Source organism: Manihot esculenta, chromosome 18 (genome assembly GCF_001659605.2).
Source record: "Manihot esculenta cultivar AM560-2 chromosome 18, M.esculenta_v8, whole genome shotgun sequence".
Classification (NCBI taxonomy): Eukaryota; Viridiplantae; Streptophyta; class Magnoliopsida; order Malpighiales; family Euphorbiaceae; genus Manihot; species Manihot esculenta.
Window position 1 is genome coordinate 19,902,957 of NC_035178.2, and position 72,089 is coordinate 19,975,045.

Sequence of the window (72,089 nt, forward strand, 5' to 3'; positions counted from 1 at the left end):
TGTCCCTTGAAAACTGACACTTGCCTCCATCATCCTTGCTGCATCAACAATGGAGTGAAAACTCTCTTTATCCGCTGCCTGAATCAAAGAGAAATACCGAGGATGTAACCTCATGGCATATCTCCTCGCTTTCTTCTTCTCCGTGTCATATGCTTGTCCTACATACTGGAACAAGTCCAAAAACTTGTCCGTATACTCATCCACACTCATTTCTTCCGTCTGTCGGAGCTGTTCAAATTCCACCAGCTTCCTTTCTCTGGCACTATCAGGAAAAGCCCACCCAGCAAATTCATTGACAAACTCTTCCCATTTCATACTGTCTAACCTAGGGGCCATATAGTGCTTAAACCATTCTCTAGCTTTCTTACATTTTAATGTGAACCCTGCCATTTCGATGGCTCTGCCCTCATCAGCTCCCAACTCACTCGTTATCATCCTTACTGCACTGAGATACTCAAAGGGATCATCTCCTGTATTGAATTTCGGAGCGTCCAACTTCAAGTAGTCAGTCATCTTCACCTTATCTCCCTTGGATGAGCTGGGCTGCTGTTGTGTTTCAACAACAGGGGCTACTGGTTCTGGTGGTGGTGGAGATACTGTTTCTCTTGGTTCAGGGTATACTGTACTTGGATGATGTGGTGGGGGTGGATACATGTGATATGGTGGATAGAATGGAGGATAGGGCATATATGGCAGGTGGGGTGAATATGGGGCAAAACTGGAGTAATCCGACGTACCTCCCATCGGATACCCTGGGCCCTGTGCACCTCCCTGAGACTCCCCCATACCTTCTTCTGTCCCTCCTATACCTATACCCATACTCTCATCTCTACTCCGATCAACATCCCTAACCTCTCGAACTTCTTCTGATCTGCCTCCTCTAGCTACTCCCCTTCTGCTCTCATCAGAAGACCTTCTCGGGTCTTGTGACGTTCCCTCCCTACTTAACCTGTGTCTCCTTGCCCGTGGCAATGCGGGAGGACGAGCCGTTGTACCCTCACTTCCTGGTGGTACTTCAGTCAATCTTGCAGATCGACGCGTTCCTCTCATCTTAACTATCTGGAAACCAACACATAGCATATCAATGACTCATACTCCATGTGAAACACATGAACATCTAACATTCATCACATAAAAAGAATGCACATGCATGACTCATGGCACTCCACATCATAAGACTAACATCCTATCCTTATGGACATGTCTTCCTATGGTGCTTGACTCACTATCACCTCTATGAACCCATCTCTACCCATCTAGGTCCGACCATGTGAACCTAACTGCTCTGATACCAATCTGTAACAGCCCGGAAATCGAACTGCTACCGGCACTAGGATCCAGATCGGCTTAAGGCCGCCTAGACCCGTAGTAAGCCTACTGTGAACTCTGTGTATCTGTGAAATCCCATACATGAGCATACATATTCTGTAAACATTTAAAACTTTTCTTTCTCCACGGCTTAACCTGTGCATACTCTATCTCTCGACTGTAAAAACTTGCCAGAGCTCTCATCTTAGCTCAAGGCAGCTCGAACTCATACTATGTAAGCCGGGCTTTTCATACATAAACATAAATCATTTACATAAGATCATGTACAAACTTAAAAGGGATACAACTCTTATCAATCAAGCACCATCTATACACTGTACATTTCCGTATCTCTTACATTTACATGTCCATACTATCTATTACACATCTCTTTACGTTCTTCCTGTACTCTTCTTACATCTCTCTGTACTCTGAACCTGCACAACTGGGGATAGGGGAGAGGGATGAGCTTCTATAGCCCAGTGAGCAGGAGCTATATAAAACAGTTTATAAAATAGATGTCTTTATGCCATGCAGCACATCACAACCATATACATCAAGGAAGAAGTTGTCACCTATAGCCCTCCACATAACTGACTCACATATAGTACTAGCACAGTGCCTGGGGCGATTAGGCCTCCTCCAGGACTTCCTTTTCTGCACAGGTTTTGTCAGGGCGATTAGGCCTTCTCTGACTGTTTTCTGAAAACGTTTTGCCAGGGCGATGAGGCCTCCTGGCTATCTACCTTTACTAACAGGGGCGGTTAGGCCTCCCTGCTCACACTTATCATGCTTGACTCTGTACTTAAGTCATATCATGTCATAGCATACCAAACTGAGGGCTAAAGGATCATCCAACATTCATCCGCATACTCATCAAATTATGCAATGCAACACCTTCGTGAATACTAATGCAACAACCTAATATCTCATGCTCATCCATTATTATCTTTTATTTTAACCATCCTAACATTATGGCAATTATGATGCATGAATCATGCTAAAACATTCTTGAATTTAAAATATGCATAGTTAGTCCCACTCACCTCTGGCTGACTGTAGACTGACTTTGCAGGTTCCGGAGCAGTGCTCACTGCTGATCTCCCTGGTTTCTCTGGTCCGTTCCTACACAAGGGGAATCAGATGAGGGACCAAACTCACTCCATAACAGTTCTAAGAACTCCCCCAAAAGCCCTCTAACTATCACATAACACATGCAAAAGCCAACTGGACAGGGCACTTTCGGCGGCAGGTTCGGCGGCCGAAACTCCCTTCCAGAAACGAAACTCACCTACTTGCGGCGGCCGAACCTCTACTTTCGGCGGCCGAAAGTCCTCTACCTCAACCTTCGGGTGTACCTTCGGCGCCCGAACGTCTCGTCCAGAGACGAAACTCAACCTTCGGCGGCACTTTCGGCGGCCGAATGTGCATGACAGATCCGAAAGTCCAGCTTCCGGAAGCAGCCTTCGGCAGCCGAAGCCACCTCCTCAAGGCTTTCGGCGGCCGAACCTCCCTTCGGCGGCCGAACCTGGTTTCGCCCGAAGGGCAGAAACCTGCTCTGCTTCATGCACACCTCCTCCTATCTCTCTCCCAACATGCACACAGAACTCCTCAACATGCATATACACTTGTACATGCTCAAAGGGGTCTAAAACTAGCCTATAACCCCAACAAACACAACATCTAACACATAAACATGCTTAAACATCAAAAACTCTAAAAATCTCCTAGAACCCTACTCATGCGTACTACCCCATAAACTTCCATAAAACCTTTAAAAAACATAGTAAAAGCTTCGGATCTATCCCTTACCTCTTGGAACACTTGAGGTTGGAAGCCTCTAACGTGGAGTTATGGCAAAATCCTCACGCAAAGCTCCAATCTTCAAACTTTGCTCCTTTTTGCTTAAAATCCATAAAAACTCATCAAAACCTTGGCAGATTTGAAAAAACACAAAACTAAGCTAAGGAAGAGCATGATCTCACCTAGGTCTGGAGAAATGGGAAGCAAACTTACCCATTTGACCGACCTAGGGTCCTTTTTAAAGATGGGTGGCCAGTCCACCTTCGGCGGCCAAACGTGAGATCCGAAAGCCATGCAAGTTCGGCGGCCGAAAGTGACCTTCGGCGGCCGAACCTTTGCATTTCTTCCTTAGTGCTTTTCTTTCCAAAACTCACTTCTCTAACCTTTGAAAACCTTAAAACGCTGTGAAAACATACTTAAATACAGGAATTCCGATGCCGGACTCTAGCCGGGTATTACATTCATGAACATGCTTAAAACATTTAATTTATTTTAAAACATAAAGTTCAGTTCTACTCACCTCTGGCTAGCTCTGGACTAACTCTGAAGCAGCTAACACTGCCGAACGCCTCGGTTCCTCAGGTCCGATCCTACACAAGTGGACTCAAATGAGGGACCAAACAACTCTAACATAACACTAAACATCTCCCCAAAGACCCCTCTAAAACACCTCAAAACATGCATGCAAAACAGGCAAAGGAAGGCTGGACAGGGCACCTTCGGCGGCACATTCGGCGGCCGAATGCTCCCACAGATCCGAAAGTCAGGCACTTTTGGAGGCAGGTTCGGCGGCCAAAAGTCTCCTCCAGAGACGAAAGCCAAGCACTTTCGGCTGCCGAAAGTCCCTTCCAAAGCCAAAAGTCCATTTTTGGGGGCAAGGTTAGGCGGCCAAAGATTGCTTCCACAGGCAGGTTCGGAAGCCGAAATCACTTTCGGCGGCCGAACCTGGGTTCCCCAGCAAGGCAGAACCCGTTTTCGCCTCTTGCAATCCGCCTCCAAAACTTCCCACACTCACATCCAACACTTTCAAAACATACACAACTCATACATCAAGCATATAGGGGCCTCAAACTAGCTAAACCCCCAATAAACATCACGTAAGCATGCATTAACATACTTTTATCATAAAGGGTATCAAAACCCTAACATGCACATCCATACAACTCATGCATTCCTAGCCCTTAACCCTTCATAAAACTCACTTAAAACATAATAAAGGATAAAGATCTACACTTACCTCTTGAAGATCGAGGGTTGGTGCGACCCAAGCTTGAAGATATAGAGAGTCCAAGCTCCAAAAGTCTCCAAGCTCTCAAAACCTTGATCAAAGCTTAAAACTCTTCAAAACAAAGATAAAACTCATGAAAACTTAGGGCATTTGAAGAAAAAGCATAAAAACAATAAAAGGAGAGCATGAACTCACCTATGCCCGAGAAGAGAGAGAAAACTCGCCTATTTTCTGGACAAAGGGCCTTTTATAGGTGGCCGGCCAAACCTCCTTCGGCGGCCAAACCTCCTTCCAAAACTTTACCACGTTCGGCGGCCGAACTTGGGGTTCGGCGGCAGCAAAAGAAAGCCACTTTCGGAAGCCTAACGTGCCTCCTAAACAGCCCCATGTTCGTCTACCGAAAACCTGGGTTCTTCCCTCCTTGGTCTCTTCTTTCAAAACTCAAATCCTTTCTAATCAAAACCATAAAAACATGTAAAAACATTTTAGAAAACCTTTACTTTACCCTTCTAGAGAGCTCCGACATCCGAGATTCCACCGGACGGTAGGAATTTCGATGCCTGAGTCAAGCCGGGTATTACAAATAGGGCAGGTGCTTCGCAGGGGCTAATGCTCTCCCGAATAAGCCCCTTCTTCAGTAATTCTTCAACCTGTTCTTGGAGAATTTTACTCTCCTTTGGACTCATCTTGTAATGAGGCAGATTCAGTAATTTTGATCCAGGAATGAGATCAATCTGATGTTGGATATCCCGCAGAGGCAAAGGCTTGGATGATTCCTCCACTATCTTAGGAAACTCCTTCAACAGCTCTTTGATGGGTGGTGGTAAAGATGATGCATCCTCCATTACACTTTTTGCTCTCACCAATAAAGCCGGTGTGTCTCCAGATTTTTCAACTGCGCCTGATAGCCTCTGCACTCCTATGGAAACAACAACAACATTCTTCCCTTCCACTTTAGAATGTTTCGCACAACCGGAAGGCAAGATAGTAATCTTCTTTTGATTCCATGTGAACATGTATGAATTCTTCTTCCCCTTATGCAAAGCATCAACATCAAACTGCCAAGGGTGACCTAGCAAAATTCCATAGCAATCCATATCCACAACATCACAATTAACATGTTCAGTATAAGATTTACCGATCGAGATAGGCACGCTGCAGATTCTGTTGACCTCAATTATCGGACCTTCCTTAATCCATGGGACTTTGTATGGCGAAGGGTGTGGCTGTGTAGGCAACTACAATTTCTTCACCAATTGCTTAGCTATTAGATCCTCACAATTGCAGCTATCTATAATTAGCCAGCAAATTGCCTCTCTTATTCGATACTTTGCTTGAAAAATCTTCCTCCTTTGCGTCTCATCCTCCTGTTTTGTTGAGCATAATATTTTCTTCACCACATAGATGACCTCTCCATCTTTTGAACCAACAATAGATCTGTTATCGTCATCCACTTCTTCCTCAGATTCAGCCATCTGCTCAACCACATTAACCTGTCGACAATCAGTATTTAACTCCTTTACGTTCTAGACAATTATTCGATCGATGACCATATTGCCTACAGCGGTAATATATGTCTCCCGCTGGCTTCTGATAAGAATTGGTTCTGCCTCTTTTGTCTGTTGTAGTGGTGACTACCTTTTCTTTACTATCTCTCCTTTCTTCCATAGTATTCTGAGGATTGCCAGAGTTTACAACATTAGAAGGCTGTCTGCTGTAATTGCCTCTATAATGCTGCGTTCCTATCGAACCAGAATTTATGTAATTAAAATTCCGGTTGTACTACTGTCATGGCTGCCATTCAACACACTCTTCTTCACTTTTTGCCATCTCGATGGCGTCTGCCAAAGTGAAAATCACAAGTACTCCCATCATACAACAAATTTCGTGATTCAAGCCCCTCTAATAATGAGCAACCTACTGGGCCTCATTCTCACATTTTTCACACCTCGCCTGCAACCTCAAAAACTCCTCGGTACATTCATCCACCCTTCAGTTCCCCTGTATACAGTCATGATATCAGTTATACAAAACCTGAGCGTGATCGTTAGGCAAGAACTGTTGTTTAATCATCTGCTTCATCAACACCCAGTTTCGTATGGCTTCTAGCCTCCTCCGATAGCGTTCATTTTGAATCAAATTCCACCAGGCTACTGCACCCCCTTTTAACTTATAGGCCAAAATCGGAACCTTGTGATCCTCTTCCACGTTCATAACTTCAAAGAAATGTTCAATCTCTGCTAGCCAATCAAGAACAAATTCCACATCCAACGAATCAGAAAAGTTTTGAAAGTCTATCTTGATCTTATAACCTTCCTGATAATTCTGTTGGGGATTTGCAGGCACACGATTGGCGACTGGCTGGGGGTATGCGGCAGCAGCGGGTTGGTGGATTCCCAACTGCAGGGTCAGCAGTCCGACCATCTCCCTCAATTCTGTCAAAAATGCCTCAATCGCAGCAAGTTGCGCCTCTTGGTTATCTATCGTGGTCAAACTTTGCTCTGATACTAATATGATAAAAGACTAATTAGATTCCTTCAGGAGTTTTAACCAATATCGTTTGGTTAAGACGATATAAGAGAAAAGATAGGCTGAAAGACGAACAATCTTATTAAAATTCTTCAAAGATTGAAAAGTGAGTTTCTAATAGTTAAGAGAGGCTATTTATAATAGGAAAAAAAATCCCTAATATATAAAATTATAAAAATATCTAAAAAATAATTAAAATACAAAATTGACCCATTAAATGATAGAATTTCCATATCGAATTTTGTAACAAACTTGGGCTATCGTGACACTTTTGAAAGTCGTGCGTCTCGAAATTCTCTTTTCAAAAATTTATCGTGAGTCTTCATCGGACGTCAGCAGTAAAAGTTAGGTCCGATTCAAGTCTGTCGTAAAATATAAGACTAGTTGTTTCGTATCAAATTTGATGTTGAAGGACAGTTTATACTCCCCTAAATTCTCATTCCGTAACCTAGAGGGAAAATATTAATAATTTAAAGCTATGCATGCACCCAATCTAGCATATCCCTACATAGGCATAGGAGCTAATTCTCCAAAATAACTTTCTTTATCTACATTATGTTAGTGAAATCAATTCAAGAATAACTTTATCTTAAATTCATTTACTGGTTCAACAATATTCGTACAAAGTCATGCCTATATATACATATAAAAAAAAAAAATCGAAATTGTAAAAAGTTAACATCGAAGCAGATGATCCAGCTGCCTTTGACGTGGCGAAAACAAAGAACTTGGCTTTTACAAATTAGTGTATAATATCTATTAAATAACTTACAATAATTCTATAATCTATGGAATAGATTATATATAAAAGTGAAAAAAAATAAAGAAATTTTTATATTACCTTTAAAATTTTAAATTATTTATAAATTAATTAATTTAATTATTTAAGTAGTTGATAATTTTATTATTTAAAATTTAATTTTTAAAATAGATTATAATTTTTTTTTTAAATTAATTTTAGTTTGTTAAGAAAATCTTAAAAAATATAATAAAATTAATTTTTTTAAATAAGAATATATATTAAATTATAATTTTATTATTTTAAATTAATTTTAGAGTTTATTAAGAAATTTAAAATAAATATTTAAATTAATTTAAATACTATTAAATTAATTTTAAAAAAATTATTAGAATAACTTATTTAAATATTAGATAAATATTAAAAAATTATTAAAATAATAAATTTATATTTTTAAAGTATAAATTAAAATAAGAAGTTAAATTTAATTAATAAATATTAAAAATATTAATGAAATAAAAGATTAAAATAAAAAGTTCATAAAATCACTAATTTTTTAGTGAATTAATAATTTAAAAATTATTTCACTTAAATATATCTTATTTTTTTATTTTTTTTTATAATTTATCTATATTATATATTGAAAGGAGGATTTATTTATTTAGTTTTAAAAATAGCTAATAAAATAATAAGATATATGAATTTATTAATATTTAAAAACTTTAAATTAGATAGATTATTTTTAATTTGAATTTAAGATCCATTGTATTGTAAAACAATTAATAATATATAAGTTAGAATTATATTATTAATCATAAAAACAAATTTTTACAATTGAAGTTTTATGAGATAAATTTCACAAATTATTTTTGTTATAATTGATTAAAAAAATAAATTTACTGTTATTTTATTTTAATTTAATTAAATTTTTATTTAAATTTAATTATAAAATATGATAAATTTACTAATTATAATTTTTATAATCTATAAATCAGATTAATTATATTCTTAAAATAATCTGTTTTAATATCATATTAATTTTATCATTATTTTTGTATATATAAATTTTTATTTTTATATTTCTTATATATAATTATCCATATTACAACTATTCTACATAATATCTCTATTTTATTATAGTATTTTAAATTGAAAAGTAAATACAGCGAGAAATTTATTATGAATATCAATAAAAAAATTCATTAGAATTATAAATTGCTATAAAAAATAGAAATTATATATCACTATAAAATTAAGAAGAAAAGAGTTCTAAATTGCTATAAAACCAACAAGAATGTTTTACTTTTAAATTATTCGAATAGGTAATATTATATTCTCATTTATTTTTTTAATAAATTATTTTTTATTTATATTTTTTCAATATTTATTGTTATAAATTGATTTATTATTAATAAATAATAAATTAAAATTAATTGAACTAATTCTATACTAACTTTTATATATAATATTATAATTTTAATATTTTATCGTAAAATAAAATTATAAAATATACATTACTTTAAATACATGTAAAGGTGATAATTTTTTTAACAATAAATTAATTGTTGATAAAGTTAGTATAGAATTAATTTTTTTAATAGCATGTGTTTTTTATATATATTTTTATTTTATTTATTTTATAAATTAATTTATTTTTTTAAATATTTTTAATGATATTATTATTTTAATTAATAATCTATACTATATATAAAAATAAAAAAATGGAAATAATCAGAATTTTTAAAGTACTCTTACTTAAATTTAATAATTACTAATATTCTCTATTTTAATTGATTAAAATATAATATAAAATTTTTATGATTTTAAAAGTTTAATTTATTTGTTGATTAATTTTTATTTAAATTCAAAATATATTTTTATGTATACTTTAATTTGTAATTAAGTTATATAACTTTAAAATACGTTTACATTTTTTAAAATTTTAAAAATAAAATATCAGTTGAAATAATATTCAGCTATGTGAAGAATAAATTTGCAGAGGCTTATGGGAGTAAATTTTGAATATTAGTGCATTATCAATTCTAAAAGCCATAGAAGCAAGGAAATTGAAGCTTAAACTTTGGAGGCAATATGGTTTCTTGTGAATAATCTTTAAAAGATAGAATTTGTTTATTTTATTTACATCCTTATTTTTGGTTTCTGCTGATATTGAAATTTTTGGTGACCTTTAAGAGTGGCAGGTAATCTCATACCTGCAATGGGAAAGTGGTTGGAGGCAAGTGATCTTATTTATACTCTTGCTGGTATTATCTTACCTTTCTTTGAAGCATATATTATCTTTACTGATCTTTTGATGATTTTTGCTCAGTGGCAAAATCACTATGAATGATTTTTATTTCAATGCAAGTATTATTGACATTTGCCCCTTTGTCCTTATGTCGCTCCTAAAACTGCGAGTTCAAGCATTATACTCTTCACATTTATATTTGAAGACAACAATGTGTGGAATTTCTTTTCATGTAGAGAATTGTAATAAAAAAAAAGTTCACAATCTCGTGTATAAAGTTGGAACTTTAATACTTTGAAATTATTTCAAAAATAAAAATTTAATTTATTGCATGAGTGTTTATGATTGAATGATTATTTTTTATCACAGTTGTGATTATGTGTATTAGCAGAAATAGTACAAATAATGATGAGAAAATTGTGTAGTTCTGTTGTATATATTTTACAGAAATATTACATCTATATATATAGAAGAGTATGAGCTAATTATGACAAGAATAATAATAGCTATAATCATGCTAAACAAATCTCCTATGATCATGCAAAGATTGATTTTCTATAATCATGCTAACACTCTCCTCAAACTCAAGGTGGTAGTGCAGGTGCCAACTTGAGTTTGCATAAGAGATCTTGGAAGCGAGCGGAAATATGCGGTTTGGTGAAAATATCCGCAGTTTGGCTGGCAGACGAGACAGGAATCAAACATATGGTGCCGTGAGCAACATGATGACGTACCAAATAACAATCAATTTCGATGTGTTTGGTACGCTCATGAAAGACATCATTATGAGAAATTTGTATAGCACTTCTATTGTCATAATGAAGCATGGTGGCAGAAGAGTGAGTGACCTCATATCAGTTAATAGCCATCGTAACTAAAGTAGTTCAGATGTAGCATCAGCAAGAGCACAATATTCAGATTCAGTACTAGAACGAGCAATAACAATTTGCTTTTTGCTATGCCAAGAGATAAGAGAATCTCCTAAGAAAAAACAATAACTAGTTGTAGAGCGATGATCAGTCGGATCACCGGTCCAATTAGCATTAGAGTAGCCAGATAATACCAAGGATGAGGTAGCAGAGAAGTGTAAACCATGAAAAAGAGTTCCTTTGATATAATAAGATGAGGTAGCAGAGAAGTGTAAACCATGAAAAAGAGTTCCTTTGATATAACAAAGGATTCGAAACATTGCAGAGAAATGATTTGAATGAGGAGCTGAAATAAACTGACTGACCGGGTAGAACGATGGAGAGTAGTGGCAGGAGAAGATGCAGGCACAGGTATAGAATTGACAACTAGTGCAGGTTCAATAGGAGCATGTGGGGGTAGAACGACGGAGAGTAGTGGTGGGAGGAGATGCAAGCACATGTACAGAATCAACAATTGGTGCAGGTTCAACAGGAGCAGGTGGGGTGAGCTGGTATTAGAATCACAGAATTAAGAATGTGGCGATGCTTGCATTCGGCTCGCCCATTCTGCTGAGAGGTGTGAGGACAAGAACGTTGGACAACAGTTCGCCAGTGATAATACGCCAAAGTTTGCAACCTATCAAAGAACTTTTCATACCTTGAACCTAGAGATTATAGTTGGAGCCAGTTAGAAGCGTTGCAATAGGTTTTAAAATGTCAGATTTCTCCATTTGTTCCTTGATTGCAAAGGAATAAAGATGAACAGTGTGTGAAATACGGGTAGAGTTAGGTGGCTAGGTGGAAAACTAATCAGAATTGTAAAGAGAGAAGAGACCCAAAAACTAGAAATTGAAGCCTTGTGGCTCTGATACCATATTAGCAGAAAGAGTATAGATAATGATGAGAAAATTGTATATTTCTATTGTATATATTTTATAGATATATTACATCTATATATATAGAAGAGTATGAGCTAATTATGACAAGAATAATAATCGCTATAATTATGCTGAACAAATCTCATATAATCATGCAAAAATTGATTTCCTATAATAATGCAAATATTGATTTCCTATAATCATGCTAACAATGTGGATGATTATTTTACATTTATCATAGATCTAATGAATTGAATATATACTTTAATATGAAATATATAGCAAATTAAAAATAAATTTTAATACAATATTTATATTCACATAATAGGAAAACAAATGATCTTTAACATAAGGGAGACAATAATTGTCTCTTGTATAATAGGGATGACTATCTTCTCTATATAAAGACGATTATCATTTTGTAATATGGAACGAATTTAGTCTTTATATTAAAGGATGCTAATCGTACTTGAAAATAGAGATGATTATTATCCTTAAAATTTGGGATGCCTTTTTAGTCGTTCCCTATATTTGGGGACAATTGTTGTTGTCTCAAAAAATAAGGACAACTCTTATCCGTGAAATGGAGACTCTCTAAAATTGTCTCCTAAAAATAGAGACTCTCTATACGGGGACAAATATTAGGGATAATTTTTATTGTTCCCTATAGTTTAGGGAACAGTTTTTATGATTTTAGGGGACAATTTTAGTGGTCTCCTTATCTCATTTTTTTTAGTGAGAGTAGGTCTCATTTTGACACATAAGTAATGGTTACTTCTTAACCATAGGGTATATTGATAATTTTCATTTCTCATTCTTCTTAACCATCCTCTTGCTCACCATCTTTCCCTTCCCTTAGATTGCTCTTATAGGTTTTTTTTTTTGCTGTTCTAGCTAATTGACAATTTGTAGTTTCTATTATTCTTGCTACTTCCATTAAAATCAGCATTATTATCAATCTCAAAAAATAAGATAGTGAGACTCTGATATTTGATTCTCATAATAAAAAAAGAGAGTTTCTTGTTGCTGTTTATACAAATGATATAAAGGAAAAGAGAAAGAGAGATCATATCCAAAGCAGAAAAGAATGTGGAAGATCAAGATAGAGAGTGCTGTTATAGGTTCTTGCTCAGCCCCAACATGGTCTCCTATGAACCTATAATGTTTTTTTTCTTTTCTTTTCTCCATTGCTTATTATAATATAAAAGACGATGTAGCCTTGGGTTTTGTATGCTTATGAGAGTCTTAAAAAATAAGAGAAGAAAAATAAAGAAAAGAGTGAAGGGCGGTGGGTGGTGGTGCTATCAGAGGTGGATGAAAGGATTTTGCTAGTTACTATTAACATAATGGAAATTACTAATAGAATGTTTCAATTTAGGGTTTTCTAATAATGAGAAATGAAAATTACTAATATTCCCTATGATTAAGAAGTAACCATTGTTTATGTATCAAAATAAGACCTATTTTTAATATTTAAAAATACCACATGTTATGCAAAGTCAACAATAACATGCTCTCCTAAATAAGATTTCAAATTAGGATAAAATATTTATAAAAATTGTAATTTTAGACTAATTTGCCAAAATTAAAACGTTAGAATTAAATCACTAAATTATAAAAAAAAATAGCTTATTAAGACCAATTGGCCTAATAAGAATAATTAACTAAGAGGCAACATCATTAGTGTCAAGACTTTATCGAAATATTAGTACAGTTTCCTTTTTTGTCTTTTTGTCGATAGATATTTTGGAGAGGGAAAAGGGAATCCAACTCTAGTCACCATGGGATTCCCATATATAACTTGCCAATCCATCTTTTTTTCTTTTTGTATCCAACTCTAGTCACCATGGGATTCCCATATATGACTTGTCAATTCATCAAGTGGGTGATAAACAATATATTTTTCCTTATATATAGGACTTAACCTACCCACAATAAATATGCAATACAATAGCATTAGGGCTAAAATAATCATCTTAATCTAAGTTCAACAGTTTTCAACTTATATACTTATCTCTTTTACGATTATGCATAATAATTCTAAGGATCATACTAAAACTTTAACACAAGAATTTAATATTGGATGATAGTGGTGAAATTTTACACAATTATTCATATATTTTTGAAACTACATCCATCTATTTTGATTGATTCTCCTTAGTTTTATTAGATTTTTATATTTAATTATAGGATTTTTAGTTTTAGTCTAGTATTTGATGTTTTCACTTAATTTTTAGTGTTTTTTATAAGCCAAAACAAGTCAATCAATGAAGAAGGTACTTTGGAGAGAAATTTGGAAAAATTTTGAGAGATTATAAAGAAACAGATAAAAACATAGGGAGCCCTGTGTTTTTGTCTTTGTCCCATGTTTTTCCTCTATTGAAGGCTAAAATTCACAGTGGAAAATACGAGGTAGACCCGTGTTTTTATGGTCTACCTCGTGTTTCGCTATTTTTCATGTGTAACTCTCATATTTCTACTAAAAGTCCAAATTCTCTAGGTTTTTTCCTAGGGTCATGGATTAGAAGTATCAAGAGGGTATAAATACATCATAATTAAAAGATTAAAATTTTTTTTCCCACTTTTGAACACATATAAATGATGAAAACCATGAGAAATTCAAGGAGAAAGATTTGAAAATTTTAGAAGGAGAAATCCATACATCTAGAGTTTTCCTTTCTTTTCTCACAATTATTTTAGAATGATTTTGGATAATTTCTCAATAGAGTTTATTTTTGAATTCTTGAACATGAGCAACTAAATCCCTTTTGCTAGGGAACTTGATATAGCTTGGATTATCGATTCTCTTTAATTTATTTGAATTGATTTTTTTTACATATCTATTATTCAATTCTTGAAATTAATATTTTTGAGTACCTATAGGATGTTTGAATGATTTTATATTGAAATAACATTTTAAGATCAAAAAGAGAATTGAATATCACACTAATATTATTGGATGACAAAATAATCATAATATTTAGGAAATTAATTAAAGTATTATCAGATTTTTGGAAGATGGATGATAGTTTTTTAATTTGGTCTTACTTAGGAGAGATGGTCAATTACTTTAGGATTATTTAACGTAAATTTGGTAATTAAAATTGGATTGTTAATCATATGAATTAATTGAATAAGTTTAAGTGAAATCAATGTACCATAGTACTTAATATTAATTATTTCACAAATTATGCCTTATTGAGTGTTTAATTTTGTTATTTTATTTTATTTCAAATTTTGCAAACATCATCATTATTAATAGTTTATATAATTATTAGATTTATAAATATTTTAGTACTTAATTTTCAGTCTATCTGGATATAATAATCTACTCACCCTTGAAATGATTCCATGCACTTGTGGATATGACACACTTATAAAGTTTTTAGTGTCATTGTTAGGACTGACAATATTTATATCAGAAATAGTATACTTTATTACTTTAAATATTTTATTTTATTTTTTCCCTCTTCTTTAATTATAGATGTGCTATTTATTCTATTGTGAGGTATTTATGTCTCATGGACATGTCTTCATAAATTTTATTCAAGAACACTTTGAAACCATTTTATGACTTGGGATAGATTTAATGAATTAGTTACACAATTTTTCAATCACAATTTTTCAAATGAGTCTCTTACATTTTACTTTTACACAATATTGGATATTGAAACAAGAAGTTAGGTTGATGATGGAGCTTCCACTATGAGTAGATATCTTTTTCTTAGAAGCAATGAGGATGCAATTTACCTATTGGATGACATGGTAGATTTTGAGTATCACTGGTATCGAGATCCTTCACTGCAGAATTAGAGTTATCAATATCATCTATCTTTCATTCAATAGAAGCAAACCAACCATTTGACCAACAAGAAGAGAAGGAATCAAGGCTAGAAAAATTAGTTATATCAATCTCTAAGATCACTGCATAATATTCATAAGAGAAACCAAAAATTTTATGGGAAAAACTAAATCTAACTTCCAAAATCAACAAGCTGTTATAAAAAATATAAAGATACAATTTGAGCAGTTGACTAATATTGTGATTAATATAGAGACATAGTGCTTTCTTAAAGGTGAGTCTAACAATAAAAAAGGTAGCTAGGGCTGAGCAATCTGTTCGATAGATTAAAAATCAAACCGAACCAAATAAATTGAAAATCAAAAACTGAAATTTTAAAACCAAACGGAACTGAATTGTATACACAATCAAATCGAATCAAACTAAAATAAATCGATTCGATTCAATTTAAAATCGATTCCTCACTTCTTCCCTTTTTATCAACTTCACTTCTCCCCTGTCTCCGTTCCCTTTTGTGATTGGAATAACAAATCAATTCTAAAATTAAATTTATATTCCATATTAACTCAATAATCCCAATAATCCATATATATAATAAAGAAAGCAATAAATCATAATCTCAATAATCCATATCTATCATAAATAAAAGCAAAGTTACAATTGAAAAAAAAAATAACAGCATATTTCAAAAGAAGTAAAATTTAAAAAACAATGATGATTTTGGGAGACAAAGAAAAAGAAAGACATGTGACTTTGGAATGCGATGATGATGCGGAACCCCAGCCTATTAGAGACTGAAACGACACATACCCTAGTAAAAAGAACTTAATTCAGAAAATAATTCCCCAATCTAAAGCACCCTTAATTAACATGCAATTAAGAACACTTATAATGGATTGATTTCAAGAGCAGCAAGAATAAGAAACATACAAGTTAGTATCAAACCTTATTCGTGATGCAATGTCAAGAACCAAGATCTCTCTTAAGCTCTCAAAGAAGAATCGCATAAAGCAATTGTATTGAATAATTGATCATCTGTGTCTACAATAGAAAAATGGATGCTTTATATAGCCTAAATTAAGACCCATGATCTTTGCCACTTCCCACTACTATACATGGACCCATGATCTTTGCCACTACCCACAACTATGCATGGACCCATGATCTATGCCACTATCCACTCTAGGTAACCACCCACTACTGTTTAACTACCCACTACCAAATAACTACCCACTACTGGTTAACTACCAACTACTAAATGACTACCCACTATAAATACAGAATTTGAATTGTCAATAAGGACACATTTGGCCTAATTGACTTGGAATGGCCAGATTGTTCTTCAACTTCAAAATGAACTTGCAAAGCTTCAACATATTCCTTCATGAATCCTTGAAGTGCTTCCTTCAACCTCTTGGATCTCAGCCTTGTAATTGGTCCTTGAGGTAATGCTAGCTCATCATTTTTGGTGTTGTTGGTCGTGCTTACATCATCCCCTCCCTCTTGAAAAGGATTCGTCCTCGAATCTGTACCAAAATCAAAAGGAGACAAATCAGAAACATTAAAGGTAGCACTTACACCAAACTCACCTAGCAGATCAATTATGTATGCATTGTCATCGATCCGTTTCAGCACTTGATATGGTCCATCCCCTCGTGCATCGAGTTTTGATTTCTTTTGAGTTGGAAACCTTTCCTTTCGCATATGGATCCAAACCCAATCACCTGGTTTGAATACAACTTTCTTGCGACCCTTATTGGCCTGTTTCTCATATATGCTGTTACGCTTCCCAATATGCTCACGCGCTTTCACGTGTATTGATTTAACCATTTCAGCCTTCGCTTTTCCATCTAAATTAGACAACTCGTTCAAAGGTAAAGGCATTAAATCTAGTACAGTTAATGGATTAAAACCATACACAACCTCAAAAGGTGAATAACCAGTAGAAGAATGGACTGCTCGATTATAAGCAAATTCAACATATGGCAAACATTCTTCCCAAGTTTTCAAGTTCCTACCCACAATAGCACGAAGCATAGTTCCTAAAGTCCTATTAACAACTTCAGTTTGGCCATCTGTTTGTGGATGACAAGTAGTAGAAAATAAAAGTTTAGTACCCAATTTTCCCCACAAAACACGCCAGAAATGACTAAGGAACTTAGAATCTCTATCAGAAACAATAGTCCTAGGTATACCATGCAAACGGACTACTTCCCTGAAAAACAAATCAGCTATGTTCGTTGCATCATCAGTTTTATGACATGGAATAAAATGTGTCATCTTGCTAAAGCGATCTACAACAACAAACACTGAATCTCTACCTCTTTTTGTCCTAGGTAAACCTATCACAAAATCCATAGATATATCAGTCCAAGGTTCAGTAGGTACAGGCAAAGGAGTATACAACCCATGTGGCAAGGACTTAGATTTAGCCTGTTTACATGCAAAGCATTGAGCACAAATTTTCTCTACATATTTTCGCATGTTAGGCCAATAAAAGTGTTCATTCAACATGTCTAAAGTCTTTTGCACACCAAAATGTCCCATTAATCCTCCTGAATGTGATTCTCTAACAAGCAACTCACGCACTGAACAATTAGGTATGCATATTTGTTTCCCCCTAAAAAGAAACCCATCATGCAAATAAAACGTTTTAAATGCCCCATGTTCACATGCCTTAAATACATCTGAAAAATCAGTATCATTCTCATACATATCTTTCAAATGCTCAAATCCTAACAACTTAGAACTAAGCATGGAAGTCAATGCATAACGTCTAGATAATGCATCGGCAATCACATTCTCTTTATCTTGCTTGTATTTAATCACATAAGGAAAGATTTCGAGATATTCAACCCACTTACCATGCCGCTTGTTCAACTTCCCTTGTCCCTTCAAGTGTTTGAGAGACTGATGGTCGGTATGAATCACAAACTCATTAGGCAGCAAGTAGTGTTCCCAAACTTCAAGAGCCCTAATCAGTGCATAGAACTCTTTGTCATAGGTGGAATAGTTCAATTGTGCGCCACCTAACTTCTCACTAAAATATGCTATGGGTCGGCCTTCCTGCATAAGAACAGCACCAATACCAATCCCAGAAGCATCACATTCAATTTCAAAGGTTTTAGAAAAATCAGGTAACCTTAAAACAGGAGCGGTAGTAAGTTTTTCTTTCAATGTGTTAAATGCAAGTTCCTGTTCTTTACCCCACTTAAACCCAACAGCCTTTTTAATAATCTCATTTAGAGGTGCAGCAATAGTGCTGAAATCTCTAACAAACCTCCTATAGAAGCTTGCCAATCCATGAAAGGATCTCACCTCATTAGCATTCTTAGGTGTAGGCCATTCTTGGATAGCCTTAACCTTTTCAGTATCTACCTCAACTCCACGTGAACTAATAATAAATCCTAGGAATATGACACTATCAGTACAAAATGTGCATTTCTTAAGATTACCATACAGTTCATGTTCACGCAATGTAATACCCGGCTCGAGTCCGGCATCGGACTTCCTGTAGTCCGGTGGAATCTCGGGTGTCGGAACCCTCGAGAAGGGTAATGCATATGTTTTCTAAAGTCTTTTCACTTGTTTTCATGTTTTGAAGTGTTAAAAGCCTTGAGTTTTAAAAGAAAAGCAACAAGGGAGAAATGCAAAGGTTCGGCCGCCGAAGGTCACTTTCGGCCGCCGAACATTGCATGGTTGCGGCTTCACGTTCGGCTGCCGAAGGTGGTCTGGCCAGCCACCTATAAAAGGGCCAAGGGTCGGTGGAAGGAGGTTATTTCTCCTCCACTTGCAGCCAGAGGTGAGTTTCAGCCTCTCCTACGTTGACTTTCATGTTTTCCATGATTTTCATCAAATCTTTCAAGAGTTTTAAGAGTTTTGGTGACTTATGAAGGTTTTGAGCAAAAGAAGCAAGTTTTGAAGCTTGGAGCTTTAGAAGAGCTTTTCTTCATATCTCCACGTTAGGATCCTTCATCCTCAAGTTGTGTAAGAGGTAAGTGAAGATCCTGAGCTTCTTTGATGATTTTGAAAGGTTTTATGAAGTTTGTATGGGTAGTTTGCATGTTTAGGTTTAGGTGTGGTTTTTGGTGATTTGTGGTGTTCTAGCATGTTTAAGTGTTATGTGCTATGTTTGTTTGGGGTTTTAGGATAGTTTTAGACCCCTTTGTGCATATATATGTGTATATGCTAGTTGGGAGTAGTTGAAATGCATGTTTGTAGGTTTTTGGGCAAAGTTTGCATGAAACAGAGCAGGGTTCTGCCCTTCGGGCAAAACCAGGTTCGGCCGCCGAAGGAAGGTTCGGCCGCCGAACCCTTTGTGGAGGCAGTTCGGCTGCCAAAAGTTGCCCCCGAAAGCTAGGCTTTCGGTTTAGAAAGGGCCTTTCGGCCGCCGAAAGAGGGAGTTCGGCCGCCGAAAGTGTGTGAGTTTCGTCTCTGGACGAGACCTTCGGCTGCCGAAGGTGCCGCCGAACATGCATGAGTTTCGTCTCTGGAGTGGGGTTTCGGCCGCCGAACCTGCCGCCGAAAGTGCCCTGTCCAGCTTTCTGTTGCATGTTTTATGTGAGGGTTTGAGGATTGTTTAGAGGGGTTTTGGGGAGTTTCTTAGAGATGTTCTTGAGTGAGTTTAGTCCCTCATTTGAGTCCACCTGTGTAGGTACGGACCAGAGGAATCAGGGACATCAGCAGTGAGTCCAGTGTCAGAACCTGCAGAGTCAGTGCAGAGATAACCAGGTGAGTGGAATTTAACTTAATGTTTTAATATGAGAACTGATATTTTATCATGCTTCATGCATCATGAATATGCTTTAGGGTGAGTGCATTAGTGTACACAAAGATGATGCATTGCATTTATCCTTGTACTTGGCATTGCTCCTTGTACATTGCTTATGTGAGACGGCACGGACTTCGTGAGGATTCATTAGCCCTCAGAGGAAAGACCTGGAACAGCCTTACGAGGACCAGGCACAAAGACCTGGAACAGCCCTACGGGGACCAGGCACATGGTACTTAGGTACCCCAGATGAGATAGAGGGAGTTTTGATCCGTCCGGCCGAGGTTATGTGATTATGTGTTGCATTCCATGAGAGCATGTTTTATCACCTGTATTTGCCTATTCTACTCACTGGGCTATTGGAGCTCATCCCTCTCCCCTAACTTCAGTTGTGCAGGTTCAGAGGTCAGAGAGAGCTCAGCAGGGTACAGGAAGAGTACAGAGTCTTGTAATAGCTAGTGTGGACATGTAAATGTAAAGAGATAGTGTATATGTACAGTGTATAGAATGATGCTTGACTTATAAGACTTGTAATCCCTTTGTGGAGTCACATGATCAGTTTATGTATGTTTCTTTCTTGTTGTATGTTTATGAGCAAAACCAGGCTTAACATTATGAGTTTGATCCGCCTAGAGCCATGAGGAGCTCTAGTAGGGATTAGTAGAGCACAGAGAGAGTGCATGCACAGGTTAAGCCTTGGAATGAAGAAAAGTTTTATGTGTTTTACAGAAACTGTATGATCATGTATGGGATTTCACAGGTATACACAGGATAGCAGGCTTACTACGGGTCCCGGCGACCTTAAGTCGATCTGGATCCTAGTGCCGGTGGCAGTTCGGTTTTCGGGCTGTTACAGATTGGTATCAGAGCCCTAGGTTCACATGGTCGGACCTATAGAGAGAGTTGGGCTCATAGAGAGGTTTAGCAGGTCAAGCATCATAGGAAAACATGTTCACTAGGATAGGATGTCAGTCCTGTCGTTATATGCCGATGTGCAATGCCATGAGTTATGTATGTGCATGTTTTGATGTGTTGCTGATGTGTTATGTGTTTGTTGTTTTCCCAGAAAGTGAAGATGCGAGGAACTCGTCGATCCGCGAGATTGACTGGAGTCCCACCTGTAAGTGAGGGTACAGCTGCTCGTCCACCTGCCTTGCCAAGGGCAAGATCTCATAGGTCAAGCAGGGAAGGAACGTCACGAGACCCTAGAAGGTCTTCTGACGAGAGCAGGAGAGGAGTAAGCAGAGGGGGAAGGTCAGTAGAAGAAAGAGGTGTGAGGGAAGAGGATCAGAGTAGAGATGCAAGCATGGGTGTAGGAAGGTCAGAAGAAGGTATGGGGGAGTCCCAGGGAGGCGTTCAGGCCTCGGGGTTTGGCTATCCACCCTTTCCACAGGGCCCAGAGTATCCGATGGGCGGCACGTCGGATTACTCCAGTTTTGCCCCATATCCACCCTACATGCCCTATATGCCCTATCCTTCCTTTTATCCACCATATCACATGTATCCACCCCCATCTGTTCATCCAAGTCCAGTACAACCAGAAGTGAGGGAACCAGTTCCTCCACCACCACCTCCTGAACCAGTAGCCCCTGTTGTGGAAGCACAGCAACCCAGTTCTTCAGGGGGAAGTAAGGTGAAGATGACCGAGTACTTAAAGTTGGATGCTCCTAAATTCAATACAGGAGATGATCCTTTTGAGTATCTCAGTGCAGTCAGAATGATAACAAGTGAGTTAGGAGCAGATGATGGTAGAGCCATTGAGATGGCAGGGTTCACGTTAAAGTGTAAGAAAGCTAGAGAATGGTTCAAGAACTATGTGGACCCGAGACTTGAGAGTATGACGTGGGAAGAGTTCGCCAACGAATTTGCTGGATGGGCTTTTCCTGACAGTTCCAGGGAACTAAAGGTTGTGGAGTTTGAGCAGTTGCGACAGACGGAGGAGATGAGTGTTGATGCATATACAGATAAGTTCCTGGAATTGTTGCCATATGTCGGTCAGGCGTATGATACAGATCAGAAGAAGGCAAAGAGATATGCCACAAGGCTTCATCCCAGGTATTTCTCTTTGATTCTTCATGCGGAGAAGGAAAGTTTCCACTCTATTGTGGATGCTGCTAGAAAGATGGAGGCCAGTGCCATAAGTCAAGGTGTAGTCAAGGCACAGTCTTCTGGTGTTAAACCAGGTTCCTCCTCACAGAGTACAGCAAGTGCAAGTAAGAAGAGATGGGAGAAATTCAGAGGAAAGAGAGGCAAGTTCTGGAACAGGCTTAAGTCGGGTCTAGGAATGAGTAGTGGCTCCAGTTCTGGCACAGATTTTCCAGTGTGCAAGAGGTGTGGCAAACAGCATAGAGGAGCTTGTCAGTTGGGATCCACAGCCTGCTATAGATGTGGGCAGGAGGGACATTATGCACGAGAATGTCCTCAGGCGACTTTAGTTGCACCATCCCAGCAGATGAGTACGGGCAGTGTAGTACAGCCAGTAGCTTCAGCCATACCACCAAGCAGTGGCAGAGGAAGAGGAAGAGGGGCAGCCTCTTCATCAGGGATGGGTTCCCGAGGTGCAGGTCCGTCAGCCCCAGCACGGATTTTCACCTTGACTCAGCAGGAGGCAGACACGTCGAACACGGTGGTGTCAGGTAATCTCATCATTGGGTGTTCAGAGGTGTATGCTTTAATGGACCCCGGTGCTTCTCACTCTTTCATTTCTTCTAGAGCTGCAGAGAGGTTGGGTCTGATAGTGTCTGAGTTAGAGTGTCCTCTATGGGTCAGTGGACCCAAATGTGATCCATCTTTGACAGAGTCAGTCTGTCGGTTCAGTCCAGTGTGCATAGAGGGTAGATACCTTCCAGCTGACCTGGTGGTTCTAGAGTTGACAGATTTTGATGTCATTCTAGGGATGGACTGGTTATCTACGTATGATGCTACCCTGAACTGTAGAGACAAGGTAGTCAGTGTCAGAGACCAGGATGGGTCAGAGTGTGTCTTCAGAGAAGACAGGAGAGGGACACCTAGGGGTTTGATATCAGCCCTCCAGGCTCGTAGAATGTTAAGGAAGGGGTGTCAGGGGTTCCTAGCTTATGTGAGAGAGCTAGACAGTCAGGTTAGGGAACCATCCTCAGTACCAGTTGTTAGAGATTTCCCAGATTTGTTTCCTGAAGAGCTTCCAGGACTACCACCGGATAGGGAAATAGAGTTCGAGATTGAGTTGATGCCCAATGCCAGACCGATCTCTATTCCTCCCTACAGGATGGCACCAGCAGAGTTGCGAGAGTTGAAAGAACAGTTACAGGATTTAGTAGCTAAAGGTTTCATCCGCCCGAGTACCTCACCCTGGGGTGCTCCAGTATTATTTGTCAGAAAGAAGGATGGACCTCTGAGACTTTGTGTCGACTATAGACAGTTGAACAAAGTCACTATAAAAAACAAGTATCCTTTACCCAGGATCGATGATCTATTTGACCAGCTGGCAGGAGCAGGTTGTTTTTCTAAAAGAGATCTGAGATCCGGATACCACCAGTTGAAGATCAGGGAAGGAGATGTATCCAAGACTACTTTCAGAACCAGATATGGGCATTATGAGTTCCTTGTGATGCCGTTCGGGTTGACTAACGCCCCTGCAGCATTCATGGATCTCATGAACAGGGTATTCAGGGAGTACTTGGATCGTTTTGTGATCGTCTTTATTGATGATATCTTGGTGTACTTCAGGACTGCAGAGGACCATGCCCAGCATCTGCGGATAGTGTTGCAAACCTTGAGAGAGCATGGCTTGTATGCCAAGTTCTCCAAGTGCGAGTTCTGGCTAAGGAGCATTTCCTTTTTGGGACATGTTGTATCAGAGGAAGGTATAGCAGTAGATCCCAAAAAGGTAGAGGCAGTAGCCAACTGGCCTACACCCACGACAGTGACAGAGATCAAGAGTTTTCTGGGTTTGGCAGGCTACTATCGGAGGTTTGTTCAGGACTTCTCGAAGATAGCTGCTCCTATGACCAGACTGACCAGAAAGAATCAGAAGTTTGTGTGGTCAGAGGAATGTGAAGAGAGTTTTGCAGAGTTGAAGAGACGGTTAACTTCAGCACCGGTGTTAGCTCTGCCGATCAGTGATGAAGATTTCACAGTGTTCTGTGATGCATCCCGAGTGGGATTAGGTTGTGTGTTGATGCAGAATGACAGAGTGATAGCTTATGCTTCTAGACAGCTGAAGAAGCACGAGCTGAATTACCCGACACACGATCTTGAGATGGCAGCTGTTATCTTTGCACTTAAGATGTGGAGGCATTACCTCTATGGGGTAAAGTGTGAGATCTATACGGATCATAAGAGCCTACAGCACATCTTAAGTCAGAGAGAGTTAAACTTGAGGCAGAGACGGTGGGTAGAATTGCTCAGTGATTACGATTGTAAGATCCAGTATCATCCGGGCAAGGCTAATGTTGTAGCTGATGCCTTAAGCCGAAAGTCACTTGGCAGTTTATCCCATATAGCAGTAGAGAGAAGACCGGTGGTGAAAGATTTCTACAACCTTGTGGAAGACGGGTTACAGTTGCAGATATCTGGTACAGGTGCTTTGATCGCACAGATGAGAGTGACACCAGTGTTGCTAGAGCAAGTGGCTCTGAAACAGCACGAAGACCCCGAGTTAGTGAAGATTGCTAGGACTGTTCAGTCTGGCAACAGTTCAGAGTTCAGATTTGATGGTGAGGGGATTCTTCGGCACGGTACGAGGTTATGTGTACCAGATGATAGCAGTTTGAAGGCAGACATTATGAGAGAAGCTCATAATACGTGGTATAGCATGCACCTGGGAGCCACCAAGATGTATCAAGATCTGAGAAGGGTGTATTGGTGGCCAGCAATGAAGAGAGAAGTGGCACAGTTCGTGTCAGCCTGCGAGACATGTCAAAGGGTGAAGCTAGAGCACCAGAAGCCGGCTGGAATGCTTAACCCACTGCCGATTCCAGAATGGAAATGGGAAAACATAGCTATGGATTTTGTAGTGGGCTTACCGGCGACGTCGAACAGACTAGACTCCATCTGGGTGATTGTGGATAGACTCACTAAATCTGCTCACTTCATTCCAGTCAGGAGTAACTACTCTGTGGACAAGTTGGCGCAGGTGTATGTAGACGAGATAGTAAGGTTGCATGGAGTTCCAGTGTCGATCATATCAGATCGAGGACCTCAGTTCACCTCCAGGTTTTGGCGGAGTCTGCAAAATGAAATGGGCACAAGGTTGGATTTCAGCACTGCTTTCCATCCACAGACAGACGGTCAGTCAGAGAGGACCATCCAGACCATTGAAGATATGCTGAGAATGTGTGTGTTAGACTTTGGCGGTTCTTGGAGGCAGCATCTACCTCTGGTGGAGTTTGCCTACAACAACAGCCATCATGCTAGCATAGGGATGGCCCCTTATGAAGCTCTGTATGGGAGGAAGTGCCGAACACCTGTTTGCTGGGAAGAGGTAGGAGAGAAAACTCTTGCAGGGCCAGAGTTAGTTGAGCTAACCAGCAAGTTAGTGCCTATCATCAGAGAGCGGATCAGAACAGCTGTAAGCAGACAGAAAAGCTATGCAGACATCCGTAGGAAGCAGATAGAATTCCAGGAGGGGGATAAGGTATTGCTTAAGGTGTCTCCGATGAAGGGAGTGGTTCGGTTTGGAAAGAAGGGTAAACTGGCCCCACGGTACATTGGTCCCTTTGAGATCTTGCAGAAGATCGGACCTGTGTCGTATAAGCTAGATTTACCGACTTCTATGAAAAGAATTCACCCGGTATTCCATGTTTCTATGTTGCGGAAGTTTGTGTCAGATCCAGAGAAGGTTCTTAGTGAACCTGAGGTGGAAATCTTAAGTGATCTCACCTATGTAGAGCAGCCAGTGCGGATCCTTGACACCCAGATCAGAAAGCTGAGAAACAAGGAGATACCAATGGTGAAAGTGCTGTGGAACCACCACAACCTAGAAGAGTGCACTTGGGAGACTCGGGAGTCCATGCTCCAGCAATACCCATATCTGTTCTAAGGTTAGTTTTCCCCTTTTCTATGTGTTTATGTTGTGTTAGGGACATTCGGGGACGAATGTTCTTAAGGGGGGGAGAATGTAATACCCGGCTCGAGTCCGGCATCGGACTTCCTGTAGTCTGGTGGAATCTCGGGTGTCGGAACCCTCGAGAAGGGTAATGCATATGTTTTCTAAAGTCTTTTCACTTGTTTTCATGTTTTGAAGTGTTAAAAGCCTTGAGTTTTGAAAGAAAAGCAACAAGGGAGAAATGCAAAGGTTCGGCCGCCGAAGGTCACTTTCGGCCGCCGAACATTGCATGGTTGCGGCTTCACGTTCGGCTGCCGAAGGTGGTCTGGCCAGCCACCTATAAAAGGGCCAAGGGTCGGTGGAAGGAGGTTATTTCTCCTCCACTTGCAGCCAGAGGTGAGTTTCAGCCTCTCCTGCGTTGACTTTCATGTTTTCCATGATTTTCATCAAATCTTTCAAGAGTTTTAAGAGTTTTGGTGACTTATGAAGGTTTTGAGCAAAAGAAGCAAGTTTTGAAGCTTGGAGCTTTGGAAGAGCTTTTCTTCATATCTCCACGTTAGGATCCTTCATCCTCAAGTTGTGTAAGAGGTAAGTGAAGATCCTGAGCTTCTTTGATGATTTTGAAAGGTTTTATGAAGTTTGTATGGGTAGTTTGCATGTTTAGGTTTAGGTGTGGTTTTTGGTGATTTGTGGTGTTCCAGCGTGTTTAAGTGTTATGTGCTATGTTTGTTTGGGGTTTTAGGATAGTTTTAGACCCCTTTGTGCATATATATGTGTATATGCTAGTTGGGAGTAGTTGAAATGCATGTTTGTAGGTTTTTGGGCAAAGTTTGCATGAAACAGAGCAGGGTTCTGCCCTTCGGGCAAAACCAGGTTCGGCCGCCGAAGGAAGGTTCGGCCGCCGAACCCTTTGTGGAGGCAGTTCGGCTGCCAAAAGTTGCCCCCGAAAGCTAGGCTTTCGGTTTAGAAAGGGCCTTTCGGCCGCCGAAAGAGGGAGTTCGGCCGCCGAAAGTGTGTGAGTTTCGTCTCTGGACGAGACCTTCGGCTGCCGAAGGTGCCGCCGAACATGCATGAGTTTCGTCTCTGGAGTGGGGTTTCGGCCGCCGAACCTGCCGCCGAAAGTGCCCTGTCCAGCTTTCTGTTGCATGTTTTATGTGAGGGTTTGAGGATTGTTTAGAGGGGTTTTGGGGAGTTTCTTAGAGATGTTCTTGAGTGAGTTTAGTCCCTCATTTGAGTCCACCTGTGTAGGTACGGACCAGAGGAATCAGGGACATCAGCAGTGAGTCCAGTGTCAGAACCTGCAGAGTCAGTGCAGAGATAACCAGGTGAGTGGAATTTAACTTAATGTTTTAATATGAGAACTGATATTTTATCATGCTTCATGCATCATGAATATGCTTTAGGGTGAGTGCATTAGTGTACACAAAGATGATGCATTGCATTTATCCTTGTACTTGGCATTGCTCCTTGTACATTGCTTATGTGAGACGGCACGGACTTCGTGAGGATTCATTAGCCCTCAGAGGAAAGACCTGGAACAGCCTTACGAGGACCAGGCACAAAGACCTGGAACAGCCCTACGGGGACCAGGCACATGGTACTTAGGTACCCCAGATGAGATAGAGGGAGTTTTGATCCGTCCGGCCGAGGTTATGTGATTATGTGTTGCATTCCATGAGAGCATGTTTTATCACCTGTATTTGCCTATTCTACTCACTGGGCTATTGGAGCTCATCCCTCTCCCCTAACTTCAGTTGTGCAGGTTCAGAGGTCAGAGAGAGCTCAGCAGGGTACAGGAAGAGTACAGAGTCTTGTAATAGCTAGTGTGGACATGTAAATGTAAAGAGATAGTGTATATGTACAGTGTATAGAATGATGCTTGACTTATAAGACTTGTAATCCCTTTGTGGAGTCACATGATCAGTTTATGTATGTTTCTTTCTTGTTGTATGTTTATGAGCAAAACCAGGCTTAACATTATGAGTTTGATCCGCCTAGAGCCATGAGGAGCTCTAGTAGGGATTAGTAGAGCACAGAGAGAGTGCATGCACAGGTTAAGCCTTGGAATGAAGAAAAGTTTTATGTGTTTTACAGAAACTGTATGATCATGTATGGGATTTCACAGGTATACACAGGATAGCAGGCTTACTACGGGTCCCGGCGACCTTAAGTCGATCTGGATCCTAGTGCCGGTGGCAGTTCGGTTTCCGGGCTGTTACACGCAACTTCTGTAAAACAAGTTCAACATGCCTAATGTGGTCATCCATGTTTCGGCTATAAATCAATATATCATCAAAATACACAACCACAAACTTACCTAGGTAATCACGCAAAACATGGTTCATCAATCTCATAAATGTGCTAGGTGCATTAGTTAAGCCAAAAGGCATGACTAACCATTCATATAAACCATATTTTGTCTTAAAGGCAGTTTTCCACTCATCACCTAACTTCATCCTAATTTGATGATAACCGCTTTTCAAATCAATTTTTGTAAAGAAAACAGCACCACATAATTCTTCAAGCATATCATCTAATCTAGGAATAGGATGGCGATACTTTACAGTGATTTTGTTGATCGCACGACAATCAACACACATGCGCATTGTTCCATCTTTCTTTGGAACCAACAAAACAGGTACTGCGCATGGACTAAGGCTCTCCCTGATATGTCCCTTAGCTAGCAACTCATCAACTTGCTTTTGCAATTCCTTCGTCTCCTCAGGATTGCTACGGTAAGCTGGACGGTTTGGAATCTGAGCTCCAGGAACAAAATCGATTTGATGTTCTATTCCCCTAATGGGTGGCAACCCAGATGGCACCTCCTCTGGAAATACATCCGCAAACTCCTGCAATAACTTAGAAAAAGAACTAGGCAATTCAACAGTAGGGTTAGTCTCAATCATAAAATTGGAACTAAAACGCAATATAATCAAAGCTCTCTTCTCTAAGTATGCTTTCTTCAGCTCTCTCTCTTTACAATAAAAGGAAGACTTGCTGAATTCTTCACTCTTCTCACTCAGCTCTCTTTTTACCTCCACACTCACTAACGTTTTCTCTCCTGCACATCTCTCATTTTTATCCTTTCCCGTGCAGTCACTCTCCTTTGGGCCATTCGAAACTTTCATTTTACTGCTGGCCTCTTTTCCCTCATTCTTTTTACTTGTCTCACCTCCCTTACCCAATTTAGCAGATTGTTGTAATTTCACTTGATCTGCATATACATCTTTAGGAGATAATGGTACAAGTATATGTTTTACACCGAGGAACGTAAAAGAAAACCTATTACTATACCCATCATGAATGACACGCCTATCAAATTGCCATGGTCTACCTAACAAAATGTGTCCAGCCTGCATGGGTACAATATCACAAGTAACCTCATCTACATATTTTCCAATAGAAAATGACACTTTACATTGCTTGGTTACCTTTGCCTCGCCGCTATCATTCAACCACTGAAGTCTGTAAGGATTAGGGTGTTTAATAGTTTCTAGTCCTAATTTATCAACTAAAATAGTACTAGCACAATTAACTTGACTACCCGAATCTATTATCATGCTACAGACTTTACCACCAACCAAACAACGAGTGTGAAAGATGTTTTCACGCTGTTCAAGTCCCTCTTCTTTAATAGAAACATTTAAAGTACGCAATATCACTAAGGACTCTCCTTGAACAGGATACTCTTCTATCTCTACATCAGAACAATCTTCTAAAGGTGGTACTTCATCAGAATCAGAATCACTTTCGGAGACTATCTCATCTCCCCTCACTACAATAGCACGTTTATTAGCACACTCATTGGCATAATGCCCACGCCCTTTACATTTAAAGCACTGAATATCTCTAGTTCTATTTGATTTAGGGGCTGATTCATTTTTACCATGAGAGTTGGATGTTTCTTTGGAAGGTAACATGCCTTTTTGAGTTGAAGACTTTTCAAACCTTTTAGGATCAGGCTTGGTGTTCCATTTGGAACCCCATTTGCTGTTGGAGTTTTGAGCAGCCCTGTTGTTCCCCCATCTATTTCGGCCTCTTTGTCTTTCCACCTTAATTGCAATGTTCACCAAGTCTTCCAAATCAACATATGGTTGCAAATCAACCACATCAGCAATCTCCTTGTTTAGACCACCAAAGAAACGAGCCATAGTCTGGTCTTCCTCCTCCACTATGTTTGCTTTGATCAGGAGCAACTCCATCTCCTTATGATACTCATCAACAGACTTTGATCCCTGAGTTAATCTTTGCAATTGATGATGGAGATCTCTATGGTAATAAGTAGGCACATATTTCTTCCTCATGATTCGCTTCATCTCATCCCAACTAGCAATGGGTAACTCTCCATTCCTTCTCCTAGATTTCACAAGCTCATCCCACCATATTAGTGCATAATCTGAAAACTCAAGGGCAGCAAGTTTTACCTTTTTATCATCGGAATAGTTTTGACAGTTAAAAACCATCTCCACTTTACGCTCCCACTCTAAATAGGCATCAACATCAGCCTTACCATTGAAGCTTGGAATCTTCATCTTTATGGAGTTCATACTGTTATCTACATATGGTACACGATCATTCAACCTTCTGGCTCGGACGGGGGCTGATTGTGCCTCATTTTCCTCATCATAGGATGGATCGTGTGTATCATCATCCCTCTGAATGGACTTGCCCTTTGAAGATCTAAGGTTGTCCTCAAGGTTATCCATTCTCGAATTTAGCTTCTGAAAGCTATCCATGAAAGCTTTATATATATCTTTAAGATCAAATGTAGGGTCAGAAGTATCACCAGTATTATGCCCAGACATTATAGAAAAAAAAATTCACAATTCTCTCAACTCACATGTTTAATTTTCAAGCACTCACTTGGTATCTCAAAAGTGCACTTCAGAATAAGGACTCAATAAGCCAAGCTTGTATGATTCAAATAATAAGGAAAGCAAGGAAAGACCTAAGAAGAAAAGATAGGAAACAACACTAGATGCAAACTGACCAAAATGAACAAATAGATTGATTTAGCACACAAAAGTTAAATTTCGTGTACTAAGTGTAATTAGATGTTCAACAATGTGCAATTTGTCAAACTAAATGTAAGGAACCAACAGACAGGAAGACACCAAATTGACAAACTAAGAATCAAAAATTGACAAGACGGATGTGCTTAACACGAAGTTTTCCCTAAGCATGCAATCCTAGGTTAACTGATATTAATATTGACTCAACAAAATTAATTCAAAGCAAGCAAACAAAATAGACACTTAAAACAGCAAGTATTAAGTACAACTGTTTTGTGAAAATACTACCCAAATTTGTCCTAAACCTACCCCAAACATGTATTTCGAATTCCAAGCCCAGAAATATGTTCAAGGTATATGAAATATGATTTATATCAGTAGATATCAATCAGGATGAAGTTTGAACAAATGAACCAAAGTGGCAGAAATTCTTTTTTTTTTTTCCTTTTTTTTTTCTTCTTGTTTTGATTTTTTTTTTTTATGGACAGAAGTAAAACACTGGAAATACTATTCTAAGAGTATTAGAATGACAGCATATGAATTAGGGCAGAAAGCATAAACCAAATCACTAAAGATAGTAATTCAGCCTAAACAAGAATTTAGGGTAAAATTTGATTTGAACAACAACCAAACAATGTATTCGGCTCTAATAGGTATCCCAAACCAGATTTCCAAAGTGATATATTCAGCCAATAATGGACAAAATTGAATGCAAAGACGCAAAGGATAGTTAAGAAATTATTACTAAGCCTAGCTCTGATACCAATTGATGCGGAACCCCAGCCTATTAGAGACTGAAACGACACATACCCTAGTAAAAAGAACTTAATTCAGAAAATAATTCCCCAATCTAAAGCACCCTTAATTAACATGCAATTAAGAACACTTATAATGGATTGATTTCAAGAGCAGCAAGAATAAGAAACATACAAGTTAGTATCAAACCTTATTCGTGATGCAATGTCAAGAACCAAGATCTCTCTTAAGCTCTCAAAGAAGAATCGCATAAAGCAATTGTATTGAATAATTGATAATCTGTGTCTACAATAGAAAAATGGATGCTTTATATAGCCTAAATTAAGACCCATGATCTTTGCCACTTCCCACTACTATACATGGACCCATGATCTTTGCCACTACCCACAACTATGCATGGACCCATGATCTATGCCACTATCCACTCTAGGTAACCACCCACTACTGTTTAACTACCCACTACCAAATAACTACCCACTACTGGTTAACTACCAACTACTAAATGACTACCCACTATAAATACAGAATTTGAATTGTCAATAAGGACACATTTGGCCTAATTGACTTGGAATGGCCAGATTGTTCTTCAACTTCAAAATGAACTTGCAAAGCTTCAACATATTCCTTCATGAATCCTTGAAGTGCTTCCTTCAACCTCTTGGATCTCAGCCTTGTAATTGGTCCTTGAGGTAATGCTAGCTCATCATTTTTGGTGTTGTTGGTCGTGCTTACATCAGATGATGTGATGCATGAGAGAGAGATTGCGACATTGCAGAGAGGAGTTTCATAATAGCGACATAGGAGAGCGAGTGTTGTGTGCTGGAGGTAAGGTGCTAGAATGCGGGGCTGCCATGCTTGAGGGTGAAGAGTGGATTGCAGCAATAGATTTGTGTGGATGCACACTTGAGGTGAGGTGTTGCGATGACACTGTGACACTACAGGTGAGGTGCTAGAATGTGGGGCTGCCATGCTAGAGGGTGAAGAGTGGGTTGCAGAGTTGAGGTGTTGCGACGACACTGTGACACTACGGGACTACAGCAATGGTGCTACATGCTGGAGCTATGGATGTCTTTTCTTGATCCATACATTTGGTTTTTAATAAAGAAGAATAGATGGGCTAGTGACAATGAAGAGAGAGTAGCTAGGGTTTCTAAGTCTAAAACAAAGAATATATATATATAGAATTAACCGGCTAAGATTCATCAAAGATGAATGGTTAGAGTAAAACTTAATAAATAAAAATAGGAAAAGAAAAATATAAATTGTGTATGTATAAAATTGAAACTTAGACCTCCAACCCATATCATCAATATTTCACCGCTCAGCCATAAGGAGATAGAATGGTTTTAATATCATTAAATATATATATTTGGTTTGGTCCGATTTTGGTGAAATTTCACTCTTCAAAACTGAACCGAACCAATTAGATTGAAAATTTTGAAGACCAAAATTGAATCGAATTGTTTTACCATATAAATCAAACCAACTTACTGAATTAAATTGGTTCGATCGATTTTTTCAATCTCCGTATGTACTTTTATGTCAAACGACAACTCAAGGAAAGAGTATGCAAAGCACCTTGCATAGTTTGATCTATCACTGTAATACCCGGCTAGATTTCGGTATCAGAATCCCTACCTTCCGGCGGAATCTCCGTTGGAATCTGGAATTCTGAAGATGCCAGAGGCTTCTAGAGGGGTAAAATGTGTTTCTAAAATGTTTTCACATGATTTTATGGTTTTAAATGGAAAAGAATTGAGTTTTGAAAAGAAAAGACCAAGGAGGCAATTGCCAGGTTCGGTTGCCGAAAGTGAAGTTCGGCCGCCGAACATGGGAAGGTTTCGGGAGCACTTTTGGCCTCCGAAAGCTTTGTTTGAATGAACCAAGGTTTGGCCGCCGAATCTCAAGTTCAGCCGCCGAACATGCATGAGTTTAGAGGGCACGTTAGGCTGCCGAAGGTCGTTGACCAGGCCACCTATAAAGAGCCCTCAGATCGGAAATGGACGAGTTTTCTCCCCATTCTCGAGCTCAGGTGAGTTTTTGTACTCCTTTGGTCGTTTTCATGCTTTCTCTACCCATCCCTCAAGTTTTCATGAGTTCTACCCTTGTTTTGAAGTTTTGAAGCTTAAATAGGAGTTTTGGGAGCTTGGAGGCTTTTGGAGCTTGGATCCTCCACACCTCCGAGCTAGGGATCGCACCACCCCTCGATCTTCAAGAGGTAAGTGTAGATCCTTGCTTTCCTTATGTTTTAATGAAGTTTTAAGTAAGTTTAAAGATGTTTTGATGGTTGAGTATGGGTAGATATGCATGTTTAGGTTTATGTGGGTTTTATGCCCAATGTATGATATGTGATGTTTGTGTTGAAGAGTTTATGTTAGTTATGCTCCTTTATGCATGTGGGAGAGTGTATGCATGATTGGGAGAGGGCGAGTGAGGTTTTGAGTAGTTTTGATAGTTTTGGCTTATGTGGGCCATAAGCTATTTATGTATGCTCTATGATGCTCTTTGTTGGAGTTTAAGCTTGTTTAAGCTCCTTTGTGCATGGTTAAGGGTTTATGCATGTTTTTAAGAGGTTGGATGCATGTTTTGGGTTGTTGGAAGCTTTGAGAGGCTTGTTTGTGCATGAGGCTGAGTTCTGGATGAACTCAGGTTCGGCCGCCGAAAGAGGTTTCGGCCGCTGAACCTGTCTGTGGTGGCTTGTTTTGGCTGCTGAACCCTGCCCCCGAAGTTGGACTTTCGGCTCTGGAGGGGAGATTCGGCCGCCGAAGGTGCCGCCGAACATGTATGAGGTTCGTCTCTGGAGAGGACTTTCGGCCGCCGAAGGTGCCACCGAAAGTGGCTGAGTTTCGGCTCTGGAGGGACTTTTAGCCGCCGAACCTGCCGCCGAAAGTGCCCTGTCCAGCCTTTTCTTGGGTATTTTCTATGCATGTTTAAGTGATGTTTTAGGGGGTTTTTGGGGAGTTGTTTATGAGTTGTTTAGAGTGTGTTGGCACCTCATTCGAGTCCACCTGTGTAGGATCGGACCCGAGGGACCGAGGAGGCCATCAGTGTTAGCAGTTGTAGAGTCAGTCCAGCGTCTGCCAGAGGTGAGTAGAACTAAACTTAATCTTTTATTTTACGAAATTCAAATGCCTAAAGCATGTTCATGCATCATGTTTATATGTAATAGGTTGATTGCACTAGTTACACGAATATGACGCATTGCATTATTTACTATTGATGTGGATGGACCAAGGCGACCCCAATAGCCCTAAATATGTTATGTTAATGAAGTCCTGAGGAGCCCCTTTGAGGGCCGGGCATAATGAAGTCCTGAGGAGCCCGAAGGGCCAGGCATAATAAAGTCCTGAGGAGCCCGAAGAGCCGAGCACCATGATATGTTACAGACAGAGGGAGTTTTGGTGGTCATGTCCATCCGTTATGTGAAATGTTTGTGCTGTGATGCATTTCATAAGAGCATGTAATTAATGAACTGTTTTTCTGTTTCTACTCACTGGGCTTTTTAGCTCACCCCTCTCCCCTAACCCCAGTGTTGCAGGTCTGAGGAAGATTGGGAAGTCTCAAGAGTTAAGGTTTTGCTTGTAATAGACTAGTGTTTTAGTGTGGACATGTAATGTAAATTGATATAATGGATTGTAAGATAATGAAATGTAATGTAATTCAAGTGTAGTAGAGTTGTATTATGGATTAGTACTGTGCTTGGCCCTAAGACTTGGTTAGTCCCTTTTTAATACATGATGTATGTTATGGTTTAATATTGAGTTGTGTTTGAACTGAACTTGTGGCATGTGTTGTTTACCACGCTAGAGTATTTGATGAGGACCCTAGTGGAGGTCTTATGTTTGTGGTTTGATGCATGCACAGGTTAGGTTCTAGTTCTTTGAATGTAATCCCAGCTTGATGTATGTTATGTTGACCCAACTAGAGTTTTGATGAGGGCTCTAGTAGAGGGGTTATTTACGTTTCCAGTTATGTCGTATACAGGTCAAGCTCGGTATATACATCAGATGTTTAAGTTTTTATGTTAAAGTTTTGATCATGTATGGGATTTGACCAGGTGATAGGATGGATGTTTGGCTTGCTACGGGTCCCGGCGGCCTTAAGCCGATCTAGATCCTAGCGCCGGTAGCGGTTCGGGCCGTTACAGAGGAGTATCGGTTTCCGGGTTGTTACAATCACAAATATGGGTATTGGATAAAAAGATAAGTATCAACTCAAGGAAGATTTTACAAAATAAATAAATATTGAAGATGTGTAAATTTCCATTCAATTTTGTTACCTACTGTTTTTCTTTCTATAGCTTAGTTTTAGCATAAATAAATATTGAAGATATGTGTTTGATTTCTTTCATTTGCGAGTAATATGTGATTTTACTATGAATAATTATTTACAAGTAGAGATTTAAATTTTACTAAATATTAATGCATGAATGTTTAATAAGGTATTATCTAAAATTATATATATTTTTTGAATTTAATACAATTATTAAGAAAAGATGGATTGGGCTCTATTTATCATACTATTGAGAAATTCATAATCCTATTTGTTCTTCTCTATTTCTTTTGTTCGATGACAAGCAAAAATCTAGGTTTGGAGTATTTGATATGGTGAAATTTTAGATAATTATTTATACATTTTTTATATCATATCTACCTATTTTGATTGATTCTCCTTAATTTTATTAGATTTTTATGTTTAATTATAGGATTTTTAGTTTTAATATAGTATTTGATGTTTTCACTTAATTTTTAGTGTTTTTATAGGTCAAAACAAGTCAAAGAATGAAGGAGGCACTTTGGAGAGAAATCCAGAAGAGATTATGAAGAAATAGATAAAAACATGTGGTAGCCTCGTGTTATTGTCTTTGCTCCTTGTTTTGCCTCTGTACCTAATGTTTTCCTTTGAATGGAAATTGAAGGCTAAAACTCACATTGAAAAACATAGGGTAGACCCGTGTTCATAGTCTACCATGTATTTCACTCATTTTCATGTGTAACGCTCCATTTTTTAAGAAGTTCAAATTCTCTAGGTTTTCCCCTAGGGCTATGGATTAGGAGTCTCAAGAGGGTATAAATACAACATAATTAAGAGACTAAAAAGTCTTTTTGCCCACTTTTGAACATATATACTTGGCGGAAATCATTAGGAACATACGGAGAAAGATTTGAAAGATCTAAAAGGAGAAATCCACACATATAAAATTTTTTCTTATTCTTTTGGTTTGTTGTTCACAATTATTTTAGGATGATTTTGGATAATTTTCAATAGAGTTTATTTTTGAAAATCTTGAACATGAATAACTAAATTTCTTAGTTAGGGATTTGATATAACTTGGATTATTGATTCTCTTTAATTTACTTGAGTTGATTTTCCTTATTTATCTATTATTTAATTATTGAGATTAATGGTATGGTTACTAATCATTTTATTCTGAAATTAATATTGGGAGGGTACATTTCAGGATCAAATAGGGAATTGAATATCAAAAAAATATTAATTGTATTGGAAATGAAAATTTAGCTTGTGGAGTATTAGACAAAATAATCACAGTATTTAGAAAATTAATTAAAGTATTATCAAATTATTGGAAGATAGGTAATAATCTTTAGTAAATTAATTTAGTCTTACTTGGAGGGAAGGTTATTTGCTCTAGATTTAGTAATTAAAATTGGATGGTTAACCAAATGAATTAATTGAATCAGGTCCAAATGAAATCAAGATACTCTAGTATTTAACATTAATTATTTTACAAATTATACTTTGTTGAATGTTTAATTTTGTTATTTTATTCTATTTCAAATTTTAGAAACATCATCATTATTGGTGGTTAGATAATACTTAGATTTATAAATATTTTGGTATTTAATTTCCAGTTCTATGGATACAATACTCTACTCACTCTTTATTATTTGAGACGATTTTATACACTTATAGATATCGCACCATGAGATGCTTAATTTTATCCTAAAATTAATACACGAGGAAACATTTTAGGATCAAATAGGAATTGAATATCATAGGAATATTAATTAGATTGGAAATGAAGATTTGATCTGTGGAGTCTTAGACAAAATAATCTGTAAAATTAATTAGAGAATTATCAGATTTTTGAGAAATAAGTGATAATTTTTAGTTAATTAATTTGATTTTACGCGGAGAGAGAATCAATTACTTTAGGATTATTTGTTCTAAATTTGATAATTAAAATTGGATTGTTAACCAACTAGATTAATTGAATAAGGTCTAAATGAAATCAAGATACCCTAGTATTTAATATTAATTATTTGACAAATTTTATCTGGTTGAAGTGTTTAATTTTATTTCAAATCTTACCATCATCATAATTATTGGTAGTCTAAATAATAATTAGATTTATAAATATTTTGATACTTAATTTTCATTTTTTGTAGATACGATACTTTGCTCACTCTTTATTATTTAAAATGATTGCATACACTTGTGAATATCGCATATTGTTATTGGACACAAATGTTAGATAAATTATAAATTTTCTACTATACCCTTTACTAAACAAAGTAACTAGAAATATATATGATGAAGCAATAAAATATGAATAGTAATGCCATAAAGCATTGCACTCATTTCCTAATTTACGATGATGAACGTGATCTGTAATTTGGCAGAGTTCCTCCTAAAATTGTTAATCAAGTAAAAGAAACTTAATAAAATTACGTGAATATATTTATAAAGAAGATGATTGTATTACAACCAATCTTACTTATAAAAGTCATTTATAAAAAGAAAAATCCCAAGATCTGGCACATAAATTATATTAAAGAAATTAACCATCCTAAGATCTGACGCTCAAATTATATTGAAGAAATTAACCATTCTCCTTATAATATATTTCCATGCTAAGACTCATAGTAAAAACTAATTGAAGCATAATAAGGATTGAGCTATCTTTTATTACTGGGTTAGTAATTTTATTGAAAAGTATGGAATTCCTCTAGTACAATTTAGGGTAAGATTTGTGGTATATGTCTGAATTAGCCTACTAATAATTGAGGGCTTTTTGTAATTTAGGGGTGGAAAACTTTTTATTTGCGGATTTAGAATTAGTATAAAAATATTTATGGATTTGGGGTTGGGGTGACAGGTGGCAGCCAAAACGTTTGCTTGGCGCCTGTTTGACAGGCGCCAGAGCCTAGCGCCACTTTAAGTGGCGCCAGGCCATTATTTTATTTTTTTATTTTTTTTAAATGGTCTGACGCCCCTTACAATGGCGCCAGACCATTATTTTTTTAATTTTTTTTTAAAAAAAATGGCCTGGCGCCACTTAAAGTGGCGCTAGGCCTTAATTTTTTTAAAAATTTTTTTAATTATTAAAATATTATAATTATATTAATTAATATATTATTTTATATTATATTTTTATTATAATAATATTTTATAATATATTTTATTAATTTTAATATATTTTTATAATAATATTATAATTAAATAATATTAATTATAAATTTATTTATTTGATATTAAATATGTATAAAAATATTAAATTAAATAATTAATAAAAAAATAAATTAATAAATTAATATAAATATTTAAAATTATAAAAATTAAATTTATTTTTATTAAGCTGATATTGTGCCGCCGTATATAATCATAAAATAATATTAATTTTATGATAATGTATATAATCACATAATAATATTAATTTTATAATACTAAAATTATATAGAGTCACTAATATTTTTAGTTTAAATATTAATAATAAAATATATTAAATATTAATATATAAAATATATATTAATATTTAAATAAAATAAAATTATACAGATAATTAATTTATTATGTGATTAAATTTATTTATTTATATATTTATTTTTAATAAATTATAAATAATTTAATATTTTTATTTTGTAATTATAAAATTAATATTATTATGTGATTATATACATTATCATAAAATTAATATTATTTTGTGATTATGTAGGACGGTACAATATTAGCTTAATAAAAATAAATTTAATTTTTATAATTTTAAATATTTATATTAATTTATTAATTTATTTTTTATTAATTATTTAATTTAATATTTTTATACATATTTAATATCAAATAAATAAATTTATAATTAATATTATTTAATTATAATATTATTATAAAAATATATTAAAATTAATAAAATATATTATAAAATATTATTATAATAAAAATATAATATAAAATAATATATTAATTAATATAATTATAATATTTTAATAATTAAAAAATTTTTTAAAAAATTAAGGCCAGTGGCGCCAGGCCATTTTAAAAAAAAAAAAAATTAAAAAAATAATGGTCTGGCGCCATTGTGAGTGGCGTCAGACCATTTAAAAAAAATTAAAAAATAAAATAATGACCTGGCGCCTGTCAAACAGGCGCCAAACAAGCTTTTCGGCTGCTACCTATCACCCCAACCTCAAATCCGCAAATATTTTTATTCTAACCCTAAATGCATAAATAAAAAGTCTTCCACCCCTAAATTTATAAAAAGCCCAATAATTGAACTAATTGGAGAATTGAGAAGGATTTGGTGTCCAAAGAAAATAATCTAAGAACGTTTATTCAACTGGTTTTGTATGAGGAATGTGACATACTAATGCTAGAGTTAATGACTAAAAAACCTCATCTTTTTCCAATTTTTGTAATTGCACCTTATCTTTTTATGTTTAACTAATTAAACCCTACACTTTTATATTTGTTCCAATTGCACTCTAGCGTTAGATTTTCTATTATAGACTAATGAAATTGTCACATCATATGACATGTCATTGCCACCTCATTCTGCCATATTAGCGAAGTTCTAGGTACAATTAGTTAAAATATAAACGTTTAGGATTTAATTGATAAATTTTTAAAGTTTAGGGTGCAGTTATAAATTTTTTTATAATTTAGAGTTTTTATGGTAATTTCTACTAAAATTAAAATTTATAATATAAAGAAAATTATATTATTATTATTATTGTTATTATTATTATAAATCTGCATATTTAGTACATTAATTTTATTTTAATTTAATCTTGAATTAATCCACTAAGTTATTTTTTTAAAAATTCATACTAATTTATTATTATAGTTAAAAAAAATGCATATTTAAAGTTGTGATGTTACACAATTGTAACGACCCCAAAATGGACCGTCACCGGCGCTAGGATTCAGGTCGGCTTAAGGCCGCCAGAACCCGTAGCAAGCCTGCTATACTCTCTGTGTACCTGTAAACCTCATACATGATCATACATTTTCTGTGAAAATAAAACTCTTTTCTGAACCAAGGCTTAACCTGTGCATGCACTATCTCTGTCTGTACCCCTGACTAGAGCTGGCTCTAGATGGGTTATCTCATACCTGTTAAGCCTGGGTTTTCACATACTCAGCAAATATATACATAAACAGATCATGTACAAAAGCCAAAGATTTACAACACAACTATGTCAAGCACAATTCTAACTGTAAACATAATTATCATATCTCTTTCATATTACATGTCCACTCTAAGCTATTACAAGTTTCTTCTCTTATCTCTGAACTCTTCTGACCTTCCCTTGTACACTGTACACTGAGATCCTGCAAGACTGGGATTAAGGGAGTGGGATGAGCTCTATAGCCCAGTGAGTAGAATAATAAAATCAGTCATAAAATATGATCTCATGGAATGCGTCATAACACAGACAAGCCACATCAAGAGTAAACCTGTCACCACATAGCCTCAGTAACTTCCGTGCCAGGGCGTAGAATCGAGCACCTGGTCTTCCTGTCATATATGTATAAGTGTATAACACCTCTGTACTTACCATTGCCAGGGCGTAGTCAAAGGCTCCTGGTCTTTACTATATACCTGCCAGGGCGTAGTCAAAGGCTCCTGGTCTTAACTCAGAGACTATTGGATCATTCAGCATTTACTCACACCCACAATTAACAATGCAATGCAACATATTCGTGAATAGTAATGCAGTCAACCTATTTGCATAATCATGATGCATGAGATATGCTAAAACATTCTATTGTCTCCTTAAAAACATTAAGTTTAGTTCCACTCACCTCTGGCTCTGGACTGACTCTACAGGTTCAGTAACCTCTGGAGCAGTACTCACTGCTGCTCTCTCTGGTTCCTCTGGTCTGTATAAACACATAAAGACTTCAATGAGGGACCAAACTACCGTAACAAGACCTCTCTTAAACTACCCAAGAAACCCCTTAATCTCAGTCCAAAACTCATGCAAAACATGCAAAAGAAAAGCTGGACAGAATATTTTCGGCGGCAGGTTCGGCGGCCGAATGTCCTCTCCAGAGACGAAACTCAAGCACCTTCGGCGGCCGAAACTCAATCTTCGGCGGCCGAACCCTTTCGGGGGCAAGCTTCGGGGGGCCAAAACATACTCCAGAGACGAAAGTCTCTAACCTTCGGCGGCACCTTCGGCGGCCGAATCCCCCAAACAGAGCCGAACATACAAAAACACTCAGGGGCAAGCTGTGGCAGCCAAGCCACCATGCAGGAGGTTCGGCGGCCGAATGAACCTTCGGCTGCCGAACCTGAGTTCATCCAGAACTCAGCTTCAACGGCAAACCATCTCCTCCTTCCCTTCAACACTTTCTAACATGCATCCTTCACGTATTCAACACACATATACTCAAGTATATGGTCACAGGGGTCCAACACTAGCTAATAACCCCAAACAACAAAACAAACATAACACATTAACATGTATACATACATAAATCATCAAAAACCACCATGAATAACCTAAGCATGCTTCTCCTTCCTTTCACCCTTCAGAAAACATATAAACAGGGTCTAAAACTGCCCTTACCTCTGGAAACAGGAAGATACACACACTGAACAAAGGAAAAACAGATCAACCTCTCTTCAAACTCTCAAAATCTCAAAAGCGTAACTTTTGTTTCTCTCAACTCTCAACACCTTTGCAAGCACCTCAAACTGCTGTAAGAACAACCAAAAACATGTACAGATGAGTCATAAGAGACGTGGCCATTCCATGGCAAGAATCTGAGGCCAACACTTGTCAGCAAACATGACTCAGCTCACTAGCCAACTCAGCTTCGGCTGCCCAATCACATGCAAGACCATGCAACATTCGGGGGCCGAACTTAATCTTCGGAAGCCGAACATTGGGCACTTTCGGCGGCCGAATTTTACCTTCGGCGGCCGAACTTGGCTGAAGTCTCCATGAACTATTTTCTCTGCAAAACTCAAAACTATATAACTTAAAAACCTATAAACACATCATAACACTTAGAACAAAAATCCTACCCTGTTATAGAATCCCAGCACCCCGGATCCCACCAGATAACAGGAACTCCGGTGCCGGATTCTAGCCGGGTATTACATTCTCCCCTCCTTAAGAACATTCGTCCTCGGATGTTCCTAAAACACACAATGAACACATAAAACGGAGAAAACTAACCTCAAAACAAAGATGGATACTGCTGGAGCATAGACTCTCGCGTCTCCCAGGTGCACTCTTCTAGATTATGGTGGTTCCATAGCACCTTCACCATCGGAATCTCTTTGTTCCTTAGCTGTCTGATCTGCGTGTCCAGAATCCGCACTGGCTGTTCTATATAGGTGAGATCCGTATGAATCTCCACCTCAGGCTCACTCAGAACCTGATTCGGATCTGACACAAACTGTCGTAGCATAGAAACATGAAATACCGGGTGAATCCTCTCCATGGAAGCAGGTAAATCCAGCTTATACGACACATTTTTTTTATGTAACAGCCCGGCCTTCCTCTGGGTCCGGCACTGTTACCGCTCACGGCCCAGGGCTATCCCTCGCCTGGCCTCTTGCCACCTCGGGCTTTCCACTGGCGTCGTGAGCAGCTCTTAACATCCCTTCACCCTCACGGGTTCCAGGCAGGATTTGTCCCCTTGGGTTCTCGTCAAACGCATCCTTCCCCAAGTGGATTTGGCCCAAATTTCCCTTAGGAAATTAGGTCGCCTCCCCCACTGCTCGAACCCTTGACCTCCCACTTTAAGGGAATAGTCTGGTGATAGCTCACTCTCACCAGACTATTCCCTTAAAGTGGGAGGTCAAGGGTTCGAGCAGTGGGGGAGGCGACCTAATTTCCTAAGGGAAATTTGGGCCAAATCCACTTGGGGAAGGATGCGTTTGACGAGAACCCAAGGGGACAAATCCTTCCTGGAACCCGTGAGGGTGAAGGGATGTTAAGAGCTGCTCACGACGCCAGTGGAAAGCCCGAGGTGGCAAGAGGCCAGGCGAGGGATAGCCCTGGGCCGTGAGCGGTAACAGTGCCGGACCCAGAGGAAGGCCGGGCTGTTACAACAATAATCACTCAATATAGGCCATGAGTTATCCCCATAAGACAGAGTCATGTAGCAAGAGTCTGATAATCGGATGCACGGTCTCACCTGAAGAACAGAAGGTTCGGACGATCGAGATGCCCGACTCTTCATCAAGGGCATGCCGAGTTTTCACATTAAGTTATCGTTAGAGGTAATCTAGCAGATCCCCATTACGCCTGTAATTGCGGGATCTTCGGCCGATTAGCTGATAAGATTTCTCATCAATTAGCCGGCCACATCATTGTCGAATTATTATAAAATGCTATAATTAACCATCTCTTACAATATAAAAGCAAGTGATTATAGAGACAAAAGTATACTATTCTCTCACGCAATTACTCTTGAGTTCTAAGCATTACAATACTCTCGCCTTTCTTCATCTTACTGACTTGAGTGTTGGAGTGGCTACCATAGGCACCAACCACCTCACTCTCTCTTTCTTGCAGGATTGATCAATCACAATACATATCCATTTCGACCACATCATCAATTTGTTTTCAGTAACATCATTTGATTCCGTTGCTGAGAATATCCATTGAATTCTCTTTGTTCATTTAAATTAAAACCAGTCTCTTATCCCATTTTCTCTTAAAAATAAATCTCACCTTTCTCTCTCATGGCAAAAAATTCTCAGGTTGCTGCTAAGGTTGTTATCAACGAGGGCGCTATCATTTCTCTCCATCCCTAGCAGTGGACAAAACACGCCCTCAATGGTCAATGAAGCAGATTTCAACAATCTGAGCATTGAGACATAAGGTTGTAGGTTACTTTTAAGCAATGTAAAGTTGGGAGGAGGCGTTGCTCATGGCTCCCAGGAGAAGGGAGGAAGTATCTGTTGATACCTTAAGGCCTCGAACAGGGGCAATCCAGACGTAGTTCAAAAGGAAAGACAAGTTCGGGAAAGAGGAATCATCAGACGATGCTCTGAAGGACGTCAACTGGAAGCTAGTACGGGCTGCTCCAAGATACAGTGGGGAGGACAAAAAGAGAATAAAAAGACGAGTCCAAAGCAGGACCGAAAGTCGAAGAAGTAAGGATATGAGGAAGATCACAAAAGTTACCCAGCCTCCCAAGGAAGGGACGACCAAGGTAAGTATAAGAATTACACCCCACTAAATGACTCATGGACATATATTTTAGTGGGGATCAGGAAATATGACAAGAAAGTTAGATGGCTTCCTAAACTCAACCCTAAGAAAGCTGAAAGGCGAGATAAAACTAAGTACTGCCATTTTCATAAAGACCACAGACATACAATGGAGGAGTGTCGATATCTAAAAGGTGATATCTAGAGGTTAATAAGAAATGACACACTTCAAAAGTTCATCAGAAAGAGTAGAAGAGATAGAAGGCCTAAGTCCGAGGTAACAACCCCGGAAACCATTCCTGATAGCAAACTGTGGAGGTTATTCATGTAATTGTAGAAGGACTGAGTGTTAATAGGGATGGAAATAAAGAGAATGTCATAGATGTTCAGCTCTTGGGTCAAAATCTGAGTTTTGAAATTGGTCCAAACAGACGAAAGAAAAATATTTGTGATTTATGGAAATATTATAAAACTAGGATGCATTCTTCAAGCTTCTTTTTTTTAATAGGAATATTAGAAACGTTAGATGGATGAAAGCTTGAGACAAGAACAAAGGTCATAAGGCGAGTTTCGCCAGACTATCCGGGTGTCAGTCCCACTAAAAGGCAACAAGGCCATCCAGGTATTAGTCCCGTATAATAAGGCATCTCATGTCAAGTCACAAGGCAACTTCAGTCAGGCCATAATTCGGGAGCTAGACCCTAGAAATATAAACAAACTCATAAAATGCCACAAGTCCATCCGGGCGTTGTACCCACTAAACAAAAGTTTCAAGGTGGGAATCTGCCAGAAGACCGGGTATTAGACCAACTAAAAAAAATATTTAAGGCAGGAACCCTCTAGAAGACCAGTGTTAGACCCACCAAACAAAAATATTCACCCACTAAATAAAAATATTCAAGGTGGGAGCCTGCCAAAAGACTGTTTGTTGGATCCACTAAACAAAAATATTCAAGGCGGGAACTCGCCAGAAGACCAGGCGTTGGGCCCACTAAACAAAATTTTCAACGCGAAAACTCGCCAGAAGACCGGGCATTAGACCCACTAAACAAAAAGATTCAAGGAGGAAACCCACTAGAAAATTGGGCGTTGGACTCACTAAACAAAAGTTTCAAGACAAGAACCCGCCAGAAGACCTAGCGTTGGACCCATTAAACAAAAATATTCAAGGCGAAAACCTACTAGGTGATCGGGCGTTGGACCCAATAAACAAAAATATTCAAGGTGGGAACCTGCCAGAAGACCGGGTGTTGGACCCACTAAACAAAAATATTCAAGGCGGAAACCCACCAAAAGTGTAATACCCAGCTAGACTCCAGTATCGGAATTCCTATCGTCCAGTGGGATCTCGGATGTCGGAAGCCTCTAGAAGGGTAAAACCATGTTTTTATAAAATGTTTTAATGTATTTTATGGTTTTAAACAAGAAAGAAATTAAGTTTTGAATGAAAATAGTCTTGAGAGGAAGACTCAGGTTCGGCCGCCGAACCTCAAGTTCGGCCTCCGAACATGCATGCACTTCGGGAGCGCTTTAGGCCCCCGAAGGCATAAATGAGGGAAGTCCAGGTTCGGCCACCGAACCTTAAGTTCGGCCGCCGAACATGGCATGCATGCGGAGGCACGTTAGGCCCCCGAAAGTGGCCTGGCCAGCCACCTATAAAGGGGTCCCTTGTCCGAAACGGGCGAGCTTTTCTCCCCATTTTCGGCCAAGGTGAGCTCTCCGCCGTCCCTTGTTGATTTTGAGCTTCTTCCTTCGAGTTTTCATGATTTCTTATGGATCTGAACTTGGTTTTTGAAGATTTCGAGCTTAGATCGAAGTTGTGAAGCTTGGAGACCTCAGGAACCCATCTTCCCCAAATCTCCAAGTTAGGTCACACTCTCTCTAGATCTTCAAGAGGTAAGGGTCGATCTTGAGCTCATTGTATGTTTAAGCAAGTTTTAAGTTGATTCATGGGGTAGAAATGCATGCTAGGTTATTTTTGAGTTCATGGGTTTATGTTGAGTTATTGTGCAATGTGGGTTGTTCATGTGTGTTTGATGTGTTGTAGTTGGGGTTTAGGATAGTTTGAAGCCCCTAGGAGCTTATATGCTTGAGTATGCATGTTGTAGAATAGGAAAATGCATGTGTGAATGGATTGGGAGGCATTTGTGCATGAAAGAGGCTGAGTTTTGCCCTTGGGAAGAGCTCAGGTTCGGCAGCCGAAGGGACTTTCGGCCGCCGAACCTGCCTGTGGAGGCCAACTTTGGCTGCCAAACCCTACCCCCGAAAGTGGACTTTCGGCTCTAGAAGGGGCTTTCGGCCGCCGAAGGTGCCGCCGAACATGCATGAGTTTCATCTCTAGAGGGAACCTTCGGCCGTCGAAAGTGCCGCCGAAGGTGCATGACTTTCGGCTCTGGAGGGCCTTTCGGCCGCCGAACCTGCCGCTGAAAGTGCCCTGTGCAGCCCTCCTTTGCATGTTTTCTATGATTGTTTTGAGGTGTTTTAGGGGGGGTTTTGGGGAGTATTTTAGAGTCATGTTCATGTATGTTTGGTCCCTCATTTGAGTCCACCTGTGTAGGTTCGGACCCGAGGAACCGAGGACTCCAGCAGTGAGTCAGCTGCTTCAGTGTCTTGTCAGAGTTAGCCAGAGGTGAGTGGAATAACTCTCTACGTTTTAAAACAAATAATGAAAGTTTTAGCATGATTCACGCATCATGAATGCCATGAGATATATTAGGGTGCTTGCATTAGAATCCACGAATATGTTGCATTGCATATTATGTTGTTGATGTGGATGAATGTTGAATGATCCATTAGCCCTCATATGTTATAATATGATGATATGATATGGAAGTCCAGGCGTGCCTGCTCTACGCTGGCACAATGTAAGAGAAAGTCCGGGTGTGGCCTGCACTACGCCCTCGGCATGATTGGATATGTATGTTATGCTATGGAAGTCTAGGCGTGCCTGCTCTACGCCCCTGGCATGTTTAGACAGTATAGAGGGCTAACTGGTGACAAGTTCATCCTTGATGTGATTTGTTTGTGCTGTGATGCATTCCATGTTATCATATGTTTTAAATACTATGTTTTATTATTCTGCTCACTGGGCTCTAGTAGCTCACCCCACTCCCCTATTTCCCCAGGTTTGCAGGTACGGGACAGACTAGGAGGTCAGCTAGAATAAAGTCATGTTGGTGTAATAGCTAGTGGTGGACATGATAAATTATGAATGTAATGTATTGTTTAGTAATGTCATAAACAGTATTGAACAGTTATGTAATGTAATGATGATAATGAGGATTAGAGTTATGCTTGACCCTAGCTTGTATGTTTATCCCTTGGATTACATGATCTTTTTTTTAATGTAATGGTTTAATGATGTTTTATGTAAACCAAACTTAATACATGTTATGTCACCCCATTGGAGCATTGATGAGGACTCCAAGTTGGGGTTAATGTTTATGATTATGAATAGTGTATGTACAGGTTGAGTTTGGTGAATGAATGAGAAGAAAAGTTTAAAATTTTTATGTATATGTTGATCATGTATGGGATTAAACAGGTATACAGGATGTATGTTTGGCTTGCTACGGGTCCCGGCGGCCTTAAGCCGATCTGGATCCTAGCGCCGGTAGCGGTCCGGATTTCGGGTCGTTACAAAAAGACTGGGCATTAGAACCACTAAAAAAAAGTCATAAGTCGGGAATTCATCAAGCTAGAAGATCGGTCGTTGAACCCACTGAAAAAAAGCCATAAGTTGGGAATCTGTTAGGCTAGAAGACTAGGTGTTGGACCTATTAAAACAAAGCCATAAGTCAGAAATCCGTCGGGTTAGAAGATCGAACATTCGACCCACTAAAACAAAGCCATAAGTTGAGAGTCCATAAGACCAGAAGATCGGGCATTGGACCCACTAAATCAAAGCCATAAGTTGGAAGTCCGTTAGAAGATCAGACATTGGATCCACTAAAACAAAGCCATAAGTCGGGAGTCCGTCAGGTGAGAAGACCAAGGATTGGACCCACTAAAACAAGGCCATAAGTTGAAAATCTGTCAGGCCAGAAAATCGGGTGATAGTCCCACTTTATAAAAAGTTTCTAAAACATTTGATGCCAAGCTACAAGGCAGATATACACTAGGCTGACTGACCAAGTAAAAGTCATGCTCTAGGCCGACCAATCGGGTGATAGTCCCACTTCACAAAAAGTTTCTAAGACATTTTATACTAGGCCACAAAGCGGGTATACAATAGGCCGACTAACCGGGTGATAGTCCTTCTTCACAAAAAGTTTCTAAGACATTTGATGCCAGGCCACAATGTGGGTATACACTAGGTGGACCAACCAGGTGATAGTCCCGCTTTACAAAAGATTTCTAAGGCATTTGATGCTAGGCCACAATGCAGGTATACGCCAAGCTGACTGACCGGGTGATACTCCCGCTTCACAAGAAGTCTTCAAGGCATTTGACACTGCTCTTACAATCACTCTAAAAAATTCAAAACTTTTTGCAAAGGAAGAAGGCCCATTTTAGGTGGGCCAAACTTTTTGACCATTGGCAAAGACGGACTGCTAAGTGAACAAGTGGGATTACAAGGGCTAGAAAATGCCCAAAAGCTAGTCAAAGCTAGAGAATGCCTGGAAGCTCGATATGGCAATAAAATGCTTGGAAGCTAGTCAGTACTAGAAAATTTTTGGAAGCTCGACAAGGAGAGAAATGCTCAGAAGATAGTCAGGGCTAGAGAATTCCCGAAAGCTCATTAGGCTATAAAATGACCGGAAGCTTGTCAAAGCTGGTCGGGGTGAGAAAATGCTCGGAAGCTAGTCAGTACTAGAAAATTCCTAGTAGCTCAACAAGGCATTAAAATGATTAGAAGTTAGTCAAGGCTAGAGGTTGTTTGGAAGCTCGATAGGGCTAGAATATGCTCGGAAGCTTAGTGGGGTTAGAAAGTGCCCGAAAGATCACCAAGGCCATTAGGACAAGAGAAAGCCTGAAAACTCGCCAAGGCCTTACCATATTGCTCGGATCAATTTTGGCCAGGCGCTGACAAGACCTTGGACCAGGCTGGTCAGAAGGGTAAGTAAAAAGGAAGTAAGGAAAATGTGTGCTCATAAGCTAATTTAGTTCGACGGACTAAACTAAAGACCGCACTCATGACATTGAGTGTGGTTTACACTCTAGGACCATAATACATTTCTCGACCAGGTCACCAGAAGGGTATCCACCAAGCGAACGACTCTGGATCAGCCCTGATTAATAAAATTTTCAAGTCGTTATCGTAAACAGGTGTTAAAATTAGTTTATTGTAGCCACAAGGCAATGATCATGGGTAGGAGCAGGTAAAACGATGCAAGTGTGGAAGGTGAACCTAAAACAAGCCATGTGCCCTAGATCATGAAGACAACTATCTACTTCGAATATGAGAAATCAAAGACCAGCGGGGGGCCCTCTGATGTATCACAAGAATCACTCAAAATAGGCCATGAGCTATCACCATAAGGCAGTGCCACGTGGCAAGGGTCTAATAATCGGATGTGCAGTTCCACCCAAAGAATAGAAGGCTTAAACGAATGAGGTGCCCAACTCTTCATTAAGGCTCTCCCATTCCAGAGCAAGCCGAATCTTTATATTAAGTTACTGTTAGAGTTAATCTAGCACATTCTCATTTCGTCTGTAATTACGGGAATCCCGATCGATTAGCCAGTAAGATCCCTCATCAATTAACCAAACACGTCATTACTAGATTATCAGGAAATACTATAATTAACCTCATCTTACAGTATAAAAGTAAGTTATTATAGAGACAAAGGTACACTATCCTCTCACACAACTACTTTTGAATTTTAAGTATTATAATACTCTCGCATTTCTTTATTTTACTAGCTTTTACGTCGGAGTGACTGTCGTAGGCGCCAACCACCTCACTCTTTCTTTCTTACAAGATTGACTAATTACAATACAACTATATTTCGGCCGCATCATCAATTTGTTTTCAGAAACATCAGGTTAAAAGTAAGAAATACTATTTAAAATTATTAAAAAATAATGATAACTATTTTATTATTTTACATTTTGAAAAATAAATTATGTAAAATATAATTTTAAATTAATTTTATATTTTAAGTTATGAAATGTAATTAATATATATGGTTGATCATACTTTTTTAAAACTACAATAATAATTAGTATAGATTAAAAAAATTTAGAATGTGGGTTAATTCAAAGTTAAATTAAAATAGATATACTAAATCATTTATAAAAATTAAGAAATTTAAAATAATAATATAAATTAATTTTTGATATTATGAAATTTAATTTTAGGGAAAATGATAAAAAGAAATCTCTAACCTTTTAAAAAATTTTATAATTGCATCTAAATTTTTAAAATTTACTTATTAAATTTTAAACTTTGAAATGTTAATCGATTGTGTCCTGAACTTTGCTGACATAGCAAAATGATGTTACAATAACACGTTAAATAATATGGCAATTCTTTTAGGCTCTAATAGAAAATCAAATATGGGGGTGCAATTAGAACAAGTATAAAAAGTATAGAGTTTAATTTGTCAAACATAAAAGGTTAGGGTGCAATTAAAAAAATAGAAAAGGATGAGGTTTTTCTGGTCGTTAGCTCCTAATGCTATTGATAATTTCGATAATTGTAACAAGGATTAGATTTTAGGTTTATTATGAATCTACCTAAGAATTTTTAGAGTTCTTAAAGTTCTTCACCCCAATAGATAAAGGGTCAATTTTTGTCATCTTGAAGACAGTAATAATTTTGACAGAATTTGTTTTCTTTAGGATTAATTCATATGATCCCAAGACTTAAAATGCTAGTTTGTTGAAAATAATTTTTATGTTGCATTAAGATGAGCTTTTCAAAAGATTATTACCGTCTTCAAAATATTCCTGAAAGATAACAAATTATTGCTCAGTCTTAAAATAATTAAAGCTGCTTTTGAATAAAATCCACCTTCAGTCGGCAAGATATTTTGAACTTTGTCGAAGCAGGATCTCATCTTGCATATCTAAGACTTAGACCAATTCAGGAATATTTTGAAGAGTTTGCAACTTTAATTGGATTTCAAGTTCTTTAGAGGGTTATTAAGGTTTTGATTATGAAGGACTAGCTCCTTACTTTGTAGGCTTCAATTTCCCAGCTAATAATCTATTTCTAAATTTTGATTTTGCTTGAAGAATGGTTTTTGTATGCGAATTTTGAGCTTTGAGTTTACAAGATGGATAATGAGGAAGAAGAGGAGGAAACTAGAAATCATCTTTCCCTTAATACTTGCTTATCATCTAGGGAAAATTTATTTGGATGTGATATTTTGTACATCCTTTTGGAAAATCTATTTTTTCCTGATTTTCAGTTAACTCATGGAAGTAACATTTTGTTTAAAAATTTGAAATGATATGAACTACATAGAAAATTTTCTTTTTTGATGGTAGAATAATTGTATTGGCGTTATTTCAATATCTTGAGTGAAATTGAATTAAATTTATCCTCTGTTATCTTTCAACTGTCTGAAAATTCCTCCATATCCGACATATGATGCGTTGATTTCTACTATCTCACATGCACTTGGGTCTGACAAGTACATGAAAACTCTTTCAACTGTTATTAACTTTTAAAGTGTACACCCATAGTTATATAACCTCTTAATTTTTTTTTAATTAAATTTTAAAAATAGATAATATACTTTTTAGAGATATATAAACCTTTCAAATTTTAAAAATATATTAAATAAATTCTTACTTTTGTAAACCACATTACATAAACTAATAGATAGATCACGATTCTTTAACCTCTAGAATAAGACATATATGAGTGTAGTTAAACCTAGAGGATGCATAATTTTAAGAGCACATAAAACCTACTCAACTAAGAAAAGGGCTATCCAAGATAACATTTATACTATCAATAAACTTCTTTAGTTATTTGTTCAGCAACTGCCTATGCTGGCCTGGTATTCTCGATCAAACCTGAATCACCAATAGAATCCAGTGCATGAACAAATGATACACTACCTATGAGCATTAAACTAGTCCTGCTCATCCATATGATTCCACCCTTGCTCAATACCATTTATACAGCTAAGTTTCCTTTTAAGCCACATTGCCTCAGATTTCAAAAACTTAGGATGGTGCATAGGGGATACAAAACCATAAAGATCATACAAAACAATAATATAGTGATCAGAATGAGAAAATAAAATGTGTGACACCTTATTAACCAAACATTATTACTAATAATTGGACCAATCGTTTTTCTATAAACAATTGAACATGCCTCCCATTATCCTAAGTGCAGGGGTAAAATTGAAATTCCATATTTTGAAGATTAAATAATTCAAGAGCTGATCAAAACCTATTTAAGACTCAGCAAAAATATCATTGAAGTCACTAATTATAAACCAGGAAAGAGAATGAACAACATGTAGCCTCTAATTATTTTATTATCTCTTCCTTCTTTCATTTTACTTCTCTCTTTTATGTATTAGACACACAATTTATTAATTATTTTATTTTAATAATTTAATTAATATTTTTATATTTTATTTTTAAATTATACTAAAAATTTATTAATAATAAAAAATCAATTAAATACAATTTTATTTTAAATATTAATGAATAATTTTTAAATATTAATTTAGATAATTTTATAGATGAAGTTTTAGCATTTAAGCAATGCATATTATTTCTTAATTTATTTTAAATATATAATATTTTTATATTTAAAATAACAATATAAAATTTTATTAAAAATAAATTATTTATTAATTATCATTTTATTCTAAAGGTTAATGAATAAGTTTTTTAAATAGTTATTTACATAATTTTATAAATATTTATAATAAAATTAATTTTAGATAATTATATATTATTCTATTATTGTGTAATAAGATTTTAATATTTTAATTTTAAAAATATTTTAAAATAATAAATTATATAAAAAAAATAGAACCTATATAATATATATAGGCCAATTAATCTAGAAAAACAAAACATTTTGGTCAACTTACATATATATCCTAAAATTTTAATTTTAAATAATTAAACCAAAACTTTAAAATTTTTCATAATTTTATTCGAACTCAAATTAATTTTGATCAAAATATGAGATTGCCACCCTATCATCCTAATTAGAATTTTTATTATTTTTTAATTTATACTTTTTACTTGTTGGCTAAAATAATCCAAACGGTTTTATGGATCCACATTTATATCCCAACCTTTTTAGTTTGTTAGACAAAATAATCCAAACTTTTCATAAAATTCACATTTATGTTTTAATATTTCAATATTGAATAGTTGCAAAAATAATTATTAAGACACTTAGAAAATCAGTAGTTACATCCTTAATTAAAGCATCGACGGATAAGAAAAAAATAAATTGTTCAGTAGTCTTTTTCGCAGTTTTAACGGTAACAGAAAAAATAAAATCTAAACGAATATTAAAAAAATAAAAATAATGAGTAAGGGAGGTTAGTTTAGAGAAAAAGATAGTTAGGAAGAGATAAATAATTATTTTCTTTTTCAAACTAATCTCACTTACCTATTACTTTTTTTCTTTATTACCACTTTATTTATTTAGATTCTACCATCTACATTGTAATTAGAGCTGCAAATAAAGCTGCTGACCAATTTGACTTTTTTTTCTATGCCGATACCTTGGTCAAGTTTGCGGTTATTAATCTTTTGTGTGTTTTGATAATTATATTCTCATTTTTCAAAATTTGAATATTAGAATATAAATGTAAATTTGTGATCGGGATATAAATGTGAAATTGTAAGAAGTTTTGGATTATTTCGTTCAAAAAATTAAAAATATAGTTAATTATAACATAATAAAAAAATCACGGGAAATGACATGTAGTATTTTTAAATAAATTGATTTACATAATAAAAAAATCACGGGAAATGACATGTAGTATTTTTAAATAAATTGATTTGAGTTTATGGATAAAATTGTAATAAATTTTAAAAATTTGATTTAATTATTTAAAATTGAAAATTTATTATACAAACGTGTGGGTTGACCAAAATATTTGAATTTTTTGGGTTAATAAGCTTTACATATATACTTTTGACTTTATTAAAAAAAATGCAATGTGCGATGATTATTAGAAAGGTGATGTTAGTTTTGGTTTTTTTTTGTTAATTAATGCATAAGGAATATTGATCCAAGAAAAAAAAAAGAAATTATTGTATTTTCATTGTTTTTGCTCTTTTACTATGGGTATATGTAACAATTTTAAATAATTATAAATTTTTTTATTTTTTTTATATATTGTAAAATGAAATTATATATGTTAGGAGGGAAAAAAGAATGGAAAGGAGAAAATACGTAATTTTTTTTAGATAGAGAGAATAAAAATATAAACAATAAAAAGGAAATTTTATTTTTCTAATTCATATTAACTCAGAAATTTAAAATTATAGGTAGGAAGGAGTTTAATGAAAGTTTAATTGAAATTTGATGAGTTTTAAAAAAGAAATTAAAGTTAAGTGACTAAAATAAAAATACATTAAAAATTGAGTGATTTTAGACGAAAATTATCCAAATATCAGAATAGAAGTCTGAGTCTCAAAAGGTAGGGATTTGAGATGCTCGAGTTTGCTCATGAAGGAGCTTGAGACCTTTTTGCTCGAGCACTTCAAAGGCATAGTTAGAGTGATAAGTTCTCTCTATTGCAACTGCTAGAGTTACCATCGTAATATACACGTATTTTGATCCAATATATTTGGCTTAACCTTGTGGATCTAGCTTATATATTTTTTTTAATAGTGAGATTAGATCCACTTGAGGTTACTCTTACGATGCTCCCTGAATATGAAAATAATCCATCAGCTCAAGGATTTAATATTTTTGAGCTTCTCGATATTGTAAAATATCATCTTCCTCATATATATATATTTGCATGTTGGTTAATTGAACCTCTGAGTTAGCCTTTGTTGGTTTTAATATTAAATTAGTCTCACGCAAAGTTAGTATAGTATTTGAAATTACTTCACGAATGGAAGAAGTCCTACACGTAAATTTTTATTTAGTTATTGTTAACGTAGTTCTATTATGTTTTAATTTTCCAAGGAGATATTTGTTGGGTGGGGATTGTTCAGTTGAAATCGAAATAATTGAACGAATTGACTTGATTTAATAATTTGAATTGATTTTGAAATAAAATCAATTTGGTTCAATTTTAATTTTTTAAAATTTCGGTTTGATCAGTTCACCTTAATTTTAGAGACGAAATATTTCAATTGAACTAAACTGACTGAAATTCTCCCAAATGGTGCATGTTATATTAGGTTAAAATATATTGATATTCAACTTTGAAGCACCACAGACCTCACCTCATCAGTCCCGCAATCAGCACTCTACAGCACCACCCATTCACCAGTCCCACACACTAAAGTCTTCTGCCGTTGCTCGCGTCTCTCTCTCACTCACTCCACTCCCGTTGGCTATCGCTCGCTCGCGATCTCTCTAACTCTATCTTAGACCTCAATCTTTAAATATTTTCCATCTTTCTCTGTCACGTTTGGTCTCATCATCGTCTTATTTGGTCTCATTGTCTTCGGCCGTCGTGACTCGTGTCTGGTCTCGTCTCATCTTATCTCTTTCCCACTCACTCTCAGTCTCTCGGTGAATTCCGCCAAGTAGCTAGGGGTGACAATGAAAAAGCCAACCTATTGGCGAAAATGGCGGTGGCAAGAGAGCAACATTTGATAAAGCTTGTCTAGTTTGAAGTCCCGCACACTCTAGCAACCAACAAAGAGGAGGCTCTACCAATTGAGGTGGCAAATATATAATGACTCCAGTATACAGATTCCTGATAGAGGATGAGTTACCAGCGATGATTTATCAGTTAAATATGTAATAGGAAAATCTCTAGATATACACTGATAAATGGTTGGTTATATAGGAGATCGTCAACTCAGCCATAGCTACGGTGCATATCAGAGGATGATGGTAAAAACATCCTCAAAGATATCCATGAACGAGATTGTGGAAGTCATGAAGGAGCTCAGATGATAGCTTGTAAAGCATTCAGACAAGGTTATTATCGGCCTACAGTAATGCAGGAAGCAAAGTAGCTCATCCAGAAGTGCAAAAGATACCAAGCCATGAAAGTAACTCTTGAACTCCATGGGAAATGTAAGCAGTAATTGATAGCCCTTGACCCTTTTTCTAGTGGGGGTTGGATATCCTTGGTCCATTTTCGAAAGCAGCTGGGTCAAGGAAGGATATAATTGTAGAGGTTGATCATTTCAGTAAGTGGATTGAGACTGAGGCTGTCCAGTCCATCACCACCCAGCAGGCTATTTCCTTCATCAGCAAGAACATCTTCACATGATTTGGTGTAATACCCGGCTAGACGCCAGCATCGAAATTCCTACTTTCCGGCGGAACTTCCGTTGGAAGCTAGAATTTGAGGATGTCGGAAGGTTTTAGAAGGGTAAGAGAAAGTGTGTCTAAAAGCTTGTTAAGTGTTTTACGGTTTTGAAAGGTTTTGAACGCGATAGACTTGAGTTTGGAAGAGAAAAGACCAAGGGAACAAAGTGCGGGTTCGGCCGCCGAAAGTAATGTTCGGCCGCCGAAAGTGCCTTAGGTTTGGCCCCCGAAACTCCACGTTCGGCTGCCGAACGTTGCATGGTTTTGCATGCAGGTTTGGCCGCCGAAGCTGAGGCGGTCAGCCGCCTATTAAGAGCCCTCAATCGGTGAAATGGATCAGATTTGCTTCCTTTTCACTCCCAGAGGTGAGTTCTTGTTCCCCTTGGATGGTTTTCATGGTTTTTCATCAAATCTTTCAAAGTTAAGTAAGTTTTATGTTGGTTTTTGAAGGTTTTGCACTTTGAGTAAGGTTTTGGAGAGTTTGGAGCTTAGATCCTCCATAGCTCTACGTTTGGATCACACCAGCCTTTGTTCTGTAAGAGGTAAGGGTTGATCCTTCGTTTTTATGATATTTTATATGAGTTTGATGAAGGGAAAAGAGAGTTATGCATGTTTAGGGTTTTTTGGTGTTTTCTTGGTGAAAGAATGTATATGTGTTGTTTTGTAGTGTTTGTTGGGGTGTTAAGGTAGTTTTGGACCCCTTTGTGCATATACTAGAGTATATGTATGTTAAGGAGTTGAGCTTTGCATCTTGAGAGAGTTTGGAGGATTGAGAGGCGAGGTTGTGCACGAAACTAAGTTCTGGATGAACTCAGGTTCGGCAGCCGAAGGAGGATTCGGCCGCCGAACGTGCTGAGGAGGTGGCTTCGGCTGCCTAAACGTGCTTGAGCTTGCCCCCGAAAGTTTGGACTTTCGGCTCTGGAGGAGAGGTTCGGCCGCCGAATGTGCCGCCGAAGATGCTTTGTTCAGCTTTCCTTTCCATGTTTCCCATGATTGTTCTAGGATGTTTTAGGGGGTTTTTGGGGAATTGTATAAGAGTTATTTCTCAGTTGTATAGAGTATGTTTGGTACCTCATTTGAGTCCTCCATTGTAGGATTGGACCCGAGGAACTGAGGTGTTTAGCAGTAGTAGCTGCTTCAGAGTTAGAGGTGGCCCAGAGTTAGCCAAGCAGTGGCTACAGGTGAGTGGAACTACATTTGATGTTTTAAATTGTGAAATGACACGCTTCTAGCATGATCCATGCATCATAAAATGCCATGTTATGTATTAGGTTGTGTTGCATTAGAATCTACGAATATGATGCATTGCATAAGATGTTATTCGTGTGGATGAATGTTGGATGATCCTTAGCCCTTGGTATAAGTAGAGATACTATGAGATCAGATGAGTTATGGCATGAGATAGCCATACCAGGTCGCTCCTGGACAGACCAGGTCGCTCCTGGTACTGTGAGATAGTCAGGTAAGAGGCAGTCAGTTAAGAGAAGTCCAGGTGACCGACGTAGTCTCCCTGGCACAGTTGGACTATATTAGAGATGACCAGGTGACCGACGTAGTCTCCCTGGCACAGTTGGACATATATTTATATGTATATAGTAGAGGGCTATTGGTGAAAAATTCATCCGTAAGATGATATGTTTGTGATGTGATGCATTCCATGAAAGCATGTAATGAATGAACTGTTTTATTGTTCCTCCTCACTGGGCTGTAGTAGCTCATCCCACTCCCTTAACCTCAGTTTTGCAGGTTCCGAGATAGCTATGAGAAGTCAAAGTCAGCAAGAGTAAAGAGGAAAGATATGCCTGAATGTATGTTTGGAATAGAATAGTGGACATGATGTAATTAAAAGATTAGTTTGTAATGTAATGTATAGATATATACTGTTATATAATGGATAGAATTGTGCTTCACCCTAGTGTCTTTGCCCTAGTATGGTGTATGATTAATCCTTTGTACATGGATCCTGTTTTGCGTTTCTTGATGAGAAATGTGTGAAACCCGGCGTAATGTATGGCTTTGGTGAGACGCTAGTGTGTTGTGTTGGGAAGAAAGGGTATTAAATCCCTTGACCCGAGAGCATAACAGTGAGGGAAGAAAGGGTTTCAATCCCTTGACCCACAGCAGTCAGTAGTCACTGGTATAGGCCCTGAGGGCCGTTTCAGATTTGTATATCTGAGTAGCAGTAGTTAAGCCTGGTAGTTTTACAGGATTATTGAGTATCTTTGATCATGTATAGGATTTATCATGTACACAGAGAGTATAGTCGGCTTGCTACGGGTCTCGGCGGTCTTAAGCCGATCTGGATCCTAGTGCTAGTGATGGTTCGGGCTGTTACAGAGGGGTACCATTTTCTGGGCTGTTACAGATTGGTATCAGAGCATAGGGCCTCAAGAGTACGATGTGTTGAGCAAAGATGCTCAAGGACTAGAGATATCCCACATCGGAAAGAGGTGTTGTCTTGTATAGGAGGGTAAGCATAATAGGCAAAACTCATGTCCACTAGGATAGGATGTGGAGTCTTGTTTTGCATGATGATGTGGAATGCCATGATGAGATCATGTGCATTATTGATATGTTCTCTATATGTGTTGTGGATTCGTGTGTTCTCACATGGATCATTTGATGTTTTGTGTGATGTTGTGTTTTTCAGAAACAGGATGAGAGGAACTCGTCGATCTGCTAGATTGACTGGAGCTCCGCTAGAGAATAAGGGCATGGATGCTCATCTCCCTGTTCTGCAATGGGCAACATCAGGTAGATTAAGCAGAGAAGGTACAATAAGGGACCCTATAAGGTCTGTTGATGAGAGTAGACGGGGAGTAGTTCAGAGTGGTATGTCAGGGGATATGAGGGAAGTAGAGGAGGATGAGCAGAGCAGAGATGGTAGCTTGGGCATGAGTATGTTAGGAGTAGATATGGGTGAGTCCCACGGAGGCACTCAGGCCTCAGGATTTGTTCCACCTCAGTATCCACCCTACCCGTGGGGGTCAGGGTATCCGATGGGTGGTACAGCAGGTTTCCCTAGTGATAACCCATATCCCACCTTTATACCCTATTCTCCCTTTTACCCGCCATATCCACAGTATACCATATTCCCACCCTTCTTTTGTTATCCAGGTTCAGTAAACCTTACCCCAGGGAATGTTGCACCTCCTCCACCACCAGTAGAACTAGTAGCCCCGGTTATCCAAACACCTAAGCCGAGTTCACCTGGAGGAAGTAAGGTAAAGATGACAGACTATTTGAGGTTGGATGTTCCCAAGTTTGAACCAGGTGAGGACCCTTTGGAGTATCTCAGAACGGTCAAGATGATAACTGATGAGTTGGGAGCCAGTGAGAGTAGGGCCATTCAGATGGCAGGGTTCACATTGAAATGTAAGAAGGCAAGGGAATGGTTCAACCAGTATGTGGACCCGAGGGTGGAAAGCTTATCCTGGGAACAGTTTGCCAATGAGTTTGTAGGATGGGTTTTTTCCAGATAGCTCAAGAGAGCGTAAGGAGAGTGAATTTGAGCCGTTAAAGCAGACAGAAAATATGAGTGGAGATGCATACCGAGAGAATATTGACCTTTTCCCTCTGGGTGAGGCTGCCGCAAAGAGTAAAAAGAAAGTCAGAAGCCTCAAAAGGTCACAGAAAAGTGAGTACTGGAAGCAGATCAAGTCTGATCTAGGAATAGGTGAGGGATCGAGCTCTGGTTTGACCGACTCCAGATGTTCGAGGTGCGGTAGGCCGCACAAGGGAGTCTGTCTGGTAGGGACAACAGCATGTTTCAGGTGTGGACAGGAGGGACACATAGCACGTGAGTGTTCCACCGCGACAGTGATATCACAGTCCCAGCAGACAGCCTCAGACAGAGTGGCTCAGCCAGGAGCTCTAGTCATGGCGCTGGGTAGAGGTAGAGGGAGCAGGATCACTCCTTCTTCCACAGGTTCCCCAGGTGAAGGTCCATCAGTGCCAGCACGGATCTTCGCTTTGACGCAGCAGGAGGCTGACACATCGGACATGGCAATGACAGGTATGCTTCACTTCCATATGTTTTGATATGTTTGTTGTTAGAGACCCTGATGTTTCGTTTTCCTTAGGGCCTTGTGAGCCATAAAGAGTATGGGTTTGATAGCTTCTGGGATTAGAGTGTTCTCTTTGGGTCAGTGGACCCAAGGGTGATCCATCAGTGGCAGAGTTAGTCTACCAGTTGAGGTCAGTGCTAGTTATGAGTAGATGCCTTCCAGCTGACCTAGTGGTTCTCGAATGACTGTTTGATGTCATTCTAGGGGTGGATGGGCTAGCTACTCATACTACTGCCTTAGATAGCAGAGGCAGGGTAGTCAGGCTTAGAGATCAGGATGGATCACAGGTAGCCTGTTGAGGGGACAGTGTAGAGATGCCTAGAAGTTTGATATCAGCCCTATAGGCTCTTAGGCTGTTCAGGAAAGGTGGTCAGAGGTGTCTTGCTCATGTCAGAGAGCATAGCAGTTAGTCAGATCAGGAGGGGAACCAGGTTTAGTGCCCGCAGCCAGAGAAAAGTGTTAGATATTGTCCCAGACAAGTTGCCAGGTTTACCACCTGCTAAGAGAATAGAGTGGGATATAGGAGTGGTGTCTGGACCCAGAACCATTCCTAGTCTTCTCTGCAGGATGGCACCAGTAGAGTAAGAGAGATAGTAAAAGCCAGACGAGTAGTTGCTAGAGTTGGTAGACAAGGATTATATTCGACTTAGTACCTCACCCTGGAATGTTCCGGAGGTGTGATGGGAAACGAAGGATGAATCCGTGGGACTTTGTTTCGACTGTAAGTCGTTGGACAAATGAGGTCCAGAAACACAGAGGAGAGTGCCCATTATCAGAAAATAGTGATGCAGACCTTGAGAGCACATGGCTTATATGCCAAATTCTTCAGGTGTGGGTTCTAGTTGAGGAGTAGTTCAGTACAGAGGAGTTTAGTACCAGAAAAGGATTTGAAGTAACCCCCAGGAAAGTAAAAGTTAGAGCAATTGGCTGAGACCCAGCTCAGTGATAAGGTTAGTGTTGGCAGATTGCTATAGAAAGGTCAGTCTAAGACATCTCTAGAAGGTGTCATTCTAATGCACAAGAAAGACCCGAAGTTGTATGGTCTGACTAGTGTAACAAGGGTTGTGAAGCATTAAAGTAAAACTGATGTCAGTACCGTACCCGTGGTAGCTCTGTCTACCAGGAAGAAGGATTTCACAGTGTTCTGTTATACATCCCTTGTAAGCCTAGATTGTGTGGTAAGGTAAATGGCAGGGTAATTCCTTATGTTTCCGAACAAGAGTGGAAGAAGCAAGAGTTGAATTATCTTACACATGGTCTAGAGATAGTAGTTGACTTAAGATGTGGAGGTACTACCCGTACGGGGTAAGAGATGAGATCTTTATCGATCAAAGGAGTGTACAGTGATGAGTCTGAAACAGAGAGGTAATAGGGAAAACTGCTTAGCGACGCTCAACAAACCAGTATCTATGGGGTGAGGCAGATAAGATATTAGCTGCCCTCAGTTGGAAGTCGCTTACCCGTTTATCCTATAGAAACAGGAATTACGTCAGATTGATGATCGGTTGGAGCAACTAGTAGGAGCCAGTTGTCTTCCAAGCTAGATCTGAAATCTGGGTGCTAGCTGTTGAGAGCTAGAGTTAGTCCAGTGTAGCAGGAAGAGATCAGAAGAGAAGAAACCAGTGTAGTAAAAAAGAAGAAAGGCGGGCAAGAATCAGAGTGCGTAGCGGAAGTTTGTACCGGTTAGATGAAAGTGATAGTGTTATTTGTGGTGTCGCCAAGACATGGTGAGCCATTGAAGGTTGAGAGATAAGAGGCTAAACCCTTGGAATCCTGTAGAGGATTAGAGAGGTAGAATTTACCAGGAGAACCATTCGGTTTCCTTGTTTCTTTTGTTCTGAAGTGGTGTTGGATCCGATAGAGGTTCTGTATGAACCAGAGGTGGAGATCTTAGGGAATCTCACCTATAGAGCAGAGTTACAGCGGATCATACACACTCAGCTCGCAGAATAGAAGAACATGAAGATTTGTTAAGGGAAGCCCCTTAGAATCACCCCAAGAGTGTCGTATGAATAGGAGACCCGGGAGTTCTTACTCCAGCGACATCTGTGTTTCTCGTTGGAGAGCAGATATCCGCTTCGTTTGTTTCTTTGTTTGTATATTTGTTCACATTCGGGGACGAATGTTTTTGTAAGGAGGGTAGAATGTAATACTCGGCTAGACGCCGGCATTGGAATTCCTACTTTCCGGCGGAAGTTCCGTTGGAAGCTAGAATTTGAGGATGTCGGAAGGTTTTAGAAGGGTAAGAGAAAGTGTGTCTAAAAGCTTGTTAAGTGTTTTACGGTTTTGAAAGGTTTTGAACGCGATAGACTTGAGTTTGGAAGAGAAAAGACCAAGGGAACAAAGTGCGGGTTCGGCCGCTGAAAGTAATGTTCGGCCGCCGAAAGTGCCTTAGGTTTGGCCCTCGAAACTCCACATTCGGCCGCCGAACGTTGCATGGTTTTGCATGCAGGTTTGGCCGCCGAAGCTGAGGCGGTCAGCCGCCTATTAAGAGCCCTCAGTCGGTGAAATGGATCAGATTTGCTTCCTTTTCACTCCCAGAGGTGAGTTCTTGTTCCCCTTGGATGGTTTTCATGGTTTTTCATCAAATCTTTCAAAGTTAAGTAAGTTTTATGTTGGTTTTTGAAGGTTTTGCACTTTGAGTAAGGTTTTGGAGAGTTTGGAGCTTAGATCCTCCATAGCTCTACGTTTGGATCACACCAGCCTTTGTTCTGTAAGAGGTAAGGGTTGATCCTTCGTTTTTATGATATGTTATATGAGTTTGATGAAGGGAAAAGAGAGTTATGCATGTTTAGGGTTTTTTGGTGTTTTCTTGGTGAAAGAATGTATATGTGTTGTTTTGTAGTGTTTGTTGGGGTGTTAAGGTAGTTTTGGACCCCTTTGTGCATATACTAGAGTATATGTATGTTAAGGAGTTGAGCTTTGCATCTTGAGAGAGTTTGGAGGATTGAGAGGCGAGGTTGTGCACGAAACTAAGTTCTGGATGAACTCAGGTTCGGCAGCCGAAGGAGGATTCGGCCGCCGAACGTGCTGAGGAGGTGGCTTCGGCTGCCTAAACGTGCTTGAGCTTGCCCCCGAAAGTTTGGACTTTCGGCTCTGGAGGAGAGGTTCGGCCGCCGAAGGTGCCGCCGAACATGCATGAGGTTTGGCTCTGGAGGGAGCATTCGGCCGCCGAATGTGCCACCGAAGATGCTTTGTTCAGCTTTCCTTTGCAAGTTTCCCATGATTGTTCTAGGATGTTTTAGGGGGTTTTTGGGGAATTGTGTAAGAGTTGTTTCTCAGTTGTATAGAGTATGTTTGGTACCTCATTTGAGTCCTCCATTGTAGGATTGGACCTGAGGAACCGAGGTGTTTAGCAGTTGTAGCTGCTTCAGAGTTGGAGGTGGCCCAGAGTTAGCCAAGCAGTGGCTACAGGTGAGTGGAACTACATTTGATGTTTTAAATTGTGAAATGACACGCTTCTAGCATGATCCATGCATCATAAAATGCCATGTTATGTATTAGGTTGTGTTGCATTAGAATCCATGAATATGATGCATTGCATAAGATGTTATTCGTGTGGATGAATGTTGGATGATCCTTAGCCCTTGGTATAAGCAGAGATACTATGAGATCAAATGAGTTATGGCATGAGATAGCCATACCTAGTCGCTCCTGGACAGACCAGGTCGCTCCTGGTACTGTGAGACAGTCAGGTAAGAGGCAGTCAGTTAAGAGAAGTCCAGGTGACCGACGTAGTCTCCCTGGCACAATTGGACTATATTAGAGACGACCAGGTGACCGATGTAGTCTCCCTGGCACAGTTGGACATATATTTATATGTATATAGTAGAGGGCTATTGGTGACAAATTCATCCGTAAGATGATATGTTTTTGATGTGATGCATTCCATGAAAGCATGTAATGAATGAACTGTTTTATTGTTCCTCCTCACTGGGCTGTAGTAGCTCATCTCACTCCCTTAACCCCAGTTTTGCAGGTTCCGAGATAGCTATGAGAAGTCAAAGTCAGCAAGAGTAAAGAGGAAAGATATGCCTGAATGTATGTTTGGAATAGAATAGTGGACATGATGTAATTAAAAGATTAGTTTGTAATATAATGTATAGATATATACTGTTATATAATGGATAGAATTGTGCTTTACCCTAGTGTCTTTGCCCTAGTGTGGTGTATGATTAATCCTTTGTACATGGATCCGGTTTTGCGTTTCTTGATGAGAAATGTGTGAAACCAGGCGTAATGTATGGCTTTGGTGAGACGCCAGTGTGTTGTGTTGGGAAGAAAGGGTATCAAATCCCTTGACCCAAGAGCATAACAGTGAGGGAAGAAAGGGTTTCAATCCCTTGACCCACAGCAGTCAGTAGTCACTGGTATAGGCCCTGAGGGCCGTTTCAGATTTGTATATCTGAGTAGCAGTAGTTAAGCCTGGTAATTTTACAGGATTATTGAGTATCTTTGATCATGTATGGGATTTATCATGTACACAGAGAGTATAGTCGGCTTGCTACGGGTCCCGGCGGCCTTAAGCCGATCTGGATCCTAGTGCCAGTGATGGTTCGGGCTGTTACAGAGGGGTACCGGTTTCCGGGCAGTTACATTTGGTATCCCTAAAGTAATTATCACTGACATTAGAACACAATTTGCAAGTTCCAAGTTTAAAAACTTTTGCAGGAAATGGGACATTGACCTACGATTCAGCTCAACGTACAACCCATAAACTAATGACATGACCGAAGTTAAAAACAGGGCGATCCTTTAAGATTTAAAGAAAAGGCTTAATAAAGCCAAAGGCAGTTGGCCTAAGGAATTACCTCATATTATTTGGGCATATAGAACCACTTCAATAGCAACCATAGGGGAAAACCCATTTTCACTGGTATGTGATGCCGAAGCAGTAATTCCCTTGGAGGTGGAGGTCCCTAGGTAAGCAGTTTCAGGACCTAGCATCTCGAGTCATCAGGGGACCCTGAAGAGATGCAATTCAACCTTGTCCAGGCCGAGTATCTAAGGGAACAAGCCTCAATCATAATGGTTATTTACAATAACAAGATGTCTTAGATGTTTAACGCACAGGTTAAGCCCCGAGTCTTTAATGTAGGAGACTTAGTCCTTAAGTGGTCTGATGTAATAGGCGGTAGTGTCAGGTTTGGTAAGTTGGACGCCAACTGGAAAGGACCATTTAGGGTCTCGAAAGTTATTCATCTCGAGACTTATAAACTAGCCAAGTTAGATGGTCGAGTCATCCCCCAATCCTAGAATATTTGTAATTTGCGAAAATTTTATCAATGAGATTAATGAGGTATGTTTTTTCATATATCGTATTTTATTCAGTTACATAGAGTGATGGATTGCCAAAATAAGCATGAGCCAATGATTAAGGAAGATATTTGCAGGCCTAAGCCACAAGGTAGGTAACATTTAGGCACATAATGGGGTGGGCACATGATGGGGTGCTAGTCCCATTAAAAAGATTCTAAGGCATTTATGCCCAAGCCATAAGGTAGATAACTATTAAGCACATAACTAGGTGTTAGTCCCATAAAAAAAAGTTTCTATAACATTTATGCCTAAGCCACAAGGTGAGTAACTGCCAAATACATGATCGGGTGTTAGTTCCATTAAAAAGTTTATGAGGCATTTATGCTCAAGTCACAAGGTGGGTAACCACCAAGCAGGCACATGACTAGGTGTTAGTCCCATTAAAAAGTTCTTAAGGCATTTATGCTTAAGCCACAAGGCAGGCGACTGCCAGGCATATGACCATGTGCTAGTCCCATAAAAGTTTCTAAATCACTTGTGCTTAAGCCACAAGGTGAGCGACTATCAAACAAAAGTTCGAATGTTAAAATTAATTTATTAAGCCACACGGTGGGTAAAAAATGCCAGGCAAATATCCAGTTGTTAGCTCTGTTAAAATAAATTAAGGCATTTATTTATCAGTCACGAGGTTAGTGAACGATTTGTAACACCATCGGGTGAAAGTTTTGATGATTATTGTTTATATAAATTATTGGGTCGAGTATCGATTCTAATACTTAGCAAAAATAAAAAGAAGAAGATGAAGGAAATATTTTCATTAAAAAATTTTTTACATGGCAGGAGGGACATCTTCAGTCGCCTCCTCCCGAGCTTTTATTACATTTTCATTTATCTCTATTACATTATTGGTAGAAGCTCGGTTGGGGGGATTATCTTCACTCTATCTCTCCTTCTGCTCCTCCTCGTCCTCCTCCTTCTCAGGGAAGATATTGTTAATCCAAGAAAAATCCTTAGTCGTGAAGCGCATGAGCAATTCCTTCTTGACAGAGTCTTGTACTTCAACGAACATCCGCACCCGAGCCATAATTTCTTGAAGTTCAGTTTCGAGGCCAACAATCTTGTCTAAGGTAGATTAGCTTTCTTGAAATTGAGACTATAAATCTTGGACTTGCCATTGAAGATCAACCACTTGATTCTTGGCAGTTTTTGTCCGATCTTCCAGAGTGGCCTTTGTAGCATTGGCTTCATCCAGGTCTGCCTAGAGTTTATCTATAGACTCTAGGGTCTCCTTCATTCTATTCTCCACGTTAGTGAACTGAGTCTTCAACCTTGCGCATTTCTCTTACAGGAGGTTTCTATTTGTCTCTTGGGCCCCAAACTCCCTTCTCAAGCCCTTGTTGCACTTCTTGGCCAGATAGGCGGACAGAGCACACCCCATGGCTGAGTAGATGACATTGTCATACAGGTCATCCTTCTCAACAGCACTCATCTCTGGCGATCTCCAGGTCATATGGCATTCTTTTCAATAAAGAGAGACAATATGGGGCTCCTCAAGGAAAGAGTCGACTGGGTTAGTGCCATGGCAAGATGTTGGATACTCCAAGGCCAATGAGCTCCTGTACCAGCCTCCTTGTAGTTCTATGGAGTGGGATGATTAGGAGAGGGGGGAGAAGTGCCCCTAACTGTAGAATCAGGCTAGGTATTTGAAGGCTCGGTCACTGCAGTAGGCGGAGGTGGGGGAGGAGGCAACATAATAATCTTTTTCGCTCATCGTGCCCATTTTGGAGGAAGGGCCAAGGTACCAGTAACAACTTTTCATTTTCAAGCATCACGAGTTGCCTCTAAAAACTTGTTCTTCTCTTTGTTAGCCATATTTGCATAAAATGGAGAGTGAGTAAGTAAAATAATGCAAAGACAAAAGTGTTTCAAAGGTAAATACTTTGCTCTGAAGAAGAAGGTAAGATCATCCTCAGGTTCTGATGACCGGTTGATCGAGGCAAACAGGCCTACTCTTCTTGGAAATGGCTTTTCCAGGACAAGGTAGCATTCCTTACAGCCCCATTAATATCTACCATATGGGCTAAGGCCATCTTCTGGAGGAATTCTAGAGCCTCTTCCTCGTCCCTCTATGGTTGGGTCCCATCCATCCTCAGCTTCACATATACATTCTAATCGGTTCGGAGCTGACCAAAACCTCCAGAAATCTTGTGGCGGAGGATGAAAAACTTATTTTTCCAACGCTTTGGGGACGAAGGGATCTGGTCGAAAAGAGTTTGGCGTTTTTTTCACTGAAGAACCAAAATTGCTCGTTCTTTTGGGTACCTAGCTGGTACAACTGGGAGAATAGGGCTACGCTCGGCTTAGTATTGTTACTAAAGCAGATGAAGCGAAAATGTAATACCCGGCTAAACTCTAGCGTCAGAATTTATACTTTCCAATTGAATCTCCATCAGAATCCGAAATCTCGATGTCGGAATATTTGGAAGGGTCAAATGGGGCTTTCATAAGGTGAAAATTTGAGTTTTGGTGAGGCTAAAAGGTTCAGCCACCGAAGGTGGTCTTCCAGCCACCTATAAATAGCCTCCGCCCAAAAATCAAGAGAATTTTTCTCCATCTTCGGGCAGAGGTAAGCCATTTCCTGTTCTTGATGTTCTTCCCATTTTGTGCTTCAAATCCTTGAAGAATTCACAAGCTTCTACTTTGTTTTTGAAGATTGAAGTTGAAACTTCAAGTTGTACCTCTTGGAGAATCATTGGAAAACAATTTCCTCCTTTCCCTCCAAGTTATTATTGTTGTGTGCCCTTTGTCCTCAAGAGGTAGGTTGAACCTTGTCTCTTCTTTTTTTTTCTGAAGGTTTTGGATCAGGTTGTACAAGTTGTGGGATGCATGCATGAGTGGTTATCCAAAGGTGTAGGGTTTATGCTTGTTTTGATGAGAGTTACTTTTCTGTCGAGTTTCTGTTGTTGCATGTTAAGTTTAGAGCATGTTTTGAGGTCTCTTTTGTGTGCCATGCATGTTTGGTAGCTATTAGGCTTGTTACTTGTTGATTTGTGTTTGCAGGCTGCATGATAGGGCAGAATCGAGTTCTGCCTAAACTGGAGAACCTAATTTCGGCCGCCGAAGCAAGGTTCGGCCGTCGAACTTGCCCCCGAAAGTCCCTGACTTTTGGATTTGTGAGGGAACTTTGGTTGCCGAACTTGCCGCCGAAAGTCCCATGCTCAGCCTTCTTCTGCTTATTTTATATGCATGTTTTGGTATATTTTAGGGGATTTTTGGGGAGTTGTTTAGAGTCTTATAAAGGTTATGTTTGGTCCCTCATCTGAGTCCATCTGTGTAGGATTGGACTTAGGAAACCGTAGAGGCGTGCAGTGAGATAGCTACGTCAGTGTTAGGCGAGCATCAACCAGAGGTGAGTAGAACTGAACTAATATATTGTTTAAAGTAATCAAGCCTTTTAAGCATACTCATGCATCACAATTGCCATGTATATGTATTAGGTTGTTTGCATTAGATTTCACGAATATGGTGCATTGCATAATTTACTGTTGTTGTGGATGGATGTTGGATGACCCACTAGCCCTCGAGTATGATGTGTTATAATGTATACGGAAGTCCAGGTCGAGGCCCATTCTACGCCCCAAACACTATGGATTTTTTTTTATGTTATGTTATGTTTAAGAGGAAGTCTTGAGGAGCACCTGTCGTGGGCCTGGCACTATTGGAATTTGTGGAGGGTTACTGGTGACAAATCCGTCTTGATGTGAATTACTTGTGTTGTGACGCATTTTATATGACCATATGTTTATTAAACTGTTTTTACGTTCTGTTAACTAGGCTCTTGTAGCTTATCCCTTTCCCCTAACCCCAGGTTTGCAGGATCAGAGTTATCTCGGGAAAGCAGGTTGAGTTGCTGGTATAGTCCTTTGTAATAGTATAGATGTGGACATGTATTATTCGTTATGGTTTTAGAATTGTGCTTTGCCCTAGTGGTTGTCTTATAATCCCTGTTTTCATGATCTTTATGTAAAAGTTTTATTTATGAGTTATGTTCGAACTAAGCTTGAGGCATCTGATGTTTACCATACCAGAGCATTTTATGAGGGCTCTAGTATGGGTTTTATGTTTTCAGTTTTGATACATGCACAAGTCGAGCCTTGGTTCTTAGAATGTTCATGTTTGTGTTTTCTTGTGATCATGTATGGGTTTTTATCAGGTACAACAGGATGTATGGTAGGCTTGCTATGGGTTTCGGTGACCTTAAGTCGATCTGAACCCTAGCGCCGGTAGCGGTCCGAATCCCGGGTCGTTACAGAAAAGCCATAAAAATTCTTCAGCTATTAGAGTGCAGTTGGGCGACTAATAATTTGTGGAACCTGAGGATTTCAATGAAAACTAAGTCAATCAGAATTGAAGACCCGCATTCAACTACTCCTTGTATACCACGATAGTATCTTCATGAGGGACTTAGTCATCAACACAAGCTTTCAAATTAGGAGCATAAATCTAGAAGATCTCTCGAGAGATCTGGTAGTGGTCATGAAGACAATCTATGTCCCTCTCAATTAGTATGGATGGGATGTCATTCACCAGCAGGGTGTTGTTGTCATGGATCACCCTCAATGGAACTATGAGAGCTGGAGCACAGATGAGGTCGCTGAAGGAAGAACTGGAGGTTGAGCTACCACTAAAAGAAGAAGACGAAGAAGTCAAAGAAGACCTATTTATTTCTAAGGCAAGGAAAAAGACAGAAGGAGTTACCTTTAGAAAATGCAAGAGAGGGAGCTGAGTGTTCGAGCTTTTTTTAGAAAATAAAGAAGTAATTGAGAGCAAATGTGATAATCGTTGGAGAAAAGGAGAATTTATATTGTTTGTATAACGGCTGGTTTCAATGCGGCTCAAGAAGCGAAGCAATATTATTTATCACTAGAACAAATGGAGAGATGTGAGTATG

At 38.4% G+C, this 72,089-nt stretch overlaps 1 protein-coding gene across 1 annotated transcript; it reads right to left on the reverse strand.

Moving 5' to 3' along the window:
• Positions 1 to 10,729: 10,729 nt before the first annotated feature.
• On the reverse strand, positions 10,730 to 57,637 carry LOC122722418. The gene is made up of 9 exons (XM_043953117.1): positions 57,539 to 57,637; positions 29,551 to 30,774; positions 28,845 to 29,091; positions 18,217 to 18,850; positions 17,312 to 18,084; positions 17,024 to 17,158; positions 16,845 to 16,969; positions 15,392 to 15,473; positions 10,730 to 11,016 (listed from the first exon to the last, which is right to left on the reverse strand). Exons 1-9 carry the CDS (start codon positions 57,635 to 57,637, stop codon positions 10,730 to 10,732), a joined length of 3,606 nt encoding a protein of 1,201 aa, XP_043809052.1.
• Positions 57,638 to 72,089: the final 14,452 nt, after the last annotated feature.

Bases quoted from the DNA above. Each gene is read 5' to 3' on its own strand.
- LOC122722418 (XM_043953117.1), bottom strand. From the start codon at position 57,637: ATGGACCAAGGATATCCAACCCCCACTAGAAAAAGGGTCAAGGGCTAT. The intron at 18,851-28,844 runs GCATGTGTGTTG...TCATATTCCTAG, and splicing joins AAAGAAAGATGGAACAATGC to GATTTATTATTAGTTCACGT. The intron at 18,085-18,216 runs TTATGCATTGAC...AACGTTTTATTT, and splicing joins GCCGATGCATTATCTAGACG to GCATGATGGGTTTCTTTTTA.